Consider the following 72,089-nt stretch of genomic DNA (forward strand, 5'->3'; position numbering starts at 1 on the left):
TTTACCAAAGAGGGCACGTTTTCTATATGCCTTGCTTCAGCACATTCCCACGGACTTTTCCATCCATTCCATTGGGTTCATGTGGAACCTGCATCAAGGAGTGGTGAATATGTCTCTACCCTTCAGAGGACTGATCATGAGGATATCGAGATGGTTAGGTGTGACCGCAAATGATGGAGGGGATTAGGGGTGTAAACGAGCCGATCTTGAGCGGGTATTGGCTGTTCGAGATCGGCTCGTTTATGTTGGGTTGAAGCTCGAGCTCGAGCTCGAGCTCGACACGAGCCTAAGTTTGGTGTGCGAGCTCGGCTCGCTATGGATAAACTACTGATCGAGCTCGAGCTCGAACTCGATTATTTTGGTTGATCTCAAACTCGAGTACTCGGCTCGAGTTCGGCCCGAGTGAAAAATTTAAACAAATATAAACACAAAATAAGCAACGAGTAGATCAAATCAAAACTCTAGAGCCAACCAACTAATCCCATACACAAAATTCAGAAAAGCAAAGGACAGGAAAATAGAACGCAAACCTGATGGAACGGAGCTAAACAATGCGTAGGAGAAGGCTCTTGCGGCCGCTCCGTCTTTTCCAAGTAATGTGGATGCATTTCAAGAGAAGATTGACGCAGCACGTAACACAGTGAGCCGTCTCAATAGAGCTTGTAACAAGTTTTTGTGCTTGGGGAGAAGAAACGAAAATTTGGGAAGGGAAAGGATTCTGCTTCTGCTACTGCTATTGCTACGCATACTTTGGGAAGGGAAACGAACGGGGTATTTGGCAAGCATCTCAGCTGAGCTGAGTTCTCCCTTGTCCCATCATTTTACTGTTTCAAATTATTATTTAGTCAAAAAGTTGCTTACGACTTGGCAGGTGCGCGGCATATCAGCTTAGCTTCCGGTTTTTATTTTCAAAAACTCTCCTCAGTCTACTAACGTGAGCGTCAACTCGTCCTCTCTCGTCAAGTCCACTCAGTCTGGGTTGGTTGATGTCTGGAAAGTTAGTCCCTCGAGCCAAGTGATCTTGAAATGATATATTGTCATTTAATAAAGTCATTATATACAAGGACAACCGACCAAAAGCACAGAAAGTAGTTTCAAATTTTAAATTGTTAAAATCGGTAAAAATAAAATAATTAGCTTTAAGCTTCAGGACTTTCCAATGAAACAAACCATTGGTTCAAGACTCAATAGGAAAAGCTAAAAATATGTTTGTTTTTTTTTTTTTTTTTTTTTTTATGTAAAAATATATATATATATTTTTCTTTTCACAATTGACTGTTGCTCGTGGACCCGTGGTCCTTCTTATCATGTTATGTCAAGGTTACCAACCACATTGTTAAACCTTTTTATAGAATGGGTTATCAAGAAAAAAAAAATTGACAAAAGAATCGTTACATTTACATTTTATATGCATTATGTATTTTCATTGAGGATGATGGTACACATTGAGTATTTGTAACAAAGTTCATTTAATATAAGTATAAATTATAATACACTATTATCAAAATCCTTTATTTGATAGAATGGAGTCTATAAATTTGTGGTTTAAATTACTAATAATTTGAACTGTAATTATGAGAAAATTTATATATAATTTACCTATTCGAATAAGTGGCTAGACAACTCAAAATTTATGTAAGCAAATAGATTTATATGAATTCTTTCCTAATTCGGTGCTCAAATTATTGGATATCTTAATCTATGATTCAAATATATAATAATAACATGACAATGGCTGCTCATTCACTTTATTTAATTATTTAAAAAATTGTAGTTTAAGTTTTTTAGACTATTTTTAAAACTATGTGTCAAAAAATTTGGCAGCTCACAAGTAAGTGAAAATTTGAAAGTGACATTCCTACAATTTTTTACCCACTTTTTGTTTTATATTTTTTTTATGCCTTTCCTCCTCCTCCTCCTCATCTTCTTCTTCTTCTTCTTCTTCTTCTTTTTTTTTTTTTTTTTTTTTTTTTTTTTTTTGTCTTCATGTTCTTATAATTAAATGTAAGATTTATTATTGATGTTTTATTTACAAATGCATAGAAACAGCTCAATGAACTCCAATCTCTATATGGAACATCCTAATAGATTAGACCAACCTTATCATTTTTGTTTTGTTGTCTTTATGTCATAGGATAGAAATCTTGTCATCTGTTTTTTTCCTCTCTCTACATATGTGCTTTCTAAACAATTATACGAGATGGAAGTATATTAATACAGTTTTAATTGTTAGATAACCTATTGTCTCAAAAAATTAATCAATAAAAAATGAAAAGTTTAATTTCTCAACCGGTTATCCTACAAGTTCAAACTTAAAACTTTTGCTTTCATATTATGTTAAACCTTCAATGTCTCAAAATATTGAGCAGACAAGAAATTATTAAATTAATTATTTAATTAATATTTTTAACTAAAAAAAAAAATTGTTTTTCAATGTATGAAAAACAATTAGAAAGATTCAACGCAGGGTTACTTTCAATTGACTGAAAGCATAACCGAAAATCAAATAATATAAAGTTGAAAAACATCCAAAATTGATGTTTAAGTGGTTAGACAAGCAAAATTATGAATCATATCATATCACTTAACTTATAAGATTATAATTTATCTATGATAACATTGATAAATATAATCATTATAAGTCATAACTATTATAATTTCTAACTATCTTCTAATAATACTAATATCATATGAATCATATAATTGTATGATCTAAGTCTTATTGTATGATTATATGATTCATACGATCTAACAATTCATATGATCTTAAATCTTGAATCACTCGACGAGGGCAATGTAATGATTCATAATATCTAATAATAAAACTTATAAGTTATAATATTAGATATAGTGAATCAATGATTACATGTCATACGCTACAATGTTATATTATTATATCATTATATAGTCTTATTATATTACATAAATAATATAATATGAATCATATAATTAAGTATCTAAATTGTCATTATATCAGATGATTAAGTGATTAACAATTAAGTATTGATATTATTCACTTTTACTAATATTTTATATATATATTGATATAACCAATTAATATTTACTGACAATTTTTATTTGTTACTTAGTTTATACTTACATATAGTAATATATATAGTATATTGTTTATTAATATATATACACTATATTATAATACTAAGTTATATATTATATATATATACGAGTCGATCCTTATACAAGCGAGCTCACGAGCTTTAGTCGAGTCGAGCCGAGTTTATACGAGTTTGTATCGTTTAATAATCGAGTTTGATTTTCGTGTTCACGAGTAGCTCATTTAATAATCGATTCGAGCACGAGTCGAGTTTATTCGAGCCGATCTCGAGTAAGCTCACGAGTAGCTCAGCTCGTTTACACCCCTAGAGGGGATGTTCAAAAGTCACTGGGCCTTTTGACAAGGACTTTGTAGCGAGGAGTGAGTCTCATCTAGCCCGGACGTATAGCCCTACAGCCTGCAGGTGGAGATCTAGCAACCACGGTAGGTCATCACCCTAACGGTGCGATGACTAACCAGCCAGCTTTAATGACTCCGCTAATCCAGGAGATAGGGAAACTACGTGCAAAGGTCACCCGACTTTGGATGCCCACATCACCACCGTTAGGGAGGAGCAGGGCAAGTGGGTGACCGACCGACATACTTAGGGCCACTAAACGAATGGAGAAATGCTAAGAGTACTAATAAATAAGTTCCACATCATTTTAGTACCCATATCTTAGTAAAAAATTTAGTACCCCGAGCATTACATTAACCAATGAGATATATGCAACGAGCATAAAATTGAGGGCGAACGAGGAGGACCTGGACAACTAGTTTGATGGGCCGATAGTCCCTTGTTAGGTTGAGAATTATTTTGTTGATAATAATCATTTTTTAAAAAAAAAAAAAAAAAAAAAGAAGAAAAAAAAGAAGGCAAAATAATACCGAGAAAATATTTTACTATAATTTAACTTTAATATTTCAATGACAAAATTTTTATAAGAAATTGGAGAATCTAATACCTCAAATAATTTATCATTTAAATAGTAAAATAAGATGATTACCTTACGCCAATAATTTTTATAAACCAATTTATACTCATTTAAAAACCTACATTACTCGAACGTTCGAAGTTCCCTTGGAACGATCCCAAGAACATTCTGCCTTTCCAAAGAAAGATAGTTTGTATGCAAGAAATTTCAAGACATAAGGGATCTTTTCTTGCCCTTTTATGCATAGAGTTCCTCTATAAATAGGCCTAGGATAACAAGCTTTGAGGACTTCTGCTGAAAAGTAATCTAGCCTTAATTTCTTGTTTTTCTTATACACTTTTACTGCATAGATCCTTCTTCCAATTAGCTTAGTTAATTGTTTAATAAAACTTATGGTTTTCTTAAAAAAAAAATAGTGCTTTATGTCAAGGGTTCTTCCATGAGAACGTTGATATTTAGTAAATACTGTACAAATAGTTGTAATCTCTTCACTAAATACATATCTAAACTTTTTTTAATAATGTTCTAACAAATGTGTTATTTTTTAAATAAAAAAATTGTTAAAGTTATCACCTTTATTTCTTTTGGGAAAACATGTAAGAATCAACCCACATGACATGTAAAATACTTGGTTTACTTTGTGTTCAAACCTCTGTGCCTTAATAAATTTGCATTAATGCATGAATATAGGTAGTTAGGTTAAATTGGTAGTTTGATTTCTAGGGAACGAACGATAGACCCAGATAGATGAACGTTTGTAAGTTGGTGAATGAATATCGAGGAAAGAACGTCTGTTGCTGCAAAATAGGTTATGCGAATTATAATGAAAGATTAGGGTTTTTATCGCTTGATTAGGATTTACATGTACGGATTAGAACCTTAGTGTATTTGTGTCCAAAGAATAAGATTGCAATTACTTGAAGTTAAGATGTCCAAGATGGTGGATGAACAGTTGAGGCAAGTAACTGATTATGGAGTTGTTTATGTTTAACATGCAATATGCTACTAAAAAAAATGCCATTTAGAGTCATTTTGGGTAGTGTCGTTTTTTAAAAGCAACACCAACCCATGTTGTTAACTGTTGAAAACACATTACAAAAGTATCCATGCATTGAGGTGGCCGAATATGCATTTATTTTTATCCTTATGGTTTCATTACATTTGGTTTTGATGTTTGGGGTTTCGTTTTAGGGTGTTTTTATAAATATGATTTATGTGGTCGACCTGGGATTAAACGTTTAGCGTTAGTGGGTTTGGGGTGGTTTGGGTTTATGATGGTTCAGTTTAAGCGTTTATGCATGGTTTGTTGTTGCGTGTTTGGTGTTTGTGTTTAGGGTTTAAGGATTTATGGTTTAGGCTGGTTTATGGTATTGGGTTTAGGGTTTATATGGATTAGAGGTTTTAGGGTATAAAGGTTTTAGGGTTCAAGGATTTTAGGGTTTGGTGTTTGGTGAATGTTTGGTGTTTGGGGTTTGCGTCTAGTGTTTTAGGGTTTATGGATTTCGCCGGTTTCTGGTTTTGGGTTTATGCTTTACGGTTTACGAGGTTTAGGGTTTAGGGGTTAACCATTAAACAACTAAAACGTTTTAGGGTTTGTCATTATTGCGTGTTTGGTGTTTTGTATTTTTGGTTTGTGTTTAGGATTTTAGGGTTTAAGGTTTGCGGTTTAGGTGTTTGAATTTTTAGGATGGGTTTATGCATGTCATACCCATTTAATCATGCATTTATCCAATTAGTACACAACTATGAATATTTTATGTATATAGTAACCCCTTAGGGTTTGCGATTATAATTTATACTACATATAGTATACATACTATATATAGTAACATTATTAAGGTTTAGGGTTTATGGCTTAGGGCTTAGAGCTTAGGGTTTAGTGTTTAATTAGGACTTAGTGTTTAATGCTTAATCTTTCCAATTTATTTTACTTCCATTTGTTGTTTGGTGTTTGGTTTATTGTGTTTGCATGACATTTGGGTTTTGGGAATTGGTTTAGGGTTTGGGCTAGAAGATTTAGGGTTTAAGGTTTGGAGTCTAAGATTTAGAGTTTAGGATTTGGGTTTGGGGTTTGGTTTTATGGCTTTAGGGTTATGGTTTTAGAGTTTAGGGTTTAAGGTTTAGGTTTTGGAGTTTGGTTTAGGGTTTGTGGGTTTAGCTTTTGGAATTTGGTTTTATGGCATTAGGGTTTAGGGCTGGGGATATACATAGTATTTACTAAATATAGCATATGTATGTATATATTTAGTAGCATTATAAATTAGTGTTTAAGGATATACATAGTATATTCTAGTGAAAAATATAAAAAAACCCCACTGAACTAACAACCGAGTTTAAAATAGCCCCCTGAATCTTTAAGTGTGGTTATGTGACCCATCAGACTAGCAAAATGCCAAAACTGGTAGTTTTTTTTTATTATATTCCTATAATAATCTTATTCTCTTAAAAACTAAAATAAAAAACTAATAAAAAATATTTTTTAAACAAAAAATAAAGAAATTAAAAAAAAAAACTATTAATAGAAAGCTTTTAATTTTTTTTTTTTAAAAAAAGAGCCACCCCTAGGGTTTAATTTTTGAAGTTTTTAAATTCTTTAACTTTTTATTTTTATATATATACAGTAACACATGTAGTCATCATATATATATATAATAGGGGAATCAGTAAGAGGAATGCATAATATTAAGACAAGTGGCATCTTAAAATGCAGACAAATGTCCATTAAATGTTAAACGGTGAGTTTAACTTTTAAACATTTAGTTTGCCTATAAAAAAAAAAAAACACGGCTGTTTCAAATAACTGAAGCAGTTATTTCTTACAATATTTAAAGGCAAAAAGGCTCATAGCAGTTACATAACCACTCTATACAACAACATAGCAGTTACAAAACCACTCTATACAACGAAAAACTGTTGGCTTCCTATTGCTATCTTACTATCTTAGCATCTGATCTATCAAAAGGTACTCTCTCTGTTTATTCATCGTGAGTTTTCTTTGTTCGTAGATTATGAGTATCATATGTAAATGATTATATGATTATTTATTTTTATTAACTTAATTTGTAATTTGTTGTGTTCTTCCATATGATTTTTTGTAAAAACTATTCGATCATCTTCTTCCTACTGTCTTCTTTGAAAACACATTGTAGAACGACAGAAAAATGTTGTAGAGGTTTAATTGCAGTTCTTATTTCAGAACAAAATATCAAAATTACCTAATAAAAAAATAAGCATCTACAACCGGAGAAAAAAAAGAAAAAAAGAAAAGGAAAACAAAAAAAAGAGACTAGATACTAAGATAAATGATACTCACTTACTGTCGTCTTAATCCATTTCCTCAACGAAAGTTGCCGGGTCTTAATCAGTAGGAGCAATTTCCGTTTAAAACTCTATCTTAGCAGTTACAAAATCACACTGTACAACGAAAAATCGTTTGCTTCCCATTGCTTCCCATTCTCTCTGTTTGTAGATTGTTAGTTTTCTCTGTTCGTAGGTTGTGAGGATCATACGTATTTTAAGATTATAAGATTATTTTTAAAAAAAAAAAAAAATTATTTTTATTTTTTTGTGTTCTTGCATATGATTTTCGGTTGTTATCTTTGTTACCAAACCAAGAAATTTAGGGAATTCATAACCATTCGTTCATCTTCTTCCTACTGCCTTTTTTAAAAAAATAATAATCCCCTTCATTGGGTTAGGACTTCAGAATTCTTGAAAACACATTGCAGAACGATAGAAAAATGTTGTTGAGATTTAGTTGCAGTTCTTATTTTGGAACAAAAGATCAAAATTACTCGACCAAAAAACAAGCATCTACAACCGCGAAAAAAACAAAAAAAGGAAAAAGAAGAAGAAAAGACTAAGATAAATGATCCTCACTTGCTGTCGTTTCAGTCCATTTTCTCAAAGAAGGTCGCCGGGTCAGCCGTTGTTTTTACAGATCGGAGAGAATCCTCGCCTTCCCGTCGAACTGAAATTCAAAACCAACCGTAACAGAAAGAGCTCTTTCTCTCCTTCCTGCCAATACCATGTGCACCGTTGGTCTTTCTATTTTTATTTGCTTTTCATCATTTTATTTCTGGCCTTGAGACGTGCGCATGTCAGTGACGTAGACAGCAGATAATCAGCCCAACGTCTCTATGCACCATAAAAAAAAATTGAGTAAAATTCATATTTTCCATTTTGCCCTTCTCTCATGTAAGAGAGGTTGGAATTCGTTTGTTGGATGAAATTTTGGAGAGAAAGGGCATTTTTAGGATGAAATTTTGGCTTACGATTCTCGACTTTTGAAAACACTCAAAGCTTAGCACGATGAGGTCTTATCACTGCCTCTCGCCCAGTTATTCATTTTTATATGAATAAAAAAAAGTCTTGCTTTTCGAGGTGACTACTGGAGTATCCTTTAAATCAATTGATACAATTTTAAGGGAAGGTTCTTTTACTTTGTTCGACTCCATGGCAAACTCAAGAAGAATCTAGACGTACCTTTTATTATTTTTTAATTATTTTTTTGGATTACAAGAAATGGCATCTTAAATTTGTTTTTGTTTTGGTTTTAAGATATTTTTGTCAAAAGCTTTTATTATACGTAGTTGCTGCATCTGCAAGACCAACTCCAACGCCTAACAACTTCTGCTATTCCTTTTGTATATTATTATATATATATATATAATAATCCTAACTATAATCATTCATGTTCTACCTAATATTAATACATGCTTAAAACACTACAAATAACAAAAAATATTTCAATCACAAAATCAAACACATTTTATATCCCACAAATTGCACAATGTTCTCTGTTTGTTTCATCACGATAGAGAGACCGAGAAATTATGTTTAGATTTTTTAAAGTTAATTTCTGAAATTATGCTTAGAATACTCGGAATTTATGTTTAGGAAGTTTGTAATTAGGTTTTAAAGTTTGGTAATTTCATCATATTTAGAAGTACAATTTTCTTTAAACAAAAGAAAAATTACGTAAATTTGTTAATTCATTGGAAAAGTTCAATGGCTTAAGGCTCTTCAAAATTGTCCACTGAGTCACTCACTGCATAGTTTGGACAATGGTGTAGGCAATGTGTTCTCATATAATAGAAATTATGGTATTAGGGAAAAAAAAATTTAATTTATTTGTAGCATTTATTTTAAAATTTTCACTTAGCTGTTATTTTTCCTTTATCCTGTGATTCATTTTTAGACAAACCACCATATTATGTATAATGACTTTTGAATTAATGTTTAAAATTATTAAATATAGGTGATCTCTCCGATTCTCTCTAAAAATAGTTTGCAAGAAACGTGAAGCTGGCCACATTCTCTTTCTTCAAATTAAAGTAAGTTCCTCTTCAAACTATTTTATTTGACTTCACAAAGGAAGAGTCTAAACTGTCTGAAGCTCTCACATCCTGACAAACAGCAAAATTGCCAGATCCCTATTATACGGATTAGGGTTGGTAAAGTGGGTTAAAGATCAATTTCTTGCTTCTCCTGTACTTAATTTTTAGTCAATTCACCATATTATTTATAATGTCTTTTGAATTAATGTTTAAAAATACTTAATATAGGTGATCTCTCCAATTCTCTCACAAAATAGGCATTTAAACTTTTTATTTTTGAATTCAATATTGTAATCAGAATTACACTATTTAGTTTTTAAACCAATTGAATGTTTAAACATCGCATTTGTCTGCCTATTCCTTTCTGTTACTATTACGGGAATAAATATTTTAACATATTTAAATTTATATGAATTTAGTTTTGTTGGATAGATAGAAAATGACTATCACATTTGGCACATTAAATTTGTAAATTTAAAAGAATGCATATACAACCAATATTATGAAAGTCTACATATATATATATACTCTTTATCCAGTTCTTTTTGTTTTACACTATTTTGTGCATTACACTATTTTGTGCATTACAATATTATGTAATTGTTCTCTTGAATTAAATTTAGTAAATACAAATATTCAATACATGTGATTTCTTTTGCTTAATTTGAAAATAATTTGCAATAATCATGCATATTCTTAAATAATTTAAAGTCGTGTGTCTATACTTTTTTTAGTTTACGTCATTCAATTTTCATATCACAAATTAAGCAGAATATGTACGTTGATAATTATATAATTTAGTAATATATATAATGTTTTGTGAGTTACAATTACCTTGATATTGCCCTTCATTTTGAAGGTACAATTTATATGATAATAAGAAAACAATATTCATAACACTTCGCTTCATGTTTGGTAGTTTATAAATTGTTAATATTCATTATTTGATTACGGTTAGTGTGCGATTTTCTTTAGTTGAAATGATTTTCTATTGGGTTCCTTTAATCTATATTTTGGAATGCAGCATGACAGACAAACATCATAAGAAAGATGAACGAGATCCCAACGGACGCTTACTCAGTCTGGTACGCTGGGCGTGTCGCGAGAAATATGAAGTCCTCTGTTTGCGTCCTTTCATGGTGAGGACTCCCAGCGTCAGTCGTGGGAGGGGACGACGTGTTCAGGTACATCGAGAGGGGATATCAGACAGGGCACTCGCTCATGCGTGCGCGTCTGATCCTAAGAGGGCAACATCACTAAGTCGCTACCAACACTTGCATCAAACTCCTGAAGTTATTAATTTTTACCACATGATTGATTTGGAGTGTCAGGAAGAGATAAATGCACCACCGCCTAAGTCCTCCGACAATGAGGACGATCATGCTTGACATATTTCAATTTCTCTATTATAAATTCTCAAATTTAATGTTTATAGACTTGATAAATTTTATGTAGCATTTTAATACAGGTTATCCAATTTGTAAATATTGAATACAAGTTATTCTAATTATGTGAGTGTACTATTTTGTTATTTGTTTTTGTGAATTCCTACATATGTGTAAAATATTTCTTGAATTAACATCTATATATGTTTACGTATTTTCATTCTTATTCTTAAATTTTTATTTAGTTTTTAAAATTAAATGTAGCATTCTATTTTTTTTTTTTAAAGCTACTTTGAATATTATTTATTACTTTCTAATTTTATTCTTATACAATTTTAAGTAGTAAAAACCCGCGCATGACGCGGGTTACATGCTAGTTTTATTAATCATGGAGTAGCAAGCTAACAGAATTTATTGAGTGTTTCTTTTTTTTCCTTTTTTTGTCAATAAGTTGCCCAATCCATAGATCGAATTTCAATAGACGATTTGGGAATATCTATAGTACTCACTATGCGACGGCAAAACTCTCTCATTAGCCAATCATTTGATTGATCAATGGGCAACGCAAGCCCCACATATCTGAAATCTTGGCCCCCCAACCATTCCCTGAATTTTAAATCCTCCATGGAACGGCTCCTCAGTAAATCACTGATCTTGCGGGTGCCATTCATGTAGAAGAGTCTTATAGCCCAAAAACAAAGGGAAATATCGGTTTTAGTAGTTCCTTAAGACCTTATTACTAATCTATTTATAGCTAAGCAAGCCTTTCACATGGTTTTAGCTTTATGTGATATAACTCTTATAACTCTTAGTAGTTGTTCTCTCCTTTGCTTTCCTTCTTCCTTATCCTTAAGTATTTGGATATGGAACCATTACATTAGTAATAGGAGCATTCGTTAACAAAGAAGCATTTGCTTCATTTAACCTTACTCTGGGAGTGCCTTGAAAAAGCTCTTCTTCCAATAAGCTCGTGACCACTCTCATAGTTTTTTTTTTTCCTAATTAAAAAGGCGGGAAGGGGTGACCAATGTAATTATCTCCTTTAAGCGTGACCATCGGGAACAAAATGTGTGAAACAACTTGACCATAGGAAAAAGAATAAGTGCTCAAAGCTAAGATCAACTGCTATTGGACTTCTTTCCTTGGTGATAAGGGATAGAAAGAAAAGCAGCCTTGTTGATTAAAGTAAAAGACCAGGGGAAGAATACACGCCTTCTCTCTCCTAGTCACTCCACTCATCCACCTTAACATTATTATCATTTCTGGTGCAGAGCTTTCTTCATAATGAGCATGCTTAATTGGCCCATCTCTTATTCCCATCTTGGCCTTGTCTCAACTTGCGAAATCTTATTTGTTACAATGCATTCCTTCATCTTTTGTCTTACAATTTATACGTTAATACAAAACTCTCTTACACTTTCAGTTTTATAGAAGTATCTTTTTAATATATTGACATTTCTTTTAGTGAGAGTAACACGTCATCATTTTATTGGTGTAAATGTTGACACTATTAGAATCCGTCCAATATTTTGATAAAATTTGACTACAAGAACTACATTGTTGTTTTTTTTCCTCCCTTGAAGACCTTTGAATTATTTTTTATTAGAAAAAAATCAAATTTAGCTCCCCAAACTACTACCATTTCTTCAGATGGCCCCCCAAACTATCAAAACCTTTGAAAAATGCCAAATTTGGCGAAATATCCCCATAATAACCCTGCCAAGTGTCATTTTTTCAATTAAAAAATTTAAATAAATTCAAAATATATTAATTTTTTTTTTTTTTTTAAAAAAGTAACTAAACTAAATTTTTATTTCTTATTTAAAAAAAAATAAAAATAAAAATAGGTGTTTGGGGTGGCGTTATTTCCCAACCGCGACCCGATCTTCCCAACACCCCTCCGATCGCCGAGCTGTAGGCGTGAATCGTGCCCAACGACAATGCTGGAAAGAAACAGTACATCCTTCAGTCGATCGCAATATTTTTTTTTTAAAAAAAAAAAAAAAAATTAATTAATTATTTTTTTAGTTATTTATTATTTTTAATTGAAAAATGACACATGGTATTTTGGGGATATATCGCCAAAAGTGGTCTTTTTTAAAAGTTTTGATAGTTTGGGAACCAGAGCGCAAGTCTTAATAGTTTAAGGAGCCATCCAGAAAAGTGGTAGTAATTTGGAAGGCTAAATTATATAATTCCCATTTTTATTCCACAGGGACCAATTTGTAGGCCAACTTCTTTAAGGGAGGATTGTCGCAACCACATGGATGGGACTCGTACCATTGGTGCAATAGCTTCTTGATACAAAAGTGAGGGCTGGATTTTCATGGTGTCAGCCGAAAGCAATAAAAGAGGAGAGAGAGAGAGAGAGTTGTGGCTTTCGAAACAAACTAACAAAGTTTCCCTTTGTTGTAAGAATAATTAAATGGTAGTTTCAGAAAGAGAGAAATCACAGGAAGACTAGCTAGTACTGGGATTTCATTTATTTATCACCCAATTCCATGGCTTCTTACGATCTTAAAAACAGCTCTGGTCGAACTGGATTAGTGATATTCACGCAAGTATCCTCACACTTGTTCATATGGCCAAAACAATCTCTCATATATAAAGCTTTTTTGATGATGTCGTGGCGATAGACAACCCAACACTTCATGTAGCACATTAATTCAGTTTCCTTATAATAAGGAATGAGACATGTTAGCAATGATTTTTGACATTCTACATGGGTCACTCTCAAGTATATTAGCAATAGAATTGCGAAGACTTGCACCACTAACTGGTCCCCTACAGCTACACCCATACTCTGATATTATCCTCACATGTGGATTTTGAGTTAGAAAGCGTATTTGTAGATATGGCAGGAGGTGATTAATTGTTCATTTGTACGTTTCAAATCGTTGTCATGCATTTGACATGCTTAATATCTCAACTTTGACAACCAGGACAACCACCTTCCGTGCATAGTAAAAGCATGTTTGCTTATTCTCTTGTTTGAGACAAGTCACAAATTGAGAATATACTATTTCTTTATGGTGAAAGAAGTTGGAAAGTATCTCCCTTCAGTCCCTTGTCATCCCAAAACTATACATTCCAACTTCTTTCACCATAAAGGAATAGCATATTCTAAATTTGTGACTTGTCTCAAATAAGAGAAATAAACAAACATGCTTTTATTATGCACGGAAGGTGGTTGTCTTGGTTGCCAAAGTTGAGATACTAAGCATATCAAATGCGTGACAAAGATTTAAAACGTACAAATGAACAATTAATCACCTTCTGTCATATGTACAAAATACGCTTTCTAACTCAAAATCCAAAGGTGAGGATAATATCAGTGTATGGGTGTAGCCGTAAGGGACCAGTCAATGGTGCAAGTCGTCGCAATTATATTGCTAATATATTTCAGAGTGAACCATGCGGAATGTCAAAAACCATTGCTAACATGTCTCGCTCCCTGTGATAAGGACACTGAATCATGCTAAATGAAGTGTTAACCGTCTATCAGCACGACATCATCCAAAAAAACTTCATGCAAGAGTGATTGTTTTGACAATATGAACAAGTGCGCAGATACTTGCGTCAATATCACTAATCTAGTTGGACCAGAGCTGTAGTATTATTTATAAGATTGTAAGAAGCAATGTATTTGGGTCTTTTGTCCCAAGTAGTAATATCAAACAAGTTGGAACTAGTCTGCGAATCAAAGAGAGAGGTCTCACATGATGCTACTTGGACATTGTCATCAGCTGTAGGTTCACTAACTCCTCCCATATCAAAGAGTTCAACTCTCTTATTACCAAGGGTATTCATATACCTGCAGTTCAGCCAAATAGACTATTATACAAATATTTAAAGGCCACAAAAACACAACCAACAGATGAAAAATGAACAGAAATTTTGTTAGATTTGCTGACTGAATTCTACAACCAACTGATTTGTTATTATTTTTTTTTTTCAAATTATTAATCAGCTGTCAAATTACACAACTGAAAAACTCACCTATGCTTATAAATTCATGGTTCAATTAGTATAAATGTAAAACCAAAACTTGACACAAGACAACGCTGATCCAAACTCATGACCTCTGAAAAGAAAATGGATAAGCCAACCCAAACACCACAAAACGATCCAAAAAAAATAAAAAATAAACAATACCCATTCAGATTCTCTACATGAAATCTTCACAAAACAAAAATATAAAAATCAAGCCTAATAATTATACTAACCCAATTACCAAATAACATAGTTTAACAAAAACATGCAAGCAAATGCAGCCTATTCAGTAAATTTTGACTTCCAAATTGCATCATAACATTACAAGTGCTACCAGCATCACCATACCTTCTCAATATTTTCCATCATAACACCCTTGACTTCAGAAACCTGAGCCTTCACTTTCGCATGCTTGCTTATCTCTTCAGGATGATCCACACAGTACTGCATGTGCTCCTTCAGTTTGGGCCTATAATATGGACCAAAGAGTCAAATACTCTAGGAAGAAACAAAGTTACATCTCTATGAAATGTAAGAAAGGATGATAGATACCCAAACTATTTATTCAGACCATTGGCAACGGCAGTCCAGCTTTCCCTCCACCATATCTCTTGTTGAAATCTTCCTTAACTCGCTCCAATAAGGCAATGGGAAGCTATCCGCCTGGAGATTCAACAGCAAAGAATGAATTCTCAGTGAGATGGGAGCCAGGTATAATTGACATTATATGAGTGAGAAATGTGATCAAATTCAAATTCTCATGGCATAATAGAAAGAGGAAAGTACAGTTCACTCCAAAATACTAGATCTAGCAACCCCAAGCACTTCCCCCTTTTTTTCCCATCTTACCAATCTCGAAAGGCAAGACAAAAGGTGAGGAATTAAAACATCATAAGAGATATGGGAAAAAAAAACCTATGGCTCGAGATTTTAACTAAAGACAGTATTATCTTGTACTAATATTCAGTTAGACAAAGATACAAATCTGAATTCCTCTCTTCCTCGATTTTCTTGAAGGCCAAACAAAGTACAACTTTATACCTATGCGCGATCCTCTCTTTTCCACGCCAAAACATTCATCAAAAGATCAACCATATTTCATCCAGAACACAATCGAAATCTCACAAATCAAGAAACAATTCCACATAATCCAAATACCAAGTACAACAAAGAATCCAACAAAATAATCAAATAAATACTCTTTCAAACACTCACATTATGAATCCGAATTTTATGCGACGCCATCACAAAAACACACCCGTCAGCTTCGTCAATAAGAACCGAGCCTACCACCGGCCCAGCATAAGCCCTACAGTTCCTCAGCCTATGAACAAAGGCATTATTTGACCTCGCTTGGATCGGTGGGGTGGTCGAGTCGGGACTTGACGATATGGGCCTCGATGGAGCGCTTGGAGTCGGAGAAGCGGTTAGAGCCAACCCAAACACCACAAAACGATCCAAAAAAAAAAAAATTTACAATACCTATTCAGATTCTCTCCCGAAAATCTTCACAAAAACAACCCAAATCAAAACAAAAATCAAGAAATCAAGCCTAAAAAATTATACTGTTATGAGCCTACCAAGAGAGGTGAAATAAGGAACTAGAAGCTGGAAAGGAGAAGGAAATGAAACAAGCGTGAAAGTGAAAGGACCCAAAAGCGTGATAAGGAGCGTTGATCGGTGTAATAGACGTGAATAATGGGTCGTGCAGTGTGTGTTCAAGGAAATGGGGCATGGAAGAGAGAGGATCGCGCATAGGTCTACGTGGTTAATTATGTCTAGGGTGTGCAAAACCCGCAGCACCCGCCCCACCCCGCCCCGCAGAAGACCGGATTTTCGAAATTTTTTGCGGGTTAGAATCCTAATTTGAGAAATTTATGCGGGGCGGGGCGGGTTTAGACTTTTAAAAAATGCGGGTCCCCGCCCCGCCCCGCCCCGCCCCGCCCCGCCCCGCCCCGCACAAAGAAGGAGAAAAAAAAAAAAAAAAAAAGGGAAAGAAAGAAAACCTAATCGTTTATTCATTCACTCATTCCTTTTGTTTTAAATTGTTTTGGTTCACTTTTATATTTTTGCATGTTTACTAACCAATTGACTGTTATATTTTTTCATGTTTAGTTGTTTATTAACTAGTGGACTCATTTCATTGTGTGAGAAATACAATTTTTATGGTTCAATTTTATGGGATGTTAAAGTGTACACATTTTTATTGTATTGTTCTTTGAAATAATCGTTTCATTACTTCTGGAAAAGACAAGAAAATTGATGACATGGAATAGTGAAATATTATAGCTTTTTATTCTTGTCATTTTTCATTATGCTTTGTTGATGGGAGAAAATAAAAATCATGTTTCTTAGAATTTTATCTTATAATTAATAGGGCTTTTAGTTTAAAAGGCTAATCCATGGAAAATGTTCTTGAATGGAAATATGAATTTAATTTTTTATTTAAAAAACTAGTATTTTTTTGAATTTTTTATTTTTTACAAAATAAAATCAAAATTACGTAAATGCCACTCAAAATACCCGCCCCGCCCCGCAATCCCCGCAATCCCCGCCCCGCACAAACCCACCCCGCAGTGAACTGCACCGCACGGTTCCTCTTTATAAAGTGTGGTTTGCGGGTTGGAAATTTCCAACCCGCAAAGGTGCGGGGCGGGGCCAAAAAATGCCGAAACCCGCCCCACCCCGCCCCATGCCCACCCCTAATTATGTCTACGTGGTTAGTGCCTTGGTGGGATATTGGGTTAGCAGAATAGCTAATCATAATTCAATGGCTTATGTATTATGATTAGCGTCGCAGATCAATCTATACAATTCACGTTTATAAAATTTCACGTATAAATATTATAATTGCACCATTATATCAAATATAACAATAAGCATTATCATTATAAAAATTAAAAAATAATACATATATATCTCCTACAAAGCCTACACATCTTGTACATATATATATATATATATATATATATATATATATATATATATATATATATATATATGCATACAATCAAGTTTTAAATCAAAGAGTAGATTTGAAAATAAGATATTTAGGACATGTATAGAAGGTGTATGAATATTATTTCTCATCAAAATATAACTTGACTCAATATTTGCATGATTTATTTAAAGTTTCTTTCTTTTAAAAAAATCATAACAATAAAACATATGCACCCGTAATAACAAGTGACACTATATATAAAAGAAAAATAAATAAATTAAAAATTTTAAAAAATTAATTAATAAAATAAATAAATAAAATAAAGAAGAGGGGTGGCTGACGGGTCAGGGCCACCCCTCTTCTTTATTTCTTTTTCATTTTTTTTTAACATTTTCTAAGTTATAATTTTTAATTAAATTTTAAAGATTTTTTATATATTGTTCCACGTGTCAACTTTCAGAGGTTGACACGTGGTAGGGCATTAAATTTTAGACGAAAAACTTCACATTTTAATGTCAACTCTTATATAATATTATTGCTTTGTTGTTTCTATTGCGATGTTATGATCTTTGATGTAAAATATTCATGTTATGAGCTACAATTAGATGTGTACAAGTTATAATGGTGACTTGATCTTAGTTCTTTAGGGAGGGTCGTCACAACCACTTCAATGGGCATCATACAATTGGTGCAAAAGTTTCTTGATGCCAAAAGTGAGTGATGGATTTTCTTGGTGCCAGTAGAAAGGAAGAGAGAAGAGAGAGTGCTGGCTTTCGAACCAAACTAACAAAATTTCCATTTCTTGTAAGAATAATTAGTGGTTTCAGTAAGAGAGAAACCACCGGAAGACTAATACCGGGATTTCATTTATTTAAGACCCAAATACATGGCTTAATGCAATCTTATAAATAATACCACAGCCCTAAATAATGCAATTGCAGAATGTCGTACGACTAAGTTCTTGCACTTTATTAAATTATTGACGCAATTAATTAAGTATCCGGACAAACATATTGCATACACAGGCGTAGACATGCTTTAAATTTGCTCATGTCCTTCACAGCGTATTGCATACACTTCTATAAGCACGGCAAAAAATCATTATCACAGCCAACTTGACATGTCTGTAATGGTTTCTGGCATTTCACACGGGTGACTGCCAAGCATATTACCAATAGCAATGCAACCACTTGTACCACCGATAGGTTCTCTATACCCATAACCTTACCCTCGTTAGCTATTAGTTATTAGTTATTAATTCCTGACATTTGAATTTTCAATTAGGATGTATGGTATTTATAGATCTGACAAGGGGTGGTTGTTCATTTTTAAATTTAAAATACTTGTCATGTATACATTATGCATGTTCTAAAATCTTTCTGATCACATATTTGATAAGTCATATCAAATGCATAATCAGAAAGATTTTAGAACATACGTAATGCATGCATGCCAAGTATTTTAAATTTAAAAATGAGCAACCACCTGTGATATGCTGCTATGCCAGCCGTGCAACCAACATACTTGAATTGCTTGTGTAACGTCCCGCTTTTAGTATTGTAACGTCCAGCCTATATCTTCTGTAAATTTTGACTTCCAAAATACATCATAACATCACAAGTGCTACCAGCATCACCATACCTTCTCAATATTTTCCATCATAATACCCTTGACTTCAGAAACCTGAGCCTTCACTTTCGAAACCTTGCTCATCTCTTCAGGATGATCCACACGGTACTGCATGTGCTCCTTCAGTTAGTCCTATAATATGGACCAAAAAGTCAAATACTCTAGGAAGAAACAAAGTTACATCTCTATGAAATGAAAGGAAGGATGATAGAAACCCAAACTATTTATTCAGACCATTGGCAACGGCAGTCCAGCTTTCCCTCCACCATATCTCTTGTTGAAATCTTCCTTAACTCGCTCCAATAAGGCAATGGGAAGCTATCTGCCTGCAGATTCAACAGCAAAGAACGAATTCTCAGTGAGATAGGAGCCAGGTATAATTGACATTATGTGAGTGAGAAATGTGATCAAATTCAAATTCTCATGGCATAATAGAAAAGGTAAGTACAGTTCACTCCAAAATACTAGATCTGGCAACCCCAAGCACTTCCCCCTTTTTTTCCCTTCTTACCGATCTCGAAAGGAAAGACAAAGGTGAGGAATTAAAACATCATAAGAGGTATGGGAAAAAAGAACCTATGGCTCGAGATTCTAACTAAAGACAGTATTATCTTGTATTAATATTCAGTTAGAGAAAAATACAAATCTGAATTCCTCTCTTCCTCGATTTTCTCGAAGTCCAAACAAAGTATAACTTTATACCTATGCGCGATCCTCTCTCTTCCACACCAAAACATTCATCAAAAGATCAACCATATTTCATCCAGAAGGACCAGTACACAATCGAAATCTCACAAATCAAGAAACAATTCCACATAATCCAAATACCAAGTACAACAAAGAATCCAACAAAATAATCAAATAAATAAACTCTTTCAAACACTCACATTATGAATCCGAATTTGATGCAACACCATCACAAAAGCACACCCCTCAACTTCGTCAATCAGAACCGAGCCTATCACCGGCCCAGCATAAACCCTACAGTTCCTCAGCCTATGAACAAATAAAGAACCCACGACATTATTTGACCTCGCTTGGATTGGTGGGGTGGTCGAGTCGGGACTGAAGATATAGGCCTCGATGGAGCGTGGAGTCGGAGAAGCGGTTAGAGCCAACCCAAACACCACAAAACGATCAAAAAAATTTACAATACCCATTCAGATTCTCTACCGAAAATCTCACTAAAACAACCCAAATCAAAACAAAAATCAAGAAATCAAGCCTAAAAAATTATACTGTTATGAGCCTACCAAGAGAGGTGAAATAAGGAACTAGAAGCTGGAAATGAGAAGGAAATGAAACAAGCATGAAAGGACCCAGAAGCGTGATAAGCGGCGTTGATAGGAAATGAAACAAGCGTGAAAGGACCCAGAAGCGTGATAAGGGGTGTTGATAGCCGATAGGCATGACAATTCAGTTTGGCGAGTCAGGTTCTTCTCAACCCGTTGAAGTTGGCAAGTTGGAGGGCAACCTGACAACCCGAATACAACTTGATTAATAATGGGGTTGGGACGGGTGAACCTGTCGAGTGTCGAATTAGCGTGTCAACTCGATTGTGATTATTTTTAAAAAAAAAAAAAATAATAATAATAATAATTCAAAAAAAGTCATAAACGGGTTGACGGATTATAAACAGGTTAATGGGTCGTAACTGTGTTGTTAACAGGTTGACAAGTCGTGGGAATTTTTTTTAACCGGGTCACAATCCTGTTGGATGACCCGAACTCAACTAGTCCAAACCTTGTATTTTCGTGTCGTATTCGTATTGGGTTCGCAAGTCGTGTCAAAAATTGACAACCTTCGATAGACGTAAATAATGAGTTGTGCAGTGTATGTTCTAAGAAATGGAAGGACGCGAGGCAGTCATGAGTCAGTTAATTATGTCTACAAATGGGATATTGGGTTAGTTGAATATGTTACAGCATTCTAGAATATCTGTTAGGAGTTAGTGTGGAAGACCACGCCCAATGGAAGATTTAAATTTCAATCTATTCTATATAACAAAAACCCACTTTTTGCTAGTTTAGCTAACCACCTTTAAAACTACTCTTCATCGGATTCTCTAAATTTATATCTATTTTATTAAAACAATCATTTTAATATTTTTATTATTATTTTTGTTAAAAGCTCATATCAACTCCTTTCCATAAACTTGAAATCATCTCTCAGCGGCATTTCATCAAACAAACGACCGCACTTTCAAGTTTTCAACCATTTGAACCAGTCGACCTTCACTAGCTCAAGCTTTGTCATGGGCAAACCCAAAAACATCAAACACAGAGAAAATGCAGAATTATCACTTAGACACCATAATTCACCACACCATAATCAACCAACCGGAAAATCAAAATCAACCCACCGGAAAAACATTTCTAGTTTCCATTTCTTTCTAGACAACCAAATGGCACAGGGAAATGAAAATCGGATGAACAATCAAAAACATTATCAGACAAAATTCATCGAAAATTTGCTCAACAATTAACCAAAACTCAATAAATTAGTACAGTCGGAGTAGCCATTCTTTCTGGCACCGATATTGTTTGAGTCAAAGTCGGAGTCGTTACCTGGCGAGACCTTGAAGCCGGAGACGATGAGCCATTGGACCAGCAAGAACGCGATCCCCACCACCACGCATGCCGGAATCAGAATCTCCGTTGCGATATCTGGCGAAAGCATCACGCCCACATCCAAAAATCAGATGCCGAACTTGAGCGTGAATCTACTGAAGTTCACAGTTGCGATCTAGTGGAGCTGGTGGATCAAGGACTCCATCGACGGCAAGGTTGTCCATCGACGACACGATCGGAAATTTCCGTTCACCAGCGAGGCGCCTAGGTCCGAGCGCTTCAACTTCCGACGACACAAAGAGAGAGACGAAGAAATTTTGAAGAAGAAAAGACCCATCTAGAAGCTTTCCTGCGGTAAAAAAGAAAAAACCATCTATGAACAGTGCAACACCACATGAGGCATTGCACTGTTCACCAATCTTCAACAAATGTAAACTAGTGTTTGGATAAAGAAGTCGATGGAGGAGCATTTTTGTGGTTTTCTTATGTATTGTAGATTTACAGTGACTTTTACGTAAGCCATTGGGACTATTCTAACAACATTTTCAATGGATTAGTTATTTGCAACTTTAAGCTAAAGTAGCTAAACAAAATATTAAAAACACAATGGTTGGATTATGTAAACAAAATTTGCGTTATAAAAATGATTGTTTTAACAAAACGATTGTTGACAAATATGACCGTTTGAAAAAAAAATAATAAGAATAAAAAAAAATAAAAAATAAAAAAAATATGAGAATTAAAAAAAGTAATAAAAAAAAATAAAGAAAACATATCTAGATAATATAGAATTAAGAATAGATAATCTAATATATAGCGCCTTTTAAAACCCATTATTTAAACTAAATAAAATGAGCTTTGATTAACGATTCTAGATTGATATATACGTAAGACATTAGAAGTGCTCTAAACATGAGCCATAGTTGTGGGCCATGTATATCATGAAGTAATGGATTTCTTTATGTTCTGTTATGGGTCAGTTATTTTAGTAGTGGGTTGATCAGTTGAGGTCTATGTTAGTGGTTGAGCAGTTATTGAGTCCTTGTATTTAATTCAATACTTGAGATCAATGAAAGTATCCAGAAATTTATCCAAATGTTCATCTCTTAATCGTGTGTTAAGAGTAAAAATGAGGGATTGACCTCTTGAAGTGTCAAACTATTATTTTCCATCCTCTTTTATCATTATGTCAATAAGAATGAAATTATCAGATTTCCAAGCTCATAACATATACTTACCCAAAAAAAATTGATTTTCTACTGTTTGGATACCGAGAAAATGCCGAAACCCCAAGCTTTTTGGCTTCACCAGCGTTGGGTTGTAACCCACTGGCCCCGACACCGTTGTCCGCCCCAAATGGTGGCTAGCCCACCACACAACTCCCCTCAAGTTCTCTTTGATTCTTTGCATCTCTCTCGGTCTCTCTTTCTTTCTCTCTTGGTCTCTCTCTAATCTTCCTGGGTTGGGACAAGAAGAAACGAACAAGAAAGAAGAAAGAAAGGGCAAGGAGAAAGGAAAAGAAAAGAAGAACAATAAAAATAACAGAAAGGGGCGTGCCTGATACTTAATATGTAAAGGAGGAAAAAGTTGTATAAACGGCATAAATTTATGCCGCTTTCAAATTAAGCGGCATTAATTTTAATGCCGTTTACTATGAAAGCGTTATAAATTTGTGTAATTTGTATCACTTTTAAATAAACGACATAAATTTATGCCGCTTTCAAATTAAGCAGTATTAAATTTAAAGCAGTTTATTGTGAAAGCGACATAATTTAGTGCCCTTTTTTTGTTAAACAGCACAAATTTTGTAATTTGTGCCCATTGTAAATAAACGGCATAAAATTATTCCACTTTCAAATTAAGCAGCATTAACTTTAATGCTGTTTATTGTGAAAGCAACATAAATTGGTGCCGTTTTATCATAAGTTTATTCCACTTTCACATTAAACGGCATTAAAATTATGGTTTAGTGCCGTCGGAGAGAAACGGCATTAAAAGGAACGGCAGTGTTTTTTTGTAGTGCCAGTATCTGATATTTAGGTCATCAATTTCCAGGCTCCAGCACTAACATCCGATCACGCATGCAGAGCTAAATGTTTGACAAATAGGCAAGACCTAGAGTTTGACCAAGAAAAAATGGTCAACGAACAATTTTAGGCCCCAGGCAGTAGCGATGATCGAGCCCCGCCAGCAAGGCACTGGAGGCCTCAATTCAGAGTCCATTTTCATGCTAAAATCACTAACTTTTGGCAATATATACTCACTAAACAACATCTTGCAATCACATACCATCAGAATAACAACAATAATAAGTAGGTCCACCGGTAAAATCAGTCCTAGACAACAGTGATAAGGCCCTTCAGGATGACACTGAAGGCCTGAATATAAAAACAACACCAGTCGTCATAACCATCATTACTGTCATTAACATCACCACCACCATCTTCATTAAACTTTGCTTACAATGTCTATGAAAATGATGACGATAACAAAGAAAATAATAGAACAGAAAAAATTCAAAGTTCCAAAGCAACTAAAGAGTCTCTGCTTGGATCAAATCTGTAGTAAAAGATCACCAACATCCTTAGTAGACATACCCAAAGCATACCAAAGAGAAGAAAAGATTTCTGTAGGCTGCCATCAAAGAGAAGAAAAGATTTCTGTAGGCTGCCATCAACTTTTGATCCAAAAAGATATAATAAGACAAAAACCAGCCATTATTTATTTTTATTTTTTTAATATATATATATATATATATATATATATATATATATATATATATATATATATATATATATATATATATATATATATATCAATGATTCATGTGGAAGCAAAGTTTGAAGAGGCAAATTTTAGCCCAGGAAACATCTTTACCCTGAAGCCCCATCAAATGTTTATCCACCAAATGCCTTGACTACAACTAGTGTCAAAATATATGAAAAATATATTATGTTTTTCGTATATTCTATAATTCAGTGATATTGTAATATTTTCTATTTACGGATAAATTGTAATCAAATCATGGGAATTTGATTACCATATTTGCAGTTACTCTAAACCCTATAAAAAGAGACATTTGTATTGTAGACAATCGAGTTAATGAGCACAATATAATCCTTTGAACTTTATTCTGTGAACGTAGATAATAAATCGAACCACGTAAAATCTCTGTCTCATTTCTCTCTCTTACTTCCGCTATTATTCTGCTTTTATTCTATTTTAGATTTATACACAAATCTCAACATGGTATTAGAGCCATCTTTCCTTTAGCCACACTTCCATCAGCCGTCAAGAGTTTCTGTCTTTGAAACTCCGCCCCTCCAAACTCCGTCCCTCCAAAGTCGTCCAATCACCTTGCTGCCAATGCCAATCGATAGATCTGAAGTAGACGATTCCATCACCGCCAATATCACCGCCATCGTCCATATCATGCGCCTCCACGCGCCGCCCAAAGATTTTGCCCATTCAGCCACGTGCCACCACAGTCCTCCAACCACTTCAACAATCACACCATCAGACAAATTTGCCGCTGATCATTCCAGCCCTACCCAAAAAATCGCCTTCCAACCAAGCACGCGCTCTCACCCTCCACTAGAACACTCTGCGCCTCTCTCAAGCATTCCACGTGCCACCGCCAACTACCACGCGCTACTTCTGTCAGTCATGTTCCGGTTTGAAGACCAAATCTGGGATCAGAATCCACCGCTCTACCTAACCGCCTCTACCACGCGCCTCCATGCGCTACCTTTATTGGCTGCACGTGTCCTCCAAGCGCCAAGGCTCACCTGCGCAACCTCCATACGCCACATCGGATCCTAGCTCGCAATTCCACTGCACCTGCGCTACACCAGATCATATCCCACGATTCCACCTTTGATTGCGCCACACCACATTGCAGCCCTGAGGGCTCACAAGCTTATAGTGCTCTTACATGCACTAGATCCGAACTCATCCAAAGGTATATCTTTTTCTTTTCTTTTCTTTTCTTTTCTTTTCTTTTTTTTTTTTTTTTTTTTTTTTTTTTTTTTTTTTTTTTTTTCGACCCGCAGTCTACCTGCAATCGGTTCTAGGCCCACAGCGCCTACCGATCGATCTTTTTCTTTTGGCCCACAGTCTACCCGCAATCGGTTCCAAGCCCGCAGCGCCTACCGTTCGCCGCCTAAATTAGGCACATCTTTTTTTTTTTGCCCGCAGTCGGTTCTAGACCCACAGCGCCTACCGATTGCCGCCTAAATTAGGCGCATCTTTTCTTTTCTTTTTCTTTTTTTTCCTTTTGGCCCATGGTCGGTTCTAGGCCCACAACGCGTATCGATCACCACATAATCAGGTGCATCTTTTTTTCTTTTATGAAAGAAGAAGCAATTTTCAGTTTCAAGCCAAGTCAGTGCTTGTCAGTTTTCACCACCAGTTGTGACCTGCCATCCTGCCAGCCTCTTCCCCCTCCGGCAACATCCGTTAGTCTTCACCACCGGCCTCCAGTTTTTATTTTCAAACTCAAGCTTCTAGAATTTTTCACCTTGAATTTGAAGGGGAATGTTAGAATATATGAAAAATATATTATATTTTCCGTATATTCCATAATTGGTTGATATTGTAATATTCTCTATTTACGGGTAAATTGTAATCGAATCATGGGGGTTTGATTACCACATTAGTATTTACTCTAAAACCTATAAATATGAACTTTTATAGTGTAGACAATCAGGATAATAAGCACAACGTAGTCCTTTGTGCTTTATTCTTTGGACGTAGGTCATAGACCGAACCACGTAATATTTCTATGTCCTTCCTCTCTCTTACTTCCACTATTATTCTGCTTTTATTCTATTTTAATTTTATATACAAATCTCAACAACTAAAAAGGAAGAAAACAAAGATGCAGCTACTCCTTGTCTTCACGCAAGTGTAAATGATACGGTATTACGATGAGGAATCTGGCAAAAGTATGTTGAACCAAAAACAAGATGGTGAAAAGACAGCACTCGCAACGCTTCAGAAACTTTATGTGGGTGGCATAGGTAGGATTGCCAGCTCTAGCCAACCACCGATTGCATGCCTTTTGGTTTATGTTTTGGGAATCTAGCTTGTTTCACCAGGGTCAATAATGAACCAACTCATGCTAAGGAGTTGCAGAAGCCATAAATAGTGCAGAGCAGAAATTAATAATTTACGAAGTGCGGCACCTCAAACGCATGAATTACTTAAAGCCTCAACTTGTTACCAAGCTCAAGTAAGAGCTAGGTTCCCCTGATAAATATTTGGCATTAATCTCTAGTCTAGTTATCTCCAGTTACTAAAGGAGACCATTTTTGCAAAATCATATAATAACCACTTAGTAATGAGGTTGTTCTTCAAAAATCATTCATTAACGAAATTCAATTTATAGGCTTCCTCAAGGGAAGAGTAGGACACATTACAACAATTTCATCTTAACCTAAACTATCACCCAGCCAGACTAACTCTAATCAGATAATGATAAAAGGGAAAAATATCAAGTAAATTTGTTGCACTTCCAACCATAAAATATCACCCTCAATGTCATAGCCACCCTAAAAATTATAAAGCCCCCAAACTCCTCTAAACAAGATCAACTCAACGCACGGTTCATAAACACGAGGATCAAACCAAAAAGGGAAAAAATAACACAATCGACACCAATGGCCTAGTCACCACAGCCACTCAACCGAAATATATTGCCTATTTATATATCTTGTCGTCCTGCAAAAACTTTAAAAAGACTGATATATATATGCTCCCTTTGCATTGTTTACTCAAAGTTCTTTAACATTAATAAACATGTCAAAGGAGGTTTACTAACTCAAAGTTCTAAAACCGAAAAATTGTTTGAAGGTCTTAATGTAAGACAAGATAGGTTTACCAACTCAAATTAAGTTCTTCAACCGAAAAACACCAAAAATAAAGGAATATATATAATCAACATTCTCTCTAACCTTACTCAAGGCAAGCAAAGCTCTTCTTCCAATAAGCTTGTGACCCACTCTCATAGTTTTTTTTTTTTTCCTAATTAAAAATGCGGGAAGGGATGACCAGTGTAATTACCTCCCTTGAGCGTGACCATCGGGAACAAAAGGTGTGAAACAACTTGACCATAGGGAAAGGAATAAGTGCTCAAAGCTAAGATCAACTGCTATTGGACTTCTTTCCTTGGCGAGAAGGGTTAGCAAGAAAAGCAGCCTTGTTGATTAAAGTAAAAGACCAGGGGAAGAATACCCGCCTTCTCTCTCCTAGTCACTCCACTCATCCACCATAACATTATTATCATTTCCGATGTAGAGCTTTCTTCATAATGAGCTTGCTTAATTGGCCCATCTCCTATTCACATCTTGGCCTTGTCTCACCTTGCGAAATCTTATTTGTTATAATGCATTCCTTCATCTTTTGTCTTACAATTTATACCTTAATACAAGACTCTTTCTCTTACACTTTCAGTTTTATAAAAGTATATTTTTAATATATTGACATTTCTTTTAGTAAGAGTGACACGTCATCATTTTATTAGTGTAGAAGTTGACACTAATAGAATTCGTCAAATATTTTGATGGAATTTGACTACAAGAACTAAATTCTTATTTTTTTCCTACCTTGAAAACCTTTGAATTATTTTTTTATTCCGCAGTGAGCAATTTGTAATTTAGGCCAACTTCTTTAAGGGAGGATTGTCACAACACATGGATAGGCCTCGTACCATTGGTGCAAAAGCTTCTTGATACAAAAGTGAGTGCTGGATTTTCATGGTGTCGGCTGAAAGCAATAAAAGAGGAGAGAGAAAGAGAGACTTGTGGCTTTCTAAACAAACTAACAAAGTTTTCCTTTGTTGTAAGAATAATTAAATAGTTGTTTCAGTAAGAGAGAAATCACCGGAAGACTAGCTAGTACTGGGATTTCATTTATTTAACACCCAATTCCATGGCTTCTTACAATCTTATAAATAATACTGCAACTTTGGTCGAACTGGATTAGTGATATTGACGCAAGTATTCGCAAACTTGTTCATATGGCCAAAACAATCCCTCGTATATAAAGCTTTTTGATGATGTTGTGCCGATAGACGACCCAACACTTCATGTAGCACGATTCAGTGTCCTTATCACAAGGAGTGAGGCATGTCAGCAATGATTTTTGACATTCCACACAGGCCACTCTCAAGTATATTAGTAATAGAATTACGACAACTTGCACCACTGACTGGTCCCCTACGGCTACACCCATATTTTGATATTATCCCCAACTGTGGATTTTGAGTTAGAAAGCGTATTTGTAGATATGATAGAAGGTGATTAATTGTTCATTTGTACGTTTCAAACAGTTCTCATGCATGAGGCATGTTTGGTATCTCAACTTTGGCAACCAGGATAATGACCTTTCGTGCATAGTAAAAGCATGTTTGTTTATTTCTCTTGTTTGAGACAAGTCACAAATTGAGAATATACTATTCCTTTATGGTTAAAGAAGTTGGAAAATATCTCCCTTCAATCCCTTGTCATCCAGAAATTATACATTCCAACTTCATTCACCATAAAGGAATAGCATATTCTAAATTTGTGACTTGTCTCAAACAAGAGAAATAAACAAACATGCTTTTACTATGCACGGAAGGTGGTTGTCCTAGTTGTCAAAGTTGAGATACTAAGCATGTCAAATGCATGAGAACGATTTGAAACGTACAAATGAACAATTAATCACCTTCTGTCATATCTACAAAATACGCTTTCTAACTCAAAATCCACAGGTGAGGATAATATCAAAGTATGAGTGTAGCCGTAGGGGACCAGTCGGTGGTGCAAATCATCGCAATTATATTGCTAATATACTTGAGAGTGGCCCATGTGGAATGTCAAAAACCTTTGCTAACATGTCTCGCTCCCTGTGATAAGGACACTGAATCATGCTACATGAAGTGTTGGGTTGTCTATTGGCACGACATCATCAAAAAAGCTTCATGTAAGAAGGATTGTTTTGGCAATATGAACAAGTGCGCGGATACTTGGGTCAATATCACTAATCCAGTTGGACCAGAGCTGTAGTATTATTTATAAGATTGTAAGAAGCAATGTATTTGGGTCTTTTGTCCCAAGTAGCAATATCAAACAAGTTGGAACTAATATGTGAATCGGAGAGAGAGGTCTCACATGATGATACTTGGACATTGTCATCAGCTGTAGGTTCACTAACTCCTACTCCCATATCAAAGAGTTCAACTCTCTTATTACGAAGGGTATTCATATACCTGCAGTTCAGCCAAATAGACTATTATATACATATTTGAAGGCCACAAAAACACAACCAACAGAAGAAAAATGAACAGAAATTTTGTTAGATTTGCTGACTGAAGTCTACAACCAACTGATTTGTTATTTTATTTTATTTTTTTCAAATTATTAATCAGCTGTCAAATTACACAACTGAAAAACTCACCTATGCTTATAGATTCATGGTTCAAGTAGTATCAATGTAAAACCAAAATTTGACACAAGACAACTCTTGATCCAAACTCATGACCTCTAAAAAGAAAATGGATAAGCCAACCCAAGCACCACAAAACGATCCAAAAAAATTTTGCAATACCCATTCAGATTCTCTACAGAAAATCTTCACAAAACAACCCAAATCAAAACAAAAATCAAGAAATCAAGCCTAAAAATTATACTTACCCAATTACCAATAACATAGTTTAACAAAAACATGCAAGCAAATGCAGCCTATATCTTCAGTAAATTTTGACTTCCAAATTACATCATAACATTACAAGTGCTACCAGCATCACCATACCTTCTCAATATTTTCCATCATAACACCCTTGACTTCAGAAACGTGAGCCTTCACTTTCACAAGCTTGCTTATCTCTTCAGGATGATCCACACAGTACTGCATGTGCTCCTTCAGTTTGGGCCTTAATATGGACCAAAGAGTCAAATACTCTAGGAAGAAACAAAGTTACATCTCTATGAAATGTAAGAGAGGATGATAGATACCCAAACTCTTTATTGAGGCCATTGGCAACGGCAGTCCAGCTTTCCCTCCACCATATCTCTTGTTGAAATCTTCCTTAACTCGCTCCAATAAGGCAATGGGAAGCTATCTGCCTGCAGATTCAACAGCAAGGAATGAATTCTCAGTGAGATAGGAGCCAGGTATAATTGACATTATATGAGTGAGAAATGTGATCAAATTCAAATTCTCATGGCATAATAGCAAAAGAAAGTACAGTTCACTCCAAAATACTAGGTCTGGCAACCCCAAGCACTTCCCCCTTTTTTTCCCTTCTTACCAATCTCGAAAGGCAAGACAAAAGGTGAGGAATTAAAACATCATAAAATATATGGGAAAAAAGAACCTATGGCTCAAGATTCTAACTAAAGACAGTATTATCTTGTATTAATATTCAGCTAGACAAAAATACAAATCTGAATTCCTCTCTTCCTCGATTTTCTCGAAGGCCAAACAAAGTATAACTTTACACCTATGCGCGATGCTCTCTCTTCCACGCCAAAACATTCATCAAAAGATCAACCATATTTCATCCAGAACACAATCGAAATCTCACAAATCAAGAAACAATTCCACATAATCCAAATAACTAGTACAACAAAGAATCCAACAAAATAATCAAATAAATAAACTCTTTCAAACACTCACATTATGAATCCGAATTTGATGCGACGCCATCACAAAAACACACCCCTCAGCTTCGTCAATCAGAGCCGAGCCTATCACCGGCCCAGCATAAACCCTACAGTTCCTCAGCCTATGAACAAATAAAAAACCCACGGCATTATTTGACCTCGCTTGGATCCGTGGGGTGGTCGAGTCGGGACTTGACGATATGGGCCTCGATGGAGCGCTTGGAGTCGGAGAAGCGGTTGCAGCCAACCCAAACACCACAAAACGATCCAAAAAAAAAAAAAATTTACAATGCCCATTCAGATTCTCTACCGAAAATCTTCCTAAAACAACCCAAATCAAAACAAAAATCAAGAAATCAAGCCTTAAAATTATACTGTTTTGAGCCTACCAAGAGAGGTGAAATAAGGAACTAGAAGCCGGAAAGGAGAAGGAAATGAAACAAGCGTGAAAAGACCCAGAAGCGTGATAAGTGTCGTTGATAGGTGCAATAGACGTGAATAATGGGTCGTGCAGTGTCAGTGTGTGTTCAAGGAAATGAAGGAGGGACAAGAGGCTGTCATTAGGGGCATGAAAAACCCACAATCCCTGCAGCACCCGCCCCACCCCACCCCGCAGAGGAAAGAGTTTTCGGGTTTTTCTCTTTTTCTTTTTTTTTTTTTGCAGGTTAGGGTCTTAATTTGAGAAATTTATGCGAGGCGGGTTGCGGGTTTAGCCTTTTAAAAAATGCGGGTTCCCGCCCCGCCCCGCACAGAGGAGGAAAAAAAAAAAAGAAATCATGTTTCTTATAATTTTATCTTATAATTAATAGGGCTTTTAGTTTAGTTTACAAGGCTAATTCCATGAAAAATGTTCTTGTATAAAAATAGGAACAATTGAAAGATGTGTCAACATGTTGAAGGACTAAATTTAAAGAGCTTTGAAATTATAATTTTTTTCTTTAATGAAACAGAGTGGATTCCCTAAAAATCTTACTTTGCATTCATAAGATTATGTGAAAAAATAATATGAATTTAATTTTTTTATTAAAAAAACCAGTATTTTTTCGAATTTTTATTTTTTACAAAAGAAAATTAAAATTACGTAAATGCCACTCAAAATACACGTCCCGCACGAACCCGCCCTGCACAGGTTGTCTTTATTAAGTGCGGTTTACAGGTTGAAAATTTCCAACCCGCATAGGTGCGGGGCGGGGCCAAAAAAGGCGAAAAATCGCCCTGCCCCGCCCCATGCACACCCCTAGCTGTCATGAGTCAGTTAATTATGTCTACGTGGGTAGTGGGATATCGGGTTAGCTGAATATGTTACAGCATTCTAGAATATATGTTAGGAGTTAGTGTGTAAGTTAGGGGTCAGCATATTATCTGACTACCATCTATCGACCGCTTATCGAACTGTAATCAAACCACTATCGACCACCTACTGACTCTATTGACAAATTTCGGTTCGACAGTCAGTAGAATTTTTTTAACCAAAAGTCGGTTCGGTTCAGTTACAATTTTAATCGACTTATTGAACTGACAGCTAACCGACCGATTAATCAAACCGACATAAACGAAACAACTTCATTTTAGTAAGACTTTAACCGATCAATTAATCAAATCGACATAAACAAACAACATCTTTTTTTTAAAAAAAAAATCAAAATGACGTTGTTTCATTACAATTGAATAACCGAATTAACCGACTGCTTACTGACCGACTTAATCGAAATTTTCAAAAATATAGTTTGTCAGAATGAAGTCAATAAATTAACCGACTTAACCGATAAAGTCGACTTAACCGCCTACCGAATCGACGTCCACCCCTATGTGTAACAACACTTTCAATGGATTTTAGCTATTTGCAACTTTAGGCTAAAGTAGCTAAACAAAATATTAAAAACACAATGATTGGATTATGTAAACAAAATTTGCGTTATAAAAATGACCATTTTAAAAGAACAACTGTTGACAAATATGACTGTATATGATCGTTAGGGGGGAAAAAAAAAAAAAAAAAAAAAAGGACAGTCAAAGAAAAAAGTAATAAAGTAAATAAATAAAGCATATTTAGATAATATAGAGTTAAGAATAGATAATCTAATATATGGTATCTTCTAAAACCCATTATTTAAAATAAATAAAGCATATCTAGATAATATAGAGTTAAGAATAAATAATCTAATGTATGGTATCTTCTAAAACCCATTATTTAAAATAGATAAAGTGGGCTTTGGTTAACGAGTCTAGATTGAAATATACGTAAGACATTGGAAGTGCTCTAAACATGAGCCATAGTAGTGGGCCATGTATATCACGAAGTAATGGATTTCTTTATGTTATGTTATGGGTCAGTTATTTTAGTAGTGGGTCAATTGAGGTCTATGTTAGTGGCTGAGCAGTTATTGACTCCTTGCAGGGGCATAACTAGATAGAACCTTGGGGGGGTCCATTGCCCCCCAAGCCCCAAGCTTTTCCCAAAAAAAAAAAATCTAAAAATAAATCTAAAAATAAAAATTAATTAAATTTTATCCCTAATTTTTTTTATTTTTTTAGTTTTGCCCCTCCCAATTTTTTTTTTCAATTTGGCCCCCTCAAAGTCTAAAAGTTGGCTCCGCCCCTATCCTTGTATTTAATTCAATATTTGAGATCAATGAAAGTATCCAAAAATTTATTCAAATGTTCATCTCTTAACCGTATGTTAGAGTAAAAGGGAGGGATTGACCCCTTGAAGTGTCAAACTATTATTTTCCATTGTCTTTTATCATTATGTCAATAAGAATGAACTTATCAGATTTCCAAGCTCATAACATATACTTACCAAAAAAAAAAAAAAAGATTTTCTACTGTTTGGATACCAATAAAATGCCGAAACTCCAAACTTTTGGGCCTCACCAGCATTAGGCCGTAACCCACTGGCCTCGGCACTGTCATCCGCCCCAAACGGTGGCTAGCCCACCGCACACCTCCCTCAAGTTCTCTCTGATTCTTTGCAACTCTCTCGGTCTCTCTTGGTCTCTCTCTAATCTCTCTCGGTTGGGACAAGAAGAAAAGAACAAGAAAGAAGAAAGAAAGGGCAGGAAAAAAAAAAGGGTGGGGGGTGCCTGATACTTAAAATGAAAAGGAGGAAAAATTTGTATAAACCGCATAAATTTATGCCGCTTTCAATTTAAGCGGCATTAAATTTGTGAAATTTGTACCGCTTATAAATAAACGATATAAATTTATGCCGCTTTCAAATTAAACAGTATTAAATTTAAAGCTGTTTATTGTGAAAACGACATAAATTGGTGCCGTTTTAATATTAAACGGCACCAATTCTATCATTTGTGCCCCTTGTAAATAAACGGCATAAATTTATGCCGCTTTCAAATTAAGCAGCATTAAATTTAATGTTGTTTATTGTGAAAGCAACATAAATTGGTGCCGCTTTTATCATAAGTTTATTCCGCTTTCACATTAAACGACATTAAAACTATGGTTTAGTGCCATTTGAAAGAAATGGTAGTTTTTTTTTGTAGTGCCACTATCTGATATTAGGTCATCAATTTCCAAGCTCTAGTACTAAGAACACTCACAATGAATTATCTATTTTCACCTTTAGGCTAGAATAAATAACAAAAACACTAAAATGCTCATCCAACCGATCATGTAAACCAAATATATAAAATACATTTTCCTTACATATGTGAACAATGCAACTCCACATGTGGGTGCACTATTCACAGATCTATATCTTTATTTTATTCTTTCTTTCACCTCTCTTCTACATTCTTTCACTTTTCTTCTTCATTCTTTCAGCTTTCTTTTTCTTTCTTTCTTATGCAATAAATATTGATGTTATTATATAAACGTAAATACATGAAATTAAATGTTATTGAAATACAATAAATATTCTTGAGAGCTGTTGAAATGTTGTTGCAGAGAAAATTTATTGACGTTAATGAAATCATACCAAATAGACAAGCTAACCCCACATCTTCTATCTCTTAAAAAAACAAAAAAAACAAAAAAAACAAAAAAAAAACAAAAAAACAAAAAAACAAAAAAAAAATACGAGAGTAAAAAAAAGTAATAAAGAAAGAATATAAAGTTAAGAATAGATAATCAGATGTATAATGTCATTTAAAACCCATTAGCTAAACTAGATAAAGTGAGCTTTGATTAGCTATTTTAGATTGAAATATACACGATCCGCTGTGAATGCTTTAACATCCAATCACACATGCAAAGCTTTATGTTTGACTAATAGGCAAGACCTAGAGTTTGACCAAGAAAAATTTGTCAACGAACAATTTTAGGCCCCAGGCAGTAGCGATGAGCCCCGCCCGCAAGGCACTAGAGGCCTCAATTCATAGTCCATTTTCATGCTAAAATCACTAACTTTTGGCAATATATACTCACTAAACGTCTTGCAAGCACATACCATCACAATAACAACAATAATAAGTAGGTCCACCAGTAAAATTAGTCCTAGACAACAGTGCTAAGGCCCTTCAGGATGACACTGAAGGCCTGAATATAAAAACAACACCAGTCGCCATAACCATCATTCACTACAAAAAACCTTACATTTGGACACGTGTCTACAGTACCGGTTACTGTAGACACGCGTCCAATTAGCCACGTGTCCTTTTGACATTGTGGCTAACTGTATAATCTCCCCAATTGGACATGTGTATAAAATACACGCATCCAATTGGACACGTGTATTATTACACATAAAGTTATATATATATAACATATACACATAAAGTTAGGTTTTAAAGCTATATGTTATATGTAAATTCTATACTTGGAGTTTATACTTTTTAGGTTCCTTATTGATATATATATGGTATACTAATAAGTACGTAAACCCTAACCTAATTTACATATTGTACTATATGCATAATTAAACCAACTTTGGTGCTATATATATATATATATATATAATTAAACCAAATAGTTCAAATTAGGGTTTAGTTTTGTACACCATCTACGTTTAGAAAAAAAAAAAAAAAATTTAAAACATAAAAAAGTTAAAAAAACCTATAATTAATACTATATATATAGATATGCATGCATGTAAACGGTTTAGAAACTATATACAGTAACCTTGCTATTTATGGCTGTATATAGTAAATGCAATTATTTTGAGGGTTCCGCGCTACATAATAAATTAAATACTTATGGTTTAGTCTCTTATATAGTACATACACTACGGTTTATGGCTATATATAGTACATACACTTAGGGTTAGGGTTAGGGTTTATAGCTATATATAGTATATACACTTAGGGCTAGGATTTATAGCTATGTATAGTATATATACTTAGAATTATGGTTTATCGATATATATAGTATATACACTTAGGATTAAGGTTTATAGCTATATATAATATTTATACTTAGGGTTTATAACTATATATAGTATATAGTTATAAATTAGGTCAATGGCTATATATAGTACATACACTTAGGGTTAAGGGTTTATGGCTATATATAGTATATACACTTAGGGTTATGATTTGTAGCTATATAGATATATAATATATATACTTAGGGTTAGGGTTTATCGATATATATAGTATATACACTTAGGGTTAGGGTTTATAGCTATATATAATATATATACTTATGGTTAGGGTTTATCGCTATATATAGTATATACACTTATGGTTAGGGGTTTTAGGGTTTATAGGTATATGTAATATATACACTTAGGGCTATGGGTTATAATTTAATTGATTTTACATTTTATGAATAATAATGTCAATATATTTTTTACGTGTCATTATTGTACACTTTTAAATATAACATGAAATCGTAGATTGATTATAATTAGATTGTTCCGATATTATATATATATTCATATACACTTAGGATTAGAGTTTATGGCTATATCAAGTATATGCACTTAGGGTTAGGGTTTATAGATATATATATATATAATACATACACTTTGCACTTTGGGTTAGGGTTTATAACTATATATAGTACATACACTTAGGGTTAGGGTTTATAGTTATATATAGTACATACACTTAGGATTTATGTACATATATAATACATACACCTAGGGTTAGGGTTTATGTACATATATATTAAATACACTTACGATTAGGGTTTATAGCTATATATAGTATATACGTACACTTAGGGTTAGAGTTTATAGTTATATATAGTACATACACTTAGGGTTTATGTACATATATAATACATACACCTAGGGTTAGGGTTTATGTACATATATAGTACATACACTTATGGTTAGGGTTTATAGCTATATATAGTACATACACTTAGGCTTAAGGTTTATGTACATCTATAGTACATACACTTACGGTTAGAGTTTATAGTTATATATAATACATACACTTAAGGTTTATGTACATATATAATACATACACAAAGGGTTAGGGTTTATATGCATATATAGTACATACACTTAGGCTTAGGGTTTATGTACATATATATTAAATATACCTAGGGTTAGGGTTTATGTACATATATAGTACATACACTTACGGTTAGAGTTTATAGTTATATATAGTACATACACTTAGGGTTTATGTACATATATAATACATACACCTAGGGTTAGGGTTTATGTACATATATAGTACATACACTTACGGTTAGGGTTTATAGCTATATATGGTACATACACTTACAGTTAGAGTTTATAGTTATATATAATACATACACTTAAGGTTTATGTTCATATATAATACATACACATAGGGTTAGGGTTTATATACATATATAGTACATAGGGTTTATATTTATATATAGTACATACACTTAGGCTTAGAGTTTATGTACATATATATTAAATATACCTAGGGTTAGGGTTTATGTACATATATAGTACATACACTTACGGTTAGAGTTTATAGTTATATATAGTACGTACACTTAGGGTTTATGTACATATATAATACATACACCTAGGGTTAGGGTTTATGTACATAAACCCTCGGTTAGGGTTTATATCTACATATAGTACATACACTTAGGCTTAGGGTTTATGTACATATATATTAAATATACCTAGGGTTAGGGTTTATGTACATAAATAGTATAGTATATACGTACACTTAGGGTCGGGTTAGGGTTTATATATTTATATGTATAATTTTGACTTTTTGTTAAAAAATTAAAAAACATTTTTTTTTGGAGACGTGTAATAAAATTACACGTCTCTCATTAGGAACGTGTATATTAGTACACGTTCCTAATTGGCCACGTGGCAACCTGCCTCGTGGCCAACATTTGGCCAGGTGCATAGCGCAGGACAATTCCCGCGCGCCACCTGGCCATTTCTTGAAAATATATATATTTTTTTAAAAAAAAAAAAAATTAAATGGGTAGCTTCCAAAGGAAGCTACCCATCGAATACATCTCTCTCACCCTCACTCTTACTGTCTCTCTCTCACCCCCATTCTCTCTCTCCCTCTCCGTCGACGTCACTGGCCAAAGATTTCGACCTCCGCGCGTCCGGCTGTTCCTCCGGCCAGCTCCCTCTCCGTCAAATCACCTCCGGCTAGCTCACTCACTCACTCACTCACTCACTCACTCACTCTCTCTCTCTCTCTCTCTCTCTCTCTCTCTCTCTCTCTCTCTCTCTCTCTCTCTCTCTCTCTCTCTCTCTCTCTCTCTCTCTCTCCAACCCAAACAATTCCGGCCCTTAACTCCGACCGGCGATTTCATCACTCCGGCCATGACCTCTCTCCATACATTATAACAAAGTCTCCCTCTCTCTCGCTCTCTCTCTCTCTACATTTCTCTCTCTCTCTCTCTCTGAACTCCGGCCGGCTCCAAACACTCCAGTGAGCTTCAGGTCCGGACCTCTCTCTCTCTCTCTCTAAATATCTCTCTCTCTCTCTCTCTCTCTCTCTCTGACTTGTGTTTTTTTTTTAGGGTTTTTTTTTGTTTAATTAATTTTTTTTTCTCCACAATGCAGGTACAAAATCCACAACAAATATATACTGCATAAATTGTGAGTAATTTCCCCTTATTTTTGTCATTTATTTTTTCGCTATAATAAATGTGGTACATTTAAATGTATTTGTTTAAAATATGTTCCTAATTGTTTTAATATTTTCGGACAATAAACGTGGATTTAGCAATTAATAATGGACAATTTTTTTTTCCCCATGCAATGCTACTGATTTTGTTGGGTTTGTATATATATATTGTTATGTTGTTTTTCTTAGTTTTTTTGTGGTTTTGCATGTGAAATATGCGTACATTTTTGTAGTCTTTTTTTTGATATATTTTACTGTACTACGAATATGGTTTTGCATGGGAAACCAATGATTACAAATTGACCGTCCACTTTTTACTTCATTATTCGTATTATAAAATTTACAATATCATTTTATCACTTTAAACGTTGGTGTGAGGAGAAGACATATTTTTCCTAAGCATTCAGTACAATTCGCCTTAACAACAAAATTTAAAAAAACAACATAAAATCAATATATGCATTTTACATATGGTCGACATATACAAATTCATAAAACATCCAAATATGAGAAAATGAATTCTAAAAATGGTTCACATATACAAAATCACCTTAAAATAAATTGTGGAATTGTTTAAAATCAAATTTCAACAACCATGCTGTACACTCTATTTCAGCATTTTTTTTCTACAAAAATAATAACATAGTTTAACTATACATTTGTGTTGATATTATCCTTTTTGACAAATTTTTACAAAAATGATTTTCAAACAAACTGGCCCTCGTTTAATAATAAAATGATCGTACCCAACGATTTCAACGAAAATGAACCTCAATAATTATAATCAATAAAACAAAAACATATTTGAATCAAATTTGCCACCGTCTACCATTTACAATAATATATGTTATTGAGCAATTCATAACAAAGGTCTAAGCCCTAAACCCTAAGGAAAAAAAATTAAAAATCCTAAACCCGTAAGAAAAAACAGAAACCCTAACCCTAAACCCTAAAAAAATACAAAAACCCTAAATCTATAAGAAAACAAAAAAAACCATAAACCCTTAAGAAAAACCAAAAACCGTAATCCTAAACCCATATTTAAAAATACAAAAACCCTAAACCCTTCAAAAAATATAAATAAAAAAATTAACTCTAAACCCTGCAAAAAATAAAAATAAAATCAAAAACCTTAAACCCATAAGAAAAAACAAAAATACAAAAACCCTAAACCCTAAAAAAAATACAAACACCCTAAACCTATAACTTAAGAAAAAACAAAAACCCTAACCCCAAATCCTTAATAAAAAAACCTAAACCCTAACCCTAAACCCTTAAAAAAAAACCCCTAAACCTATAAGGGAAAAAAAAAAAAAAAAAAAAAAAAAACACCCTAACCCTAAACCCTAAACACCCAAAAAAAACCAAAAAATCCTAAACCTAAACCCTACAAAAAAAACCCAAAAACTATAAACCCTAAAAAAAAAAACAAAAACCCTAAACCCTTAAAAAACAACAATCAAACACGTAAACCCTTAAGAAAAAACTAAACCCTAACCCTAAACCCTTCAGAAAAAAAAAAAAAAAAAAAAAAAAAAAAAAAAAAAAAACCCTAAATCCTAATTGACGACATAAAAATAATAATAAATTCGAAACCCCTAAACCCGTAAGAGAAAACAACAATCCTAAACCCTAACCCTAACCCTAAACCCTTAAAGAAAGAAAAAAAAAATCCTAACCCAAAACCCTTAAAAAAAAAAAAAAAAAAAAAAAAAAAAAAAAAAAAAAATCCTAACCCTAAACCCTTAAAGAAAGAAACACGTAAACCCTAACTCTAAACCCTTAAAAAAAAAAGAACCCTAAATCCTTCAAAACATATAAGTAAAAAAATAACACCTAAACCCTTAAGAAAAAAATAAAACCCTAACCATAAACCTTAAACCCTAAACCCTTAAAAAAAAAAATTTACAAAAACCATAACCCTAAACCGTAAACCATAAAACCATAATCGCAAAATTGTAACCCAGGTTTTTTATTCTTTTACAAGTTTATACTATAAGAAGTATGATTTTTCTCGGTCTCTTAACCCTATACAAAGAAATACGGACAAGTCTTGGATGTCAGCACGTAGGGGTACGACATAGTATAACGACGGGTGTAGGGCATTTGTGGCATTTGCCGTTAGTAACTGTACGGCCGTCGATGGGAGGTCAACTTCAATCACCTCATCCACATGGGAGAACTGATGAAGGACGAGCCGTACGTGCTTACATCTCAGGTAGATCAAGTATTCTACGTCGAAGATGGAAGGAACCCAAATTGGGTTTGTGCAGTTAGGACCAAATCGCGCAATGTGTACGACGTTGGTCAGGGGGAAGGGAGTAATGAGGCAAGTACAACCTACCATGAGTTTGTACCGCTCATACTAGCCACTGATGACCTACCCGATACGAATGACGAATTCGAGTACGACCGGCCCGACATTGATCCGATCGAAGCTCCCGTGATACAATGACTGATATATTTATTTTTCGTACAATTCTCTTGAACTCAATACAAATTTTTTTTATTTGCATAAATTTTGTTGTATAATTTGCATATTCATTAAAAATATGTAAAATACAAATTTTAATTAATTTGTCTACATTTGTTCGCAGGTATCGATGGACCAGAGACTCTCTCATGCATATCGGGCACCCCGCCCACCCGTGCCCCCCATGACCACGCCCATAGATTCGACAGAATTATATACTGCGGCGTGGCCACACCACCCAGGTGCCGCTTATAGACCATTGTTGCCGAGTACCGTGGCCGTGCCCACGTCAGATCACGGGCAGACTAGCACAGCTGGATGTTGCAGTTCTCCATTGTCGGAGCTCCCGACATTATCTCAGATAGTGTTCACCCCACCGGGTAACGTGGCTCGATGGTAGGTGCGAGAGGGGATGGGGCCACAAGGTTATGCGCCGTACTTTCCGTATACATATACTGGACCTATGACATGTAACCCTGATAGTGAGACGCAGGATGATAGATTTTCTCTGTCATAGACCGGGGAGATGCAGATGTCGGCTGTGGGGTTGGGACATGTGCCAGCACAGGAAGCGATGCAGAGCCAAATTATGGGGTTGAGACAGATGCCAGCAGCGACAGCGAGTCAGGTCACGGGGCCTAGAGAGAGCCAGATGCCTTTATCTAGTGAGAGCCAGGTGCCACTTTCCGATGAGAGTCAGATGCTAGATCTAGGGGGAGCCAGAGTACCCATGAGGAGGACGTTGCGATGTTGGGTACCGATCAGTTGGTCCCCGATAGCCCCCAGGATATGCTTTCAGATGATGATCAACAGCCTCCACTAGCAGGAAGGGTTGGCGAGGAGGTCACAGGCGACCCAGCACATAGAAATTGAGCAGATTCGGTTGATGGGTAAGTACATATTTAGACATCCTTAAAACTCATATTATGTTACCAAAAATAAATATTAAGTTTGAATGAAAAATAAATTTTATGCACAATTTGTTGATATAATTATGTTTTTTAGTGTTAACCAATTAAATGTTGTATATTTTTTTCATTAGGGTACAATCCAGACGGAACCATATATTATGAGGTGATTAGAGACCCAGAGAGAAACTGGGTGCTCCCGAGGGGGAAGAAGGTTGTGTTGCAGTACAATGCTGCTCTACAACCTGTTGGACGAGCCTGTAACCGTTTTAGGCGGGCTGAGGGAAGGCTTATCAGGAACGGGTCCTACATACATATGCGGGACGAATGGGCGAGGGTAGATAAGCAGATTAAGCAGGCAATGTGGGACGCGCTGATGGTATGTTTTAAAAATCTAATTTATTTATTTATTTGAATTAAACTTAAAATTAAGTTTTTCTTGAAGTATTTAAACCTATAATGCTTAAATTGAATGTGCAGGAGGAGTTCTATCTACCTGTATCAATAGACAAGCGCAAGGCACAACAGGAAGCGTGGAATGATATAGGTCGGAAGCACCGCTCATGGAAGTCGAGGTTCAAAACCAAGCTAAATATCCAAGACGGTGACACTCCCGAGATTATCCGTGCAAGAGTGCCGGACAATTTTTTTGCGAAGTATGACGCAGCAGATGTAGAGTTCCTGCTGAGCGATTGGTGCACTGTGCATAAAGGGGTATGTAGGCTTTTAATTGTATGACAAAAAAATGTTGTGGTTTTTTAATAACAATTCATTTAATTTTATTACTACTTTAAGTGTGTCAATGCAAACATTTTTATTTCCATGTTCAATGCGTAGGCGACCTCTGAACGGATGAAGAGGCTGCGGGAGCAGAATGACCTTCCCCATTGTACGGGATCCAAAAGTTATGCCAGATTTAATCACGAGGAGGTGTAAAAATATATGTTTATGCTTTTAATATTTGTTGGTAATTGTATTTCTTTTTCTTTACACTATTTTATCGCTCTCTGTTTGTTATATATTTCAACTGGATGACGACAGACATGTACATCTAGCACGCCCCCCACTCGCACCGCGTCGTTCGTGAAGACCCACACAAGGAAGGACGGCACTTACTTGAATGAACGTACACGGGTCCTATACGTATGCTACTGATCTAATTTACTAATATTTTTAAATTATGTGTGATATGTCATTATTCAGTATATGAGTTTTTCATGTTGACGACGTACAGGAGAGGATGACGCAGAGTTCATCCAGTGCTCCAGCCGCCATGCAAAGCGTCTCATCAGACACGGTGCGTTGGGCACCGAACGACGCGTACGAACAGGCGGTTAGGAGGCCTGAGTACGCGGGGAGGGTTCGGCAGGTTGGGCCGAATGTTACACCTGTTTGGGGGACATGTTTCTCATACAGGCCTCGCTCACAGGGGGGACCATCTGAGGGCACGTCTCGGGATTGGGCCGAACACGCCCAGAAGATGGAAGAAATCCAAGCGAAGTTACGGGCTGAGCGAGAGAGGAATGACGCGTTGGAGCAGCGCATGCAACAGTTCGACGCTATGGAGCAGCACATGCGATAGTTCGAGTCTTCATGTCCTCCATGGGAGTATCACAACCATGTCTTGGTGCTCAGTCTTCACCTGCACACGTAGGTAGTACGTCGTCTGTTAGTAGTGCATCTGCAGGTATGATTTATATTGTGTATAGGACAAAATTAATTTCAATTTGTTTTCATTACCCCTTTAATTTTGCAAGTAATATTATATACTTTAATTGTCTATATTATTTGCAGGTAATTCGACAACGGTTGGTACGTTGTCGCCTGTTGGACGACGGCTGAGCCAGCACTCCCCTGTCGCTACACCTTCGCCCGCTACACCATCCCTTGCGCAGCAATCGCCGGTTGGCGATAACACGCCTGGGACGGTACCTCGTGCTTCGCAGGGACGCCTTTCAGATTTGTAGATATTTTGTGTAATTATTTTTTGTTTGTAAAGATTTGCATATTTAACAAATACGTTATTAATTATTGGTTTGTATAATTTGATTTTGTTTTATTTTTGGGTAAAATAAATATTGCGTTATTTGTGGTCGGAAATAAGAAATTTTTTAAAAAAAATAAAAAATTAATTAATTAATTAACCCAAACAAATTTAAAAAGACAATAATCAAAACTAAATTAAAAAAAAATTTCAAATTATATTTTTTTATTTAATTATTTAATTGTATTTTTAATTTAAATTAAAAATATAATTAAAGAATTAAATTAAAAAATATAATTAAATTAAAAAATACAATTTGAATTTTTTTTAAAAAAAAAAACATAAAATAGACACGTGTATTTTAATACACGTGTCCAGTTAGACACGAGTATTGGAATACACGTGTCCAACTGTTTGACACGTGTATTTAATACATGTGTCTAACTGTCAGACACGTGTATTTCAATACACGTGTCGAATCAGACACGTGTATTTCAATACACGTGTCAAAATGCACAGTTAGTGACATCCACATCTGACACGCGTCGCACGCGTGGCGAAGCACGCGTGGCAACCTGTTTGACACGTGTACAGTGTCCGTACACGTGTCAAAATGCATGTGGCAAATTTCATGTATTTTTGTAGTGATTACTGCCATTAACATCACCACCACTTTGCTTATAATGTTTATTAAAATGATGACGATAACAAAGAAAATAAAAGAATAGAAAAAATTCAAAGTTCCAAAGCAAGTAAAAGATCATGAACAATACCAAGGAGAAGAAAAGATCTCACAAAGATTTCTGTAGGCTGCCATCACCTTTTGATCCAAAAAGATATAATAAGACAAAAACCAACCATTATTTTTTTTAGGGAAAATATCATTTTAGCCTTCCAAATTACCAACCGTTTTGCGTTTAGCCCCACAAACTGCCAACACTCTGACTCCGATCCCCCAAACTACCAAAACATTTGAAAAATCCCCCATTTGACGAAATATCCCCATATTACCCCTGCCACGAGTCACTTTTCAATTAAAAAAAAAACTAGGGGTAATTACCTTTTCCCCCCATGAACTACCAAAAAATGCGCGATGCCCCCATGAACTACCAACTCGACCAAAATAGAGCATTCAACTACCAAAGACAACCATTTTCCCCTCCTTCCGTCAGTCAAAGGGGTTAAGACAAACGGTCAACAGGTCACGTGACCGTCACACGCCGTTTTACCCAAATTTTCTTTCTCTTTTCCCCCCATGAACTACCACCATCTTCCAACATGCCCCCATGTAAAACGGTACATGATCCATTGACTGTTTCTTTTAACCCCTCTAACTGAAGGAAGGGGGGAAAATGGTTGTCTTTGGTAGTTGAATTCCCTATTTTGGTCTAGTTGGTAGTTCATGGGGGCATCGCGCATTTTCTGGTAGTTCATGGGAGAAAAAAAGTAATTACCCCAAAAAACTAAAAAAACTAAAATTTTATTTTAATTTTAATTTTTAATTTTTTTAAAAAAATAGGAAATATAGTGTTTTGGGGTGGCTCGCAGGTGGTTGGTGCCACCTCTGCGGGCCACCCAGGCCCCTGGGGGTGGCCGCGCGCCACCTCCCGACCCCCTAGGAGTAGCTTTCAGGCCACCCCGAAATCCATTTGGGGTGGCTCGCAGGCACCCCATTTTCCTTTTTATTTTTTGAAAAAAAAAATTAATTTTTTTTTAGTTTACTTTTTTAATTTTTTTTAGTTTTTAGTTTTATATATATATATATATTAATTGAAAAATGACACGTGGCAAGGGTAATATGAAGATATTTCACCAAACAGAGCATTTTTCAAAGGTTTTGGTAGTTTGAGGGACCAGAGTCGGAGTGTTGGCAGTTTGTTGGGCTAGACACAAAACGGGTGGTAATTTAGAGGGCTAAACTGTAATTTTTTCATTTTTTATATATATAAATATCAATGATTCATGCGGAAGCAAAGTTTGAAGAGGTAAATTTTAGCCCAGGAAACATCTTTACTCTAAAGCCCCATCAAAATGTGTATCCACCAAATTCCTTGACTACAGCTAGTGTTAGAATATATGAAAAATATACTACATTTTTTGAATTGGTTGATATTGTAATATTCTCTATTTATGGGTAAAGTGTAATCAAATTGATTACCATATTAGTAGTTACTCTAAACCCTATAAATAGAGACATTTGTATTGTAGACAATCAAGTTAATGAGCATAATGTAACTCTTTGGACTTTATTCTGTGAAAGTAGGCCATAGACCGAATCACGTAAAATCTCTTTCTCCTTTCTCTATCTTACTTTCGCTATTATTCCGCTTTTATTCTATTTTAGATTTATACACAAATCTCAACATGGCATTAGAGCCATCTTTCCTTTAGCCACACTTCCATCCGTCGTCAAGAGTTACTGTCTTTGAAACTCCGCCCTTCCAAACTCCATCCCTCCAAAGTCGGCCAATCACCTTGCTGGCAGCGTCAATCGATAGATCTGAAGCAAATGGTTCCATCGCCGCCAATATCACTGTCATCATTCATATCATGCGCCTCCACCCGCCGCCCAAAGATTTGGCCCATTCAGCCATGTGCCACCACAGTCCTCCAACCACTTCGACAGTCACGCTATCAAATAGATCTGCCGCCGATCTTTCTAGCCATACCCAGAAAATCGCCTTCCAACCAAGCACGCCCCACCAGAAGACTCTGCACGTCTCTCACGCATTCCACACGCCGCCACCAGCTACCACGCGCCACTTCTGTCAGTTATCTTCCGCTGTGAAGACCAGATCCGGGATCAGAATCCACCGTTCTACCTAATCGCCTTTGCCACGCGCCTCTTGTCATTGCGACGCACCTCCACGCACTGCCTCTATTGGTTGCACCTATCCTCCAAGCACCAAGGCTCACCTGTGCAACCTCCATACGCCACATTGGATCCTTGCCCGCAATTCCACTACACCTGTGCTACACCAGATCACAGCGCGCGATTCAACCTTTGATTGCGCCACACCGGATCGCAGCTCTGAGGGCTCACAAGCTTATAGTGCTTCTGCATGCACCAGATCCGAACCCATCTAGAGGTAAAAAATTAAAAATTATTAAAAAAAAAAAATTCTTCTTTCGGCTCGCAGTCTGCCCGCAATTAGTTCTAGGCCCACAGCGCCAACCAATAGATCTTTTTCTTTTGGCCCACAGTCTGCCTGTAGTCGGTTCTAGGCCCACATTGCCTACTGATCGCCGCCTAATTAGGCACATCTTTTTTTTGGCTCGCAGTCAGCCCGCAATCGGTTCTAGGCCCATAGCGCCTACCGATTGCCACCTAAATTACGCGCATCTTTCTTCTTCTTTTTTTTCCTTTTGGCCCACAGTCAGCTCGTAGTCAGTTCTAGGCCCACAACACGTACCGATCGCCGTATAATCAGGCGCACCTTTTTCTTTTATGTTTATTCATGGCCCACAGTATGCCTTTTTTTTAATATTTTTTAAAAAATAAATAAATAAATAAAAAGTAGAAGAAGAAGAAGAATAAGCAATTTTCAGTTTCAAGCCAAGTCAGTGCTCGTTAGTTTTCACCACTAGCTGTGACTTGCCGCTCCGCCAGCCTCTTGCCTCCTCCGGCAACATCCGTCAGTCTTCACCTCCGGCCTCCAGTTTCTATTTTCAAACTCAAGCTTCTAGAATTTTCCACCTTGAGCGAAAAATATATTATATTTTCTGTATATTCCATAATTGGTTGATAATATAATATTCTATATTTATTGGTAAATTGTAATCAAATCATGGAGATTTGATTACCATATTAGTATTTACTCTAAACCCTATAAATAGGGACCTTTGTATTATAGACAATCAAGTTAATGAGTACAATGTAGCTCTTTGGGCTTTATTCTGTGGACGTAAGTCATAGGCCGAATCACGTAAATTTTTTATCTTATTTCTCTCTCTTACTTCCGCTATTATTCCATTTTTATTCTATTTTAATTTTATATACAAATCTCAACAACTAGAAAGGAAGAAAACAAAATTGCAGCTACTCCTTGTCCTCATGCAAGTGTAAATGATACGGTATTATGATGAGGAATTTGGCAAAAGTATGTTGAAACCAAAACAAGATAGTGAAAAGACAGCACTTGCAACGCCTAGAAACTTTATTTGGGTGGCATAAGAGCATTTGTATCGACGACTCCAAATTTTTTTAAAATTTTAGTTTAAAAATTTACTTTTTTTATTTTATTTATCACTTTTAAAAAGTTTTCTATATTAAACTTTCTAAATATTTTTCTATTTTAAAAATATTATTTTTTTTATTACTTTTCACACCAGCCACTTTAACAACCCTTCCCTCTTTATCTCGTGAGGTGATACATTGCAGTCCCTTTTTAATAAAAAAAAAAAATTAAAAAGTGTTTTTTAATGTCACATTAAAGGATTTTTTTAATTATATTTTATTTTTAAATTAAAAAGAGACTGTTAAAGAACGGTTCCATCCCAGAAAATTATTTTCCTTTATCTCATTCCCAATTCACTCCATCGCGAACAAACTCATCTCTCTCTCAGAAACCAAACAGAAAAGGGAAATTACACTTTTCCCCCCTGATGTATCCATCCATTGGCAATTTGACGCCCAATGTTTAATTTTTAGTAGATGACCCCCCTGAAGTTGTATCCGTGTGTCACCGTGGACCTTCCGTCCACATGCCCGTCATTTTAGACAAAAATCGTGTCACGTGCAGTGCACAGTCACATTTAACTCAGTTTCCATCCCCAAATTGCCCCCGACATCATCTAACCCACTCAACCTGCATATCACTTATATTGTCGACCATTGTGGGGACCTTTTGGCTTATTTTTTGTCTTCTCCCACACCGAAACAAACCGTAGGAGCTGGAGAAATTAGGTTTCGAAGTCCTGCTATTGCCGATAATGCAACCGTCGGGACCGTTGGCGACTGCTACCTCAGAGACGGATTCTTCAAGGAGTTGGGCAACATCTGCAGTAAAGCCACTCTGTTATTGCGAGCTTCCGACTTGTGTGTTAACCTCCTACACCGAAAAAAAAATTTGGTAGAAGGCTTCTAAAATGCGAGAATTACAAGGTAGAAGTCAAAAACTCTCATTAACTGTAAATTTATTTTATGGGTATGTTGCAGATTTTCATTATTTTGAAAATTAGGGTTTAGGTTGTGCCCATTGTTAAAGTGGGCAGTGTTCATGACTTTTGGATTTGGAAAATTATTTTGCATTTATGGGTTTGCTTAATTTTGGAACAATGTAAAGCAATTCTTTCATGAGTTTTTGTCTAAAGGAAACAAAAATTGAAATACACACACAAGGTGTATGATGAAATGCCTCAACCAATCTACCGAATTATGGGAGGCTTGATGGAGATTCTTGGGAAATACTAAGTGGTTAATGCATTGTTCCTCACTGTTTTGTCAATGCAGGTATGAGTTTTTGCATGAAATTGTGATTGTTAATGCATAAGAATAGAGATGATTGAAAATGTAGTTTCTTAGTAGTTGTATGTGTTTATAATGTAGTTTATTAAAATGGTCCTAACATTTTCAGTGCAGTTTTGTTTAACATTTTAAGTGTAGTTTTGTCCTAATTTATAGGTACATTTGGTGTGGTTGTTTGTTTTTAGGGTTGAGGGAATATTCTTATTTTATTTACTGTTTTTTTTTTGTGGGGGGTTTTGTAGATAAATCGGGCATGTAGTTTTTGGGAATGGATTGATCTTAAAATGTGTCAATATGGAGAGAGGGTAGTAGGTCGTTTGCTGGAATGGCATGTAAGTTTGATTCAAGAAGTCGACCGTTGTCGTACAATGGTTGAAACCGAAGTTGCAAAGTTGAAGGAGAAGATGGAGAGTGAAGCAGCTGAACAATGTCGTATAATGGTTGAAACTGAAGTTGCAAAGGCGGAGGCGAAGATGGAGATTGAAAATGCCGCCCTTCGAAAAGAAATCGAGATTGGGCAAATGAATTATCAAGCAATGAAGAATAATTATAAGACAATAATTCTATGTACATGAATATTGATTGTTGTGAATTTTAATTGTACTCGTAAGTGCACGAATCGTTTGCAATAAAGGGTTTTGCAAGTGCGAGGTCGATCCCACAGGGAACTGTGTTCTTGAAAACAAATTTATGACTAAATGAATTAAATCTTAACCTAGTTCCAAAAAAACGTTTGATTTTTTATAAAAAGAAAAACAACATAAAGTAAATAAAGTAAAATAAAACAAAAGAAAAGGTACTAAGGTTTTGGAATCCACACCCACCAAATCATAGCAACATATTTTCATGTTCATCAATACACATCCGAAGTTCTCACCATACAACTCTTATGTATGTTCTACTATGCTTAAAAAAATCATTAAATCATTCAATGAATCCGTTCTTTACACAAATCACAAAAGATATCTGGTTTAAACCAAATCATCAAATGTATCCGTAGAACGAAACACAATGAATATCCAACGTTTTGATAAATAAAAACCGAAGCAATCAATTATGTGAAATTATCTCAAATCATCAAATGTATCCTTGAAGTACAAAAGATATCCAAGAATCATCTCACAAATTGAAAAGAAGTAAAACATTTAAAAAATTAAACCAAATAAAATCGGATAGTATAAACTTACATGAAAATATTGTTTCTCTTCAATGGTGAGGCTTCATCCTCAACCTTAGTTGAAAAATTAGCTACACATGGCTATGAAAAATAAATCCTAAACTAAAGAAAAAACTAAACTAAAAAGAAAAGAATATATTTGGTCTCTAGCTTCTTCCCTTTTTATCTTGAGGCTTAGAGGTCTATTTATAGGGAGAAAACAAATCCTAGAAGCCCTAAAATTTCTAGAAAAATCGGAGGTTAGTCTTCTAGTTTGAGTAGGAAACTCAAAACACAATCCAAGAAGGAAAAGGACTCCAAATTCGTCCAGATTTGCAGCCTTTTATTGCAGGGCACTTTTGGCATAGCATAAATCCGAATTAGGAAAATCCTATTTCATAAGGATTTGTAGAAAATTGATTTAGCTTTCCAACACCACTTGATTCACCTTAATCGAATACTTGAGCTGAAAGTTATGGCTAAAATACTATAACATGTGCAGAATCTGAATTCTAATCCGATTTTGACTCCAATTAGAGAAATTCCGATTTAGTCCTCTCCTTGATTTAGTTAAACATAACCACATCATCTAGGTCTTCTCAAAGTGTGCTTTCTTTCACCATAAAGCTATTGTTTTCTCTCAATGACCTGCAAAATACTAAAATACCAAAACTAACCAAAAACATTAGAAAATAACAAAACTAAAGGTTTAATAAATACAAATTAAGGGGTCCACATATGCAATATTTGGCACTCATCATTGATTGTGGCGTACCTTTTTATGGCAGGATCAACTTCAAAGGGTGTGTTTGAAGTTGGACGTGGTCGTATGTTGTTACCTTGAAGACAATGGCCTTTTGTTTTGTAATGTAGGCCTTTTTGATGTAATGTAGGCCATGTTATGTTGTAATTGAGGCCCCATTTTTATGTTGTAATGTAAGCCATTTTTTGTATGTGTATAGGGTTGATCTTTTGGACACAATTTTGTAACCTAAACATGAAGGGATGTATGTAATTTGGTAGTTGGTTATTTTCTCTATGTGTATAAAGTTGATCTTTTGGTTATTTTCAACTTAAAATTTTGGATAGATTGGAGGGTAATCCAACCTAATATAAGATATGAGTTATGAGTTATAGTTTGGTAAATTTGCACCTATTTTACACATCATTTACCAAATGACAACGTTTATTAGCTATGGTTTGTTATCAACTTATCATACTTTCCCATTCTCAGGACACAAGCTAGGTTTAGTCTCATGCCCAGTGGCCATTGCCATGATATTTTGATCATATATAAGGGAAAAGATTCGAAAGCAAAACACATAGAAAAGGGTTAAAAAATCTTGCATTTACCATGCAACCCTACCTCCAAACACATAATTACATTGAATATTTCATTGTCCAAAAAAAACCATGCATTTACCAAGCAACCCTACCTCCAAACACATAATGTAGTTTTTCCCTTGTAACCCTACATATTTCATTGTCTAAAAAATCCTGCATTTACCATGTAACCCGACCCCCAAACACATTGTCCAAAATAAAACATTACACCAAAAAAAGAAAAATAAATAGAGCTAATCAATGCTTCCACTCTGGCCTTTTCTTCATCATCTTTGAGTCCATGATCTATATCCCTTTCTCAATTGAATGCACCATTCTTTTACCGTTCGCTTTCTCCTTGGCAACCGTTGACGATTTCACAGCTGGGGTTGTTGGGTTTTTACCATACACTTTCCCTCCGCATCCATCTGTTGTTCTTTCGGTAAGGTCAATCCAAACTGGTGGTTTGGGATATATTGGAACTTTCAGTCTGCCTGACAACCTCCTGGGTGGTGGTGGTGGTCTAGGTCCAGGTGCAGGAGGTGCTTGGCAGTGTCAATTCCATAGTATTTCCCTACCATCGGTTTAGTGTCAATTGGAAAGATAAATACTCAAAAGACTGCTACATGTGAAGTTATAAAAACACAAAAATAAAGTAAAGTAGCAGATAAATACCACATCTCTTTGCACAGATGTAGAAGGTGGTGCAATGGGTTGTTGTGTCAATTCCATAGCATTTCCCTGCCATAAGTTTAGTGCCAGTTGGAATGTTAAATACTCAAATGTACTGCTACATGTGAATTTATAAAAACACTGAAACAAAGTAAAGTAGAAAATAAATACTACATCTCTTTGCATAGATAAAGAAGGTGGTGCAGTGGGTTGCTGTGTATTCCTACTACAGCCAGGTGTTGAAACACCTGTACTTACACATTTCCTTGCACTTGTCTAATAAACACAAACAAATAGGATTAATCAATATTATGCAAGTATGCAATATATTACTCAAAAGTGGGACTGTATGCTTACTCTTTTGTTATGTGGTTGTGATCCTCCCCTTCTACTGTTCTTCACTGGATTTGTGCCTCCCCTGATACTATTGTTGCATCCTTCACTCTGTGTCTGAACCCCACCATGACAAAGAAAAAAAAAATGTCAAAGGTAAGTAATCCAAACCATGTAAGCATCAACAACAATAATAATACGATTGGGTAGTAAACTCACACTGGCTAAGGGTGGAGTAGGCAACTCAACCTCTGTCACGAACTGCCTATCATTTGATGCCAACTGCTTCTTCTTTGGACAAGTCCTGCTATTGTGGCCCAACATTTTGCAATAACCACATTTACCCTTCAATCCAAACTTTCTCATCCTATGAGGATTCTTGGGATCTCCTAACTCATCAGGAGCTCTTGTCCTAGCCTTTCGAGGTCTGTCTGGGGTCACTCGTAATCTAGGCAGTTCCAAAACACAGTGGTTGGTTCAAATCCACCGTTCCTCACTAGGAACTGGATATATAATGGGAGCATACGCCTTCTTGTACATCTCAATGCTATAACAGTGATCCACATAATCCTTCAATTTGTGTCCATGGAAGGTAATTGCAGAATGTGCATGTGCACATGGGATCCTTGTCATCTCCCACTTCCTGCACCCACATGTCCTCTTCCTCAAATCCACGACATACGTTCTACGTCCCTGCTCTACTTCAAAGAGGTCATCACCAACATAACGGGAAAGACAATTTGTTGCCTCTTCCCCAACCGTCTCAAGCTTGTCAACAATTCTAGGGCATAACTTGCCCTTCAAAGTTTTAATGCCATATCTTTTTAGTTGGTACCTTCTTCGGAGTTGCTTCCTAATCATCTCCAACATTGTCAGAATCGGCTTGTCACGAGCCTTGAGGATATATGAGTTGAAACACTCAGAGATGTTGTTGACAAGAAGGTTGCACTTTGGATAGTCACTGAACCACGATCTTGACCATCCACTGGGGTCAATACTCTCTAGATACTCGAAGGCCACAAGATTCAACTTCTTAATCTCTTCCATGTGATATCTGAACTCAATATCAGTGTAAGCTGATGCTGCAGCCCACAATAATTCCTTCAGTGCCACCCCCTTAAACCCTTTATCCCAAAAATTGGCATATAAATGCCTTACACATATTCGGTGGTCTGCCGTAGGTATAACATCATCAAAGTTTAGAATAAGACCCTGCATCATTCCAACGTAAAATTATGTAAGTAATAAAATGTAAAATTATTTAAAATTCTAAAAAAAAAAAAAAAAAGTTATGTAAGTAATAAAGCTAACCTTCTGCTGATCAGAAATGAAAGTAGGCTTAACGTGCCTCGCATGGGACCCAAGGTCTGAAACTAGGCACTCCAAGAACCAAGTCCAGCTCTCTTTTATCTCAGCTTCCACAACGGCAATTGCAATAGGGTACATGTTGTTGTTGGCATTTCTGCCAACTGCAACTAGTAGCATTGCCTTGTAGGGACCCTTCAAAAAGCACTCATCCAGGTCGATAACAGGCCTACAACCCTCCAAGAACCCTTGCTTCATGGCAGCAAGGGACATATAAAGTCTTTGGAACATAAGTTCCAAGGCAAAGGTAGGTCTCTTCTTAGTTTGTAATTGGTCATATTCTGTTGAACGAAATCACTTCTTTGTAAAGATGTTTTTTAATAAGGATTCCGCTATTCAGAAGTGTTTCCAGAAGATTTTGCACAGTTTGCAAGTCAGGAAATTCGGTTCCCTACCAACCTTCCGGACGACGTAGATTCCCGTCTGGACCTTCCTTTGTGTCGAGAAGCTTCGAACTGCTCTAGCTTGCATCCGTCTGGATGATTCAGCAGCCTGTCCGGACGACTCTCTGTGTTCGATCAAGCTTCAGGATTTATTTCCAAAACACAGATATGGGAAGATCGTTGCAACCGTCTGGACGACATGGATTCCCGTCCAGACACGCTCATCCATAAGGCAAGTATCTCAATTCAAATCCAGACGACAGTCAGCATGGTTCGGAAGCGCGAGCATCAGATATGGAAATTGCGTGCATCAAATCAGCCGTCCGGACGACCATCCTCCCGGTCCGGATGCGCGAAGCCTCTGTATGGAAATTACTTGCAGTGAACGTGCGACCATCCTAACGACAGGGCAACACCGTCCGGATGCAGCTCTCAAACAGGAAAGATTTTCAGCGAAATTTTCAGAATTTCGGTCGAACAGTTGTCCGTCCAGACGGCCTATGACCACCTTCCGGACGGCGCTCAGTTTTATCAAGCCAGACGCTCATTTGAACTGTCAGCCTATAAATAGAGGCCCCTAGGCTTGAGAACTACAAGAATTCGGTATTGAATTTCACTAGTGCTTAGAGAGAAATATTGTGAGTCTATTGAACTGAGTTGATCTCTCTGAAGCCGTTGCTGTGTGTGCTGTTGCTGCGCTTAATCTAAAGTCTATCTTAGGGGTTAGGCCTAAGGTAAAGGATTCCATTGAAGACCCTTTTAGGTAGGAGACCTGGTTGGGAGGCGTTCGTGTTGGGTTAAACGTTAGAGAGCAAGGTACGACCACTGCATTAGGGGTATGTGAGTGTTACTACTTTGTATCTAGTCTTGTCTTCTGAATAGTGGATATCCTGGGTTTGGCTGCTCCGGAGTGGTTTTTCTCATCTTGAGTTTCCACTTCGTTAACAAAAATCTTGTGTTATTTTATTTCTGCATTATTTTGTTAACACATTGTGCACACACTCACTTGTTTTATATTAGAAGTCAATTTTCATTTTTCAATTCGTATTAGAGCTTGGTACACTCTGTTGAGATTTATTTCTTGAGTGATATTTCTTTTGACTTCTAACTATTAATATGTCTCAAACTCTTAATATTGTTCCTTCTTTCGACGGCTCGAACTATGGCTATTGGAAAGCCCGTATGCGGTTCTTTTTAAAATCTATTGACTGTTGGAGCATTGTTGAAACTGGTTGGACTAAACCAGCGGATGCAACGCTTGAACTAGTCCTTTAGAAAAAAAACACGACTTTCTAATGACAAAGCCCTCCATGCTTTGTGTCAAGCACTTTCACCGTCTGAATTTGCAAAAATATGAAACTGTGAATCTGCTCAAGAAGCGTGGCAAATCTTGGAGACAACATATGAAGGCACCAAACTTGTAAAATCTGCCAAACTTCAAATGTTGATCTCCAGATTTGAAGAAATTAAGATGTTGGAAGAAGAGACATTTGGAAAGTTTTACTCCAAAATGAGTGACCTAAGAAACTCCATGGTGAGTCTTGGGAAGCCCGTCTCGAATGTAAAACTCATCCGAAAAATTCTAAGATCTTTGCCTGAGCATTTCAGGATCAAGGTGACTACAATTGAAGAAAGCAAAGATCTAGAAGAAATGAAGATTGAAGAGTTGGTGGGATCTCTTCAAACTTATGAGCCGTCCCTGCCCCCGGTCAAGAAGCTAAAGACCATTGCCCTAAAGGCTTCCAAGAAAAAGGTAGAAGTCTCATCTGGAGATGACTCTGAGGTGGAAGAAAAAGTTGTGGCTATGTTGGCCAAAAACTTCAGAAGACTGATGAAAGATGACCGATTCAAGAAGAAGTTCTCTGAAAAGATGAAGAAAGCTCCCAGAGAAGCTGAACCTGAGGAAGAAGAAAAGAAGGATCCCAGAGGTCCAAGGTGTTTTGAATGCTCAGGATTTGGGCATATACGAGCTGACTGTGGGAACCTCAAGAAGGGCAAGAGGAAGGCTTACAATGTGACTCTCAGTGATGAGTCAAAAGAAGAAGCTCCTGAGTCTGAAAAATTTCTAGCCTTTATAGCTCCACTTGTTGAAGAGGAGGACTCTTATTACTCGGAGCATAGTGATAATGGGGAAGAACTCAAGGAGGCGTACAAAACTCTCTATGTAGAGTACGAAAAGCTGAGGGAAGGACGTAAGCAGCACCTTCATGATCTGAACAATTTGCAGACTGAAAAGAGTTCATTGCTGCTAAAAATACAAGAGCTCGAGGAAAATCTATTAGAGACGCAGCTCCAATTAGAAAGAGTCACTGATGAAAAACTGACTCGCATGCTGTCCATTCAGAAGAGCCCAACCGACAAGATTGGTCTCGGGTATGTAGCTCCTCCCACTGACACTACCTCTACTTCCAAGACTGTATTTGTGAAACCTGCAGTCCCAGAGCCTACCCCATTGCTGAAGATAAAGGGAAGGACAAGATTAATGATGATGTTCCAGGCACTCAGAAGCCTCATTCCATCAGAAGATCTCCTATATGCCATCACTGCGGCCTGAGTGGGCATGTCCGACCCCAGTGCTCCCTCCTTAAAGCACAAAAGGCGAAGGCCAAGAAAGAAGTGTCCAAACAAGCTAATCATGGAACTAGACCCCTGACCTGGCTCCATGGTATCAGGCACCTTACCAAGATAGAGGCAAGCACCAAGGCATCAAGCTCCTCAATATCAAGTCCCTTGGTCTCATGCACCTTGGCTCCAGGCATCTCAGCATCAGCGACCTCAGCAGCGATTTGTACCTGCCAATCACAGTGGCAAAACCAAGATCAAATCCAAGCACTTTAAAAGGTCGCAGAAGGTGGAAGAGGATCAATACCACAGTGAGCCACCTATTTGGAGGCAAAACATGATGGAATGGATGGGTCAACAGATGAAGTCCTGCTAGCAACCACCCACTGGAAGGCAGGCTTGGGTCAAGAAGAAGAATAACATTCACCCCATGAGGGGGAATGGACACACCTAGCAGGAGACGGTGTTCGTCCTAGGATTTGGTTCCTAATCCTAAGGCATCAGGTTTGATTGCTTGACTTTGACTTATTATATTTTGTATGCAATCTAGGAACCAGTTTGTTTTGCCCCTATCTCTCATGAGAGAGCATTGCAGGTCGAGCGACTGTTTTTCTGTACTGGCATCATCGAGCTTTCACAGGTTTGATCGTGCCTTGCATATGATGTTATTTCCATATTGCTTTTTTAAAAAAAGTAAAAAATAAAATAAAATTTTGGGGAGAAATTGCAGGAAACTTTCCCTTCTTGGCATATCAGATATTGCATGTGTTTTTCACCTGATATCTCAATTCATTATGCATTAATCTACTTTGCTTAGATATGATTGAGAGTTTATGACTATATCTGCCAAGTGATTTTCTTGTAAATGGAATAGGTGGATAGCTTCTTTCCTCATGCGATGAAAATGTACACTATCCAAGACTCTCCTAAAGGTACATATTTCCTTCTTTGACTTTTTGTTTCTAGAAATTCTTGACAAGAGAAGAGGTTTTTGATAAGATGGCCAAATTGACCAAATGCTAGTTGAACTTAGAACCTAAAAATTCTAGCACTCTCTCTAGGTTGCAGCATCAAAAGAATTAAGCAGTAATTCTTCAGTTTTCTGTGCTATATGCTTACACTCACTGTTTCTGTGCTAAAATAAGCCTTGTCCTTCATGGTGCAAGTAAAATTTTACCTTGTCCTTCATGGTACAAGTAAAACAATTGGATGCTGCATCTTAGGGGGAGTGTATCAGATAAGGGTGGCTAGGCCCTAGTAATTAATAAGGTTTGACTTTTAACTAATCTTTCACTAATTTTCTCTCTGGTTTAGAAAATCTGGTTGCTCTTTGTCATATCAGTGATAGTCATACCTTATGGGAAAAGTCTTCACACACACACACATTGCATGAGTTGAGTTGCCTATTTAAATTTTCTGTCTACAGGAAAATCTTTGGGCTGATTGAAATCTGAACTCTCTCTTATATCTCTGCTTAGTTTTGAGATATTATTTGATTGTGTTATCAGTTGATTATACATGTGTGTTCTACAGCTAACTTTAGGAAAATTAATTCTGCAATTTTTCTTCAGTTTTTTTTGCTTTTTAAGTGTGAAGCGTCCGGACGGCCTCTCTTTGCGTCCGGACGGGGGTAGTTCAGACGGCCAGACAGTACTCTCATCTGTCCGGACGCGCGCGGCTCAGACGGCCAGAAGGCAAGGTTAGACGTCCGGACGCGAGCGACCTGTCCGTATGTTTTCGAGGCAGCGCGCATCCGGACGGGGACCCCACAGGCTCTATAAAAGCCCCTAGCCGTCGCACTCTCACCCTACCCCACCAAAAATCCCTCTTTTGGCTTCTAGTGAGTAATTTCTCGCGAGTTTTTATTGGCATTATCTCGCCCTTTCTTGTCTTTTTGTGCATTACTCCCTCATTCCAAGTATTTTCTAGCCTTTTTTTCTTTTCAGTTTATTTTTAAACTGTTAGACTTTGATTATTTAGGGAATGATGTTGGGATTGTTCAATGCCTATGTGTAAGATCTGTTGTGTTAGGATTATTTGATTTGGTATTATTATGGACTGCATTGTGATATTTTATGTCTCTATTTTGGAAAAGTCCTTTTACTGCTGTTATAATGCCAAAATTTTTATGTGACCTAACAAGAATATTTTTGGATTATTTTTGGCAAATCTAGTTGGTCTCTTTTGCAGAATCATGTCTACAGGCAGTCCACAACGCAGAGTTCGCCAGAGGACAGAGGGAGATAGAGCAGCCCTCAGAGCTAAGATCATTGACCGACCTGTTATTGCTGAGGGGAATGTGATCCGTTCCGACATCATGGTGGCTTCTCTGGATAGTATCTATGACACTATCCAGACATATCATTGGGGATATCTTCACAGTTGCGCCTGTGCTGTGTACACAGGCTAGTGAGAATTTTCTATGCCAACCTAGAGGTGGTGCAGGACGATGACCGGGGATTGGTGCTTTAGTCCACTGTTGGCAGGCATACAATCACTATTGATCCCCAGATCATCAGTCAGTTCATTGGAGTACCTGTTCTCCAACTCCCTAGCAGTCCATATAATGAGGTCGTCATCCCTCCTTCTATGGAAGATCTCCGAGTTCTTCCACGCAATTCCACAAGGAGAGGAGCACCCCGCCACCATCAGGATCGGTGCCTTATCCGCCCCTCATAGCATGTTGGCCAAGATTGTTCAGCACAACCTATGGCCAGTTGTCAGGCGCAGTGACCTGATTTTGAAGAGGGCTCAGTTCGTCTATGCCATTCATCTTCGCTTGCCCTTCTCCCTGTGCAAACATATTTTGGGCGTTATTCTGGAGGCCCGTGATGAGAGCAATACCGGTCTTCCATTCGGCTGTCTGCTCACACAAATTATACTACAGTCCGGCATAAGTATTGCTGGCAAGCCAAAGATGAAGATCCAGGATCCACTCAATAAGCAAACACTGATGAAGTCAAATGCTCAGCTGCGAAGAGATGATCCGGATGCCTATGATGTGCCCCCGCCTCCTCCTATTCCTGTAGGCATACCGAGTGTGGCTTCCTCTTCTCAGATTGTCCTGCCATTCCAGCCGGAAGTTAGTTATTCTCAGATCAGGGAGGCATTGGCGGCAATTCAGAGGGGCGTGAGCTCCATGCAACTCTCAATGACATCCATGCAGTAGTCCATCTCTACCATGCAGCAGGAGGTTCACTCCATTAACCTTCGGGTAGAGCAGAACCAGCTGGACCTCCGGGAGTGCCTTAAGTTCCACCACCCAACCAGTAGTGATGGCGAGGACGATGCGCCGATGGCCGAGGATCCTTGAGCTTCTTTTTGTTGTGTAGTTGTCTTATTTGTTTTTGAGACATTTGTTTTATATTTTGATACTTTTGTTAAAACTCCTGGATTATATTACTCTGTTTACCCTGGTCCTTCTGAGACCTTTAGGGGGAGTAATTTTGGTTGTGTTTGGTTTTTATTACTCTATTTTACCCTTTATCCCTTTGTGACAAAAATGAGGAGTAATTTTTATTTTTGGACTGAGATTGTATTTTTAACCGGTCAAGTGATTTTTGTCCCAGAATGGCCAAAGGAGGAGTTTGTTAGTTTGTAATTGGCCACATTCTGTTGGACAAAATCACTTCTTTGTAAAGATGTTTTTTAACAGGGATTTCGCTATTCAGAAGTGTTTCCAGAAGATTCTGCACAGTTTGCAAGTCAGAAAATTCGGTTCCCTGCCAGCCGTCCGGACTACGTGTCATACCGTCCGGACGCCCAGCTATCCAAAGCACCATCTGTTCGGACAACGTGTCATACCGTCCAGACGCACATCAGGTTAAAGCATCATCCGTCCGGATGACGTGGATTCCCGTCCGGACCTTCCTCTGTATCGAGAAGCTTCGAATTGCTTCAGCTTGCATCCGTCTAGATGATTCAGCAGCCCGTCCGGACGACTCTCAGTGTTCGATCAAGCTTCAGGATTTATTTCTGAAACACAGATATGGGAAGATCATTGCAACCATCCGGACGCCGTGGATTCCCGTCTAGACGCACTCATCTATAAGGCAAGTATCGCAATTCAAATCCAGACGTCCAAACGCCAGTTAGCATGGTCCAGAAGCGCGAGCATCAAATATGGAAATTGCGTGCATTAGATCAGCCGTTCGAAAGACCATCCTCCCTGTCTGGACACGCAAAGCCTCTGTATGGAAATTACTTGCAGCGAATGTACGACCGTTTGGACGACAGGGCAACACCGTCCGGACACGGCTCTCAAACAAAAAATATTTTCAACGAAACTTTCACAATTGTCCGTCCGGAAGGCCTTTGACCACCATCCGGATGGCGCCCAGTTTTATCAAGCCAGACGCTCATTTGAACTGTCAGCCTATAAATAGATGCCCCTAGGCTTGAGAACTGCAAGAATTCGGTATTGAATTTCACTAGTGCTTAGAGAGCTATATTGTGAGTCTATTGAACTGAGTTGATATTGAACTGAGTTGATCTCTCTGAAGTTGTTGTTGTGTGTGCTGTTGCTACGCTTATTCTGAAGTCTATCTTAGGGGTTAGGCCTAAGGTATAGGATTCCATTGAAGACCCCTTCAGGTAGGAGACCTAGTTGAGAAGCGTTCGTGTTGGGTTACACGTTAGAGAGCAAGGTACTACCACTGCATCAAGGGTTTGTGAGTGTTACTACTTTGTATCTCGTCTTGTCTTCTGAATAGTGGATATCCTGGGTTTGGCTACCCCGGAGTGGTTTTTCTCATCTTGAGTTTCCACTTCATTAACAAAAATCTTGTGTTATTTTATTTCTGCATTATTTTGGTAACACATTGTGCACACACACACTTGCTTTATATTAGAAGTCAATTTTCATTTTTCATCTCCCAACCTTCATCAAAACACAGCTGCCCTTGTTTGTTTGCCTCAAAGTTTCAAAATAATCTCACAACTGGCCGCACTGTTCACCTAGATTACCAAAAATCTGCTTTCCTGCCCTTCTCCGACCCCTATACATTTGGCTCCTGGTCACTTCTATGTTCCATTTTCTCTTTACTTCATCTTGTATCATCACAAGTGGCAGGTCTGGTTGAATCTTAAACTTGTCAAACAGCTTATCTGATATCCACCTAGAATTTACAATTGAGCTCTTGTATACACAAGTACAAGAGTGTTTAGGTCTTAAGGACCTTACTTCAAAAGACTGCTCATCACTCATCTGTCTGCCATAGACTCTGTAGTCACAAGAGAGATCTCTACAAACCGCAACACATCTGGCTCTTTTATTTTTTACAAACTGTATGTGTTTGCCCCTTTGTACATTGTACTGCTTAACAGCTTCTCTGAACAGCTGTAAACTAGAAAATTTCATCTTCAGCTTTAGGTTTGGATTGACAAGGTCCACCACATGGAACTCCGAATCAAGATTAGATAAAATCCCACCAGAATCTTCATCACTAATAGGTGGTGACAATAGGATGTCACTTCTACCCATTTCAAAATCATTGTCAACCACCTCAACATCTTCAAATGACTGCATGCTGTGGTCAGATGTAGATGGCCCACTTCTACCCTCAGATGTAAATGGCCCACTCCTACCCTCAACTCCAGCACCCTCAAACCCATCCCCATCCCCATTCTCCCCATCACCCTCCACACACTCATAAGTTGAGGGGCCAGCCCTATTCACATCATAATTAACATCAAAAACATCTTCATCATTGCTAATTTTATCATCCCACCATGGATCATTAAGAGCAACCCTACCTCAAACATCTTCCTCTTCATCATCTTCCCCACCTTCCCCATCCCCATCATCTTCGAAAGAAACAATATACAGTTCAACAGCACTGTTCTCCACATGCACCAATGACATATAATGCACATCATAATCCGAGGACACTCCCAACAACTAGATCTTTATTAGGGTCTCTAATGTAAATTAAGTCACCCGGACTATACTCATATTGTTCCACAATAGACTCAAGCATAGGAAAAGTAAAACTATCTGAATCAACACTTTCAGGATGAACAGCCATTTCACCCCTCGAATAGATGACTCCGTATGCTCTGTCGAACCTACCCCCATAATTTATCTCAAACACCAATTTTATCCTACACATGCAAAAATATTACATTATCAATTGGACTAGGGGACCACTAGTATACAATTTTAATTTTACATTACATTTATAGCATAATTCATTCAGGGAAAAATAAGCTATGAACCCACTTCCCTGAATATGCACCCAGGGAATTAATATGTTATGCACCAAGAGAGAACATGGGACCACTATATTATGCAACCAACTAGAAAGCTGAACCATGCACATGGACCCAAACAACATGATTAAATATTCCACCATAATGCATGTGGTCCCACTACAAATAATAACCAAATATATCTCCACATCAAAGATATATCAAACACACATTTTGTAGAAGCAAACTCCTAATAAATTTATGCCCAATGTCAACTTAAAATGTAAAAATAGAAACTCGTGACGACACATGGCTCAGAAGGTAACAAGAGGAGAAACCATCATAATATGGACATAACACAGCAGAAAACATAATTGACACCTGCTTAATAATCTGGATAATTAGATGAAGGATTGAAAATTAAAAAATCAGTTGAGTGTTCTAATAAAATTAGAAACACTTATTTTTTTTTTAGGGGGGGGGGGGGGGGAGGTGTTATAATAAAAAATTAATTAAGACATTTGCAAGCTTTTGCATTCTGTTTGTTCTAATTACTTGATAATATGGTTCAAAACCTTTGGCAATGATGAACATATAATCATGGTGACCAGTCATTGTATTTTAATTTATGTGAACAGATACAATTCATTCATGTCCTCTGTTGACATTTAGATGAACAAGATTTTTTTGAATGATTGAATGTTATTGAATTAAGCCTTAATTTGTTTTTCTTACCCAACATTAGTTTTGCAAGAATTTTAGGTTTGAATCTTGTAGTTCTTTGAGCGATGGTTCAAAAGAGTCTAGTGCTACTGCTACATGTATTCATCAAATTTTTTATTATAGCAGCTCAGACAAACAATAATGATGGTAAGTTCAGATTAATTTACCCCAAATCCCCAACAACCCTAAAACCCTAGAAATTGGTAAACTTATTAAACAAATCACCAACCACAATTAAACTAATCAATCAAAATAAAAAAATCTCATACAACCGAAACCCCCAAAAACCAGACAGTTACTGTGCACCCACTCTTCAAAACCCAAATGCCGACAAACCCTAAACTATATAGAAGGCACAAAAAAGGAATGAAAAAGACACTCACCTGCTTTTTTGGTTTGGTTGAGAGAATATTTGTGTTGAGAGGGGACCAAAATCGGGAATCACCTTCTTCGTCGCCTTCTTCCTTAAGAAGTTTTGTTATTTTCTTTGGCAACATGAGATATTACTTGTTTCAATTTCATTCTCACAAGCACACTAGCACGTAGTCTATGGGGTAGGAAATTTGAAATCAGTTATATATGTTATCAATATCTTGGATGCAACTAGGTAACTTATTAGAAGAATAACCTTGGCATATAAAAAAAAAATAAAAAAAAAATAATAATAAAGAAAAGGAAAAAAAATAAAGAATAATATTGATCACTTTGAGCTTTTCACTGAGTAACTGAATCTCTTGTTTCATTAAGCATTGAGTATTCGCGTCAAAAAGTAGAAGTTTTCTTTGATTGATAAAATGGCTAAATTTAGCTTCGTAACCTTTTTGACTCGAGTTAGTAAGTCTTTAGGGTGTTTTACACCTAGTGCCCTGAAACCATCTGGTTTGGAAGTCATTGACCTAACACTCGTTACATAGGTCAATTAGAAAGCTTAAGGGAGCTAAGCATTGCACAACATGCATATATAAAAAAAAAAAATAACAATAAATATATATGCCTTGGTTGTTTTATCTAATGGGGAGTCCATTGAATTTTGAGTGTTGAAACATTCATGATTGAGATTAGTTTTGAAATCTCATGACTATGTGTTAAGTTCACTTTACACCAGTTGAATCTTGTGATATCTCATAATGCCATCTTAGTAGCTTAATTTTTAATTCCCTGAAATTGTGAAGATTGAGTTTATTTTGTTAAGCTTGCTAATGAATCAGAACCATTATTTTTATGATGCTGCATTCTTGAGGATAACATGGTAGGAACAATGTTTGTGGGTATCATTCCTGGCAAACCCTCACGAGACTTCACTCGTCCACTAGGGAGTCCTAGGGGTTTAAAAGGCTTGTTGCATACACTAAATGCAATCGTACATCTCACAAAAGAAGGATTTATCTTTTTGTTTTTCAGTTTTATTTCTTATTTTGTATTATTATGGGACTAGCAATATGTAAGTTTGGGAGAGTGATAAGCGTTGAATGTTGCACATTCAAGTCCCTTAACTTATATATGTTAATTCCTTAGCATTGTTATTTGTTTGATTTTATGTTGTTTTATTGTTTTCAGGTTTTAAATAAAGATACAATTAATTCCATTAATTTTGGGCTTAAAGCACACTTTGAGAAGACCTAGAAGATATGTTTAAGATTAACCAATCATAATAAAAGACTTATATGTTGTGGTTAAGTTTAATCAAATCAAGTGAAGGATTAAATCGGAATTTCTCTACTAAGAGTCAAAATCGGATTGGATTCAAATTTGGATTCTGCACATGTCTCAGTTTTTTGATCATAACTTTTGGGTCAGATACTGAATTGCAATGAAATTAGCGACATTCGAAAGCTAATAAATAATTCAACAAATATGTCAGAAATATCTTTTTCCCAATTCGGATATTTACTATGCCAAAATTACCCCGCAATAAAAGACAACAATTCTGGGCGAATTTGGAATCATTTTCCTACTTGGATTAAAGTTCCAATCTCCTACTTGGACAAGAAGACTCAAGAGACGATTTTTCTGGAATTCCAAGAGATTCTAAGCCTCCCTCAGTCTCTATAAATAGACCTCTAAGCTTCAAGAGAATGTGTGTTTGTGCTTAGCTTTAGACATAAAATTCGTCTTGGAGGCTTAACAAGTTGAAAAGGAGAAGAACATGGCAGGAGGCCATCCCAGCACCACGATGAGCGGTTAAATTTGTATTAGGGTGTTGATGTACCCCTTTCCAAGTAACAATGGTTTGATTGTATTTTAATTTGGTATTTTCTATATGCATGATGGTTGTAAAACTGTGAGAATTGATCTTAATGTTTATATTCAATCATTATGAATTTCTTATCTTGTCTTAGAAAGTCTTTTATATTGATTGAATTCAATCCTTCATATTTTATGTGATTATGTGAATGATTGTTGTTAGTTTTTGTGTTGGCTACATTCTGTTGAACAAAATCACTTCTTTGTAATGATGCTCTTTTACTGGGATTCCGCTATTCAGAAGTGCTTCCAGAAGATTCTGTGGAGTTTGCAAGTCAGAAAATTCGGTTCCCTGCCAGCCGTCCGGACGACGTGTCATATCGTCCGGACGCACATCTGTTAAAGCATCATTCGTCCAGACGACGAGATCTTTCCGTCCGGACGCCCATCAGTGTCTAGAAGCTTCGAACAGTTCAAGATTCCATCCGTCCGGACGTAATGGCAAATCATCCGAACGCTCTTCAGAGTTCGAGAAGATCCCAGTGTTCCAGCGCATCCGTCCGGACGACGTGGTTATACCGTCCAGACGCCATTCAAGGTTTGACAAGCATTAGGGTTTCTGCCTCAAGACACAGTTATGGGAAGACGGCTGCTACTGTCCGGACGATGTGCGATCTCGTCCAGACGATGTTCTCTATAAGGCAAGAACGTGCATACCAAGTTCAACCGTTTGGACGTCAGCCTTCATGGTCCGGACGATCAAGCTTCATATATGGAAATTCCGTGCACCAGTTCAACCGTCCGGACGTCAGCTTTTCAGGTCCAGACGCTCAAAGCCTTTATATGGTAATGACATGCAGCCGAAGTGCAACTGTCCGGACGATAGGGCATCACCGTCCCGACGCAGTCTTGTATGGAAGTTTTCAGTGCTACTTTGGAAAGGCGGTTGCAGTTGACCGTCTGGACGCTCGGTCAAGCCGTCCGGACACCCTCGGGTATTTTGGTCATAACTTTTGACTCAAATATCGGATTGGGACGAAATTGGCTTCATTGGAAAGCTAAGAAAAAGTTATGTAATTTGAGCATCCGGATGGTGATTAATAGCAACCGGACTTCCTCCGTCTAGATGGAAAGATTCGCCTGTCCGGACGGTCCTGCAGAAAATTCCAGAATTACTTTCCGGACAAGAAAAACTTGGCCCGTCCGGACAGCCCTTGCTCCCGTCCGGACGCGCGTGTCTTAGAATCTGTTTTTGAGTCGATTTTGGGTTTCCTAAGCCTATAAATAAGAGGCTTGAGGCATGCTTTCAACATAGAATTCGGTGGTGAATTCTCTACAGCTTAGAGAGGGTGTTTAGAGAGATATTGAAGATCTGCTAGCTCTCTAGCTTTGCCAAGTGAGTGATTTGATCAGCTGTAAAGTCTATCTTAGGGGTTGGCCTTAAGGTAAAAGATTCCATTGAAGACCCCTTCAGGTAGGAGACCTGGTTGGGAAGCGTTCGTGTTGGGTTACACGTTAGAGAGCAAGGTACGACCACTGCATCAGGGGTATGTGAGTGTTACTGCTTTGTATCTAGCTTTGTCTTCTGAATAGTGGATATCCTGGGTTTGGCTGCCCCAGAGTGGTTTTTCTCTTAATTGAGTTTCCACTTCGTCAACAAAATATTTGTCTCCTTTAATTTCCGCTTTTAATATTTTGCTGCACACTGTTCACACACACTTGTTAAAATTAGAAGTCCATATTATTTTTCAATTGGTATCAGAGCAGGTACACTCTGTTTAGGATTTATTTCCTGAGTGTGATCCTCATCTCTTGTGACTTCTATTTTTTTATTACACCTTTTATCATGGATTTCTCTCAGTTATCTGAAGAAAATTCTGATATTGAGCTCTCTAAAGTTTTTGCTAAAATTGATAAAATTGTTTCTCCAAAAGAACTCAAAAAGGTGAAGCAAGAAAAAAAGTCTTTGATTGTTCCATTATCTGAATCACATGCCTTGATAGACTCTTTGAAATCTGAGAATACCATGTTGCTTAATCTTATTGATGAACTTGAGAATAAATTGGCAAAATTCTCTAGTGATAATTTGAAGAGCATGCTTTGTATTCATTCAGATATTTCCAACAAGCCTGATTTAGTTGTTGATGATTTGAGTGCTTCTACTTCACATGTTGCTGATTCTGAATTAGATTCCATTATTATTAAGCCTGTGATAGTAGACACTGCTTGTTTGGATAATTCTTGCTTGAATAATTGTGTGATGCCCAAATCCAAGGAATCAGGAACACGAGGTAAGTTTGTTCCTACTTGTCATAATTGTGGGAAAACTGGTCATATTAGGCCAAATTGTTATTTGTTGGAATCCCATAGGCCTTGGATTAAGCAGGATGCTCGGAGGAAAGGTAAAGTTGAAGATTCTTCCTCATCCAAATATGTCCCTCCTCATAGGAGACATATAAAAGGTAAGGACAATATTGTGTGTAAGAATGCTAACCATATTTCTGCAGAAAAAGTAAAGCAACATTCTACCAAAAGAAGCCTGCCCACCTGTTATCACTGCGGCATCACCGGTCACATCTGACCCAATTGTCCACAACTCCAGGCTCAGAAGTCAAAGGTTCAGAAGGAGCTGCCAACAAGAGCTACAACATGCACTCTACCTTCGATAGCACATCAAGCTCCACGGCATCAGCAGAGGTTTGTTCCTGCCAATCAGAGTGACAAACCAAAGAAGAACAAATCAAGGGGCTACAAGAGAAAGCCGCAGAAGCCCAATAGCAGCCATGACTATGAAGCATTGCTGAGCCTAATACATGGTATGCTAAGGAGTATGACCAACATGGACATAACCCGCAAACCATCTCCATGGGTTAAGCAGGTATTGTTCAAGAAGGATGAGACCATTCACCCCTTAAGGGAGAGTTGACTCACCTAGTAGGTGATGTTTCCCATGCCTAGGATTTTGCTTCCTAAATCCTAGTGCATGTCAGGTATGTTTGCATTGCATTGTTTATCTTGTCATATCTTATTCATGCCTTGCATTCTGTTTGAGGAACCATTTTTTTTCTATATCCCCATATTTTCTCTTGTTGTCTTGAGAATTATCTGCAGATATTTTTTTTTAGGGATGATAGTTAAAAGCACGTCGGGCGGCTGCTTTTCTGTCTTGGTATTTCTAAACCTCTCTTCATGAGGACAGGTTTGGTTTTACCTTTCATGCTGGGATTAGATGTCATTTCCTTTTCTGAGCATGTGTTTGTTGTTTTTCTGTTTATCGGTTTTCAACAAAAAAAAAAAAAAAAAAATTAGGGAGAAGATGCGGAACTTTATTTCTTTCTTTTGATAGCTTTTCAGATATTGCATGTGTTTTTGCCTGATAACTCAGTTCATTGTGCATTTATTAAATATGCTTACATATGATTGAGAGTTTATGCATGATATCTGCTAAGTTTTCCTGTTGCATCTTGATGATCGATAGTTACTTTCCTCATGCGATGAAAATGTGCACTATCTAAGACTCCCCTAAGGTACATCTTTTCCTTCTCTGACTTTTTGTTTCTAGAAATTATGGATAAGAGAAGAAGTTTTCGATAAGATGGCCAAATTGACCAAATGCTAGTTGAACCTAGAACTTAAAAATTCAGGCATTCTCTCTAGGTTGCAGCATCAAAAGAATCAAGCAGTTACCTTTATGAATTCTGCGCGATATATGTATATTTTCTACTTATGTGCTAAAATATGCCTTGCCCTTCATGTGCAAGTAAAATTTATCTTGTCCTTCATGGTACAAGTAAAACAATTAAATGCTGCATCTTGGGGGAGTGTATCAAATGAGGGTGGCTAGGCTAAGATAAGGTTTGACTTTTGGCTAATCTTTCATTGATTTTCTCTCTTGTTTGGAAAATCTGGTTGCTTTTTGTCATATCAGTTGAATTCATACCTTTTGTGAAAAGTCTTCACACACACACACACGCATTGCATGAGTTGAGTAATCTATTTAAAATTTCTATCTGCAGGGAAATTTGTGCTTATTGAATACTTAACTCTCATTTATATCTTTACATATTTTTGCAATGCTATTTGATTGTTTTATCAGTTGATTATACATGCGTGTTCTGAAGCTAACTTGTGAGAAAAATATTTTTCTGCAAATTTTTTTTTAGTTTCAGATTTTCAGTGTGAAGCATCCGGATGGACCTACTCTTACATCCGGACGAGCGCAGTCTTGCCATATGCTGACCTAGCAGTTGCCATCCGGATGATTAAGTGACACATCCGGACAGGATCTCTACAGGTTTAAGACTATCGTCTCTTTTTTCTGCCATACACACATCTATGCATTTTTTTTATTTATCATGGCATGTTGTGTATTTTTCTCGTGGGTTTCTCCCAAGATTTTGGCATTTGTTGCACATCTCTTCTCATTCCATGATTTTCATTGTGTCTTCCGTTATTTTTTTAAGTCTTTGTGCTTTTAGAATATTAGAATATTTATTGGGATATTTTCTTGAGATAGTGTGCATGAAAATCCTTCTCTGTCTGTGTGTTGGGCTAATCTTGATATATTTATGCCTTATGAGTAGCTGCATTGCTTATATTTCTCTTTGGCATCCATTTGACAGCCGTCTTAAATACCACATTATTTTTGGAACTAACAGGATCTAATGGTATTTTTGGAAGTATTTCTGGTTGGTTTTGATTCAGGAATATGACATCCAGTGGCTCCCAGCATAGTGTTTGACAGATGGATCCTTTGGAAAACTGACTATTGTTGAAGTTGGGTGTTCAAATTCCAAAGGTCTCAGGATTAAGATGAGCTTTTCCCTCAGCTCATGCGGATCTTTCCGTAGCATTCCCTCATATCTGCATCAGTCAAAGGTTCAGT

General features: G+C 36.5%; 1 protein-coding gene and 1 long non-coding RNA gene across 3 annotated transcripts; both read right to left on the reverse strand.

The window, feature by feature from the left end:
• Positions 1–19,494: 19,494 nt before the first annotated feature.
• Positions 19,495–31,961, reverse strand: LOC133872494 (uncharacterized). 2 transcript variants are annotated; one of them, XR_009901043.1, is made up of 6 exons: positions 31,881–31,961; positions 31,505–31,709; positions 30,841–30,951; positions 30,638–30,758; positions 29,998–30,095; positions 19,495–19,600 (listed from the first exon to the last, which is right to left on the reverse strand). It is a non-coding gene; the product is annotated as an uncharacterized LOC133872494 (long non-coding RNA). The 2 variants fall into 2 exon arrangements; XR_009901042.1 differs by having other exon boundaries at positions 31,505–31,949.
• A 21,280-nt stretch (positions 31,962–53,241) lies between these two features.
• LOC133873328 (uncharacterized) lies at positions 53,242–55,376 on the reverse strand. Its single transcript, XM_062311048.1, has 7 exons — positions 55,110–55,376; positions 54,325–55,010; positions 54,018–54,246; positions 53,823–53,915; positions 53,640–53,741; positions 53,469–53,534; positions 53,242–53,316 (listed from the first exon to the last, which is right to left on the reverse strand). The coding sequence occupies exons 1-7, from the start codon at positions 55,374–55,376 to the stop codon at positions 53,242–53,244; spliced, it is 1,518 nt and encodes a 505-aa protein (XP_062167032.1).
• Between the last annotated feature and the right edge of the window lie 16,713 nt (positions 55,377–72,089).

This window comes from Alnus glutinosa, chromosome 7 (genome assembly GCF_958979055.1).
Source record: "Alnus glutinosa chromosome 7, dhAlnGlut1.1, whole genome shotgun sequence".
NCBI lineage: Eukaryota > Viridiplantae > Streptophyta > Magnoliopsida > Fagales > Betulaceae > Alnus > Alnus glutinosa.

What these genes read in the sequence shown, in the direction of transcription:
- LOC133873328 (XM_062311048.1), bottom strand. Translation starts at nt 55,376, where the DNA reads ATGTCCCTTGCTGCCATGAAGCAAGGGTTCTTGGAGGGTTGTAGGCCT. An exon ending in CTACTCCACCCTTAGCCAGT is followed by an intron (nt 53,916 to 54,017) that starts GTGAGTTTACTA and finishes GGTGGGGTTCAG; the next exon opens with ACACAGAGTGAAGGATGCAA. An exon ending in CTTTATCTATGCAAAGAGAT is followed by an intron (nt 53,535 to 53,639) that starts GTAGTATTTATT and finishes AACTTATGGCAG; the next exon opens with GGAAATGCTATGGAATTGAC.